Source organism: Diabrotica undecimpunctata, chromosome 1 (genome assembly GCF_040954645.1).
Source record: "Diabrotica undecimpunctata isolate CICGRU chromosome 1, icDiaUnde3, whole genome shotgun sequence".
Lineage (NCBI taxonomy): Eukaryota > Metazoa > Arthropoda > Insecta > Coleoptera > Chrysomelidae > Diabrotica > Diabrotica undecimpunctata.
This window is the reverse complement of record NC_092803.1, coordinates 5,633,867-5,705,955: the sequence shown is the minus strand read 5'-3', so window position 1 is coordinate 5,705,955 and position 72,089 is coordinate 5,633,867. Positions and strand designations below refer to the sequence as shown.

The 72,089-nt window shown below is 34.1% G+C and overlaps 3 protein-coding genes across 3 annotated transcripts in view; 1 reads left to right on the top strand and 2 right to left on the bottom strand.

Annotated features, from left to right (window-relative positions):
- The window catches only part of LOC140437604 (purine nucleoside phosphorylase-like), a 16,612-nt gene extending 6,682 nt beyond the window's left edge, over positions 1-9,930 (top strand). Inside the window, exons 3-5 of the mRNA XM_072527216.1 lie at positions 1,826-2,074; positions 3,043-3,293; positions 9,522-9,930. Coding sequence (XP_072383317.1) covers positions 1,826-2,074; positions 3,043-3,293; positions 9,522-9,794 — 773 coding nt within the window. The 3' untranslated portion in view covers positions 9,795-9,930. The remainder of the gene's footprint in view (positions 1-1,825; positions 2,075-3,042; positions 3,294-9,521) is intronic.
- An 8,172-nt stretch (positions 9,931-18,102) lies between these two features.
- LOC140437596 (putative inorganic phosphate cotransporter) lies at positions 18,103-45,444 on the bottom strand. The gene is made up of 9 exons (XM_072527203.1): positions 45,252-45,444; positions 38,582-38,721; positions 37,676-37,988; positions 34,251-34,468; positions 32,588-32,740; positions 29,486-29,618; positions 24,958-25,202; positions 21,475-21,604; positions 18,103-18,184 (listed from the first exon to the last, which is right to left on the bottom strand). Exons 1-9 carry the CDS (start codon positions 45,340-45,342, stop codon positions 18,153-18,155), a joined length of 1,455 nt encoding a protein of 484 aa, XP_072383304.1. The 5' UTR covers positions 45,343-45,444; the 3' UTR covers positions 18,103-18,152.
- Positions 45,445-47,978: 2,534 nt separating this feature from the next.
- On the bottom strand, positions 47,979-71,377 carry LOC140437586 (putative inorganic phosphate cotransporter). Its single transcript, XM_072527191.1, has 9 exons — positions 71,083-71,377; positions 68,337-68,476; positions 64,880-65,192; positions 64,349-64,566; positions 61,561-61,713; positions 60,935-61,067; positions 56,955-57,199; positions 55,240-55,369; positions 47,979-48,117 (listed from the first exon to the last, which is right to left on the bottom strand). Exons 1-9 carry the CDS (start codon positions 71,165-71,167, stop codon positions 48,086-48,088), a joined length of 1,449 nt encoding a protein of 482 aa, XP_072383292.1. The 5' UTR covers positions 71,168-71,377; the 3' UTR covers positions 47,979-48,085.
- Between the last annotated feature and the right edge of the window lie 712 nt (positions 71,378-72,089).

Here is a 72,089-nt window from a genome sequence, read left to right as displayed (position 1 = left end):
TCATAAAGAGCTGTAACGCCACTGATGATGATGATGATGATGATGATATTCGTTCACTTTTTCAAAACATTTAAGTAGACACCTAAAAAATGTATTTTACAAACATAAAAATATTATTGTCTTACTTGCACTGAGGTTGTATTTGCTTTGCTTTCATGGCCTTATTTTTGTAGCTAATATATTTTTGCCATTTACCCTACAGTTTTTAATAACATTACGCGAATATTCATCCGATTTTCTAGTTCCCTTACGCCTTTTAGTAGCAGGCTCTCCATCCTTAGCGTTTTCAGCACTGGTTGTTGGTTGATCGTTGTTCATAATAATATTAAAATATGAACGTTTTTCTTCCAATATATAGACAACTTTTTGTCAGCAGCAATAAGAACAAACAATAGAAACACTGTGAATTTTATCGGTTATGGTAAACGTCGATATGCAAACTGACAATTTATTGCAGAAACAATCTTAGCTATGCTTACGGGACTTAGGTGTATCCTGCATTCAATTGTGTGTAGCCCACAGAAATACATGTTGGTGTTATAATATTAAAATCGCCAAAATGTGACTTCGTTTGTTTCTGAAAAAAGCGATTCAAATATATTAAATAAAAAATGTTAGTCTATTTGGAACATAAAAATGGAAATTATTAAATTTTGCCAGACTATACTCATTGTGTATTTATTCATCATCATCATCATCATCTTGGTGCTACAGCCCTTAGAGGGCCTCGACCTTCTCAAGCTTTCTACGCCATTCTATTCTGTCCCTCGCTTGCATTTTCCAGTTGCCGACTCCGATCTTCTCGGCATCTTGTGTTACCCCGTCCATCCACCTTAGCTTTGGTCTACCCCGTCTTCTCATTTCTACGGGTTGCGCTGTTAGAATCTTTTTTATCATGTTTGACTCAGGGGCCCGGGCTACATATCCTGCAGGCGGTTTCGCTTAATTATAGTGGTAATATCTTTACCACCAAACGTATGCTTGTAGATATTCTGCAGTTCAAAGTTATATCTACGCCTCTATACTCCGTTCTCACAGACCGCTCCGAATATCCTGCGTAGCACCTTTCTTTCAAAAACGGATAGAGCGGATTCATCTGTTTTCGTTAGCGTCCATGCCTCTGATCCATATGTGAGAACGGGGACTATCAGTGTTCTATACAGCCTTATACGAGTTTTTTGAGACAGACGTTTGTTAGCTAAGTACTTTGATAGACCATGATAACACCTGTTTGCAATTTGTATTTATTTATTACAATTAAGGTGGTATGGGCATGTTCAACGGATGCCAGCATCAAGACTCCCCAAAAAAGTAATAGAATGGCAACCGATAGGTCGACGGAAAAGAGGAAGACCCAGATTAGAATGGCAACACGGCGTAAACAAGTCCATGAGCGAAAGAAATTTAACAACAAACGACTGCGAAGATAGGAAGAGATGGTGTTTAGGTATCGGACAACGTCGAAAGACGTTCTAAACCGATGTATATATATATATATATATATATATATATATATATATATATATATATATATATATATATATGTATATATATATATATATATATATATATTTATTTATTAACTAATGAAAATATCATAGTAGACGTGTGTGTGATATTCTCAGTTTTCATTGTTTAAAACTCAGGCATTTTTAACGTCTCTGTAAAAACAAAATAGCCGAAAGTAATTTGTCTCTTATCTCATAAAAAACTGACGGTAGTTTTTCTTAAATAGTTTTTTGTGGAATAATCTTCAGTTTATTTTTTAGTTACTGGTTTCTTACTTTTATTTTGAAATTGTAAGTTTAATAATTTTTATTTTTAGGTCCTTTGGCAGATACTCTAACCGATCCTATTACACTTCCCTACGAAGAAATCCCTAAATTTCCAGTCAGTACAGTACAAGGACATGGTGGCTGTTTGGTGGTTGGCAAATTATCCACTGTTCCTGTGGTATGTTTAAAGGGACGATTCCATGCTTACGAAGGCTACCCCTTATGGAAGTGCGCCATGCCTATTAGAATAATGAAATTACTGGGATGCTCACATTTGATCTTAACAAATGCTGCTGGAGGTGACTGTAACTTGATTTAATATATGACTTATCAGGTTTTTTAGCAGTTTATCTATAAATGCTTCTTAGAATTCATCCTTCTCCGAGCAAGTCCTTTTTTATTCGTCCCGTTGTGGAAAAAGAGGTGTCTCAAATAATAAAGTCTCTTAGTAATTCTTTCACGAAATTAATAGCAAAATTTTAAAAGAAACTTACCAAATAGTTTTAACACCTTTAACTCATCTTATTTATTTAATTGTATCAACCGGAGTATTTCCAAAAGTACTAAAATACTCAAAAGTACTACCTACCTGCAAAAAAAGTGATTATTTAAAATCAGACAATTACAGACCCATAAGCATCGTTTCTACTTTTGGGAAAGTGATTGAAAAGGTGATTAAACAACAATTTCATTCTTATTTTGAATCAAATAATTACTTTATCAATTCAAAATATGAATTCAGAAGAGCTCGTTCTACTACAAACGCGGTATTTAATGTTGTGAAAGAGGTGATTGAGGGGCTTGAACGCGGCAATCGCATAGCAATTTCTCTTTGCGGAGGCTTTTCATTGCGTTTTCACATATTTTTCTCCACAAATTAAATTACTATGGAATTAGAGGTATCCCTCTTAAGCTTATAACTTCTTATCTCTGTGGCAGACACCAAGCGGTAGTGTATAAAGGTCATCTCTCCGATTTTCCATTCATGAAAAGAATGATGATTTAAAAATGTCTCCTGAGAAAGTTTATAGTAAATCTAGCTCATGGAGAAGAATTTGATTATATCTGCAGGTAGTTTACACAATGATTTAAATAACAAAAAGACTTTTAAACTATTGGGAATAACCATAGATAATCGACTGAACTGGTCGGCTCATATCTCACAACTTAAGAAAAATCTATCAAGTTCATTATTTGTTATTCATTATTGTTAGGTGTATGTTTTATGTACCTGGTAATAAGATAAAAAGATTTAATTAATTTTTAGGTATAAATCAAGATTATAGAATTGGCCATATAATGTTGTTGAAAGACCACGTCAACTTCTTGGGACTTGGCGGTAATAATCCATTGCGAGGACCAAATGAAGAACGATTTGGAACTAGATTTCCGCCAGTAAACAAATCTTATGATAAAGATCTCCGTAATGAAGCACTAAAAATAGCAAAAGATCTTGGAATTGAACAAATTGTACATCAAGGAGTATACGCATGTGTTGGGGGACCAAATTACGAAACAGTAAGTTTCAGTCTTCGTCATAGTTTTTGTCACACGATCAGTCACAATACACATAAATATTCTGTATAAGCTACGATTTAAAATTAAAGAGTTTATTTCTTTAAACATACAACCTTTGAAAAGCAATAAAGGATACAGTTGAAACCCTTATAATTTTGGTGTTTTTAACAGGTTAAGTGCCACCATATTGAAAATTTTAATGTCTTTATTGGCCGATCGCTTTTTTTAGGTATTTTCATTACTTTTTTTAACTTTTAAATTAAAATCTAACACTCTAAAATGCAAATTTTAGTAACAATTTTATTTTTTAAAGTGTGAATCCACTTGGAGTTTCGCGGGTACCATCAAGATTTTTATCACGAAATGCCTATGAGAATCCAACGTGGCATCACGCCTTGATTTGTCTAGGGTAGACCGAGGACAATTGAAACAGGGTACAATTGAAACAGCCGCCATATTGGTAGTATTCCGAGATTAAATCCGCGCGCGCTTGTAGCAAACACAGCGCCTCTAGGAGCCCGGTGTCTCTATCAGTCAGCCATTGATTGTCGTTTGCATTACATGCGTACATTCTCGTTAGCGTGATTTACCGCTACCGAAGTAAACTTTTGCACTGAACAACAAAAGGTGACGCAACATATCGGAACGTAAGTATGCAGCTTCGACTATTTTTGTAGTTAAATTGGCATTTCTTTTTTAGGGAGGCCAGTTTAAATTATTACTATTATTGTCCTAGAGTGAAAAGATATTTAAGTGTTTACGAAAAAATTTCTCGTGGGGACGATTGAAACATGTTTCAATTGTCCACAGAGTAGTCTTTTATGTTATTTATTATTGTACGTTGTAGTAGAGTATCCAGTGGTTAACACTTTAGGGGCGTTATTAATACCCCCTCAAATTCATGTGAGATAACGTAGATTAAATTGTAGAAAAAATTTGTAAAAATTGTCAACGTAGTTTGTGCACGAGCCCTATTAACTGTTTGGTTTGTTTTAGGATGCCACGAGTACGAGTGAGAAAAACGAAAAGGGGTTTAAAACCCGTTTTGGTTTATGAAGAAGCCTATAAAGAGGTTACTGAAAATAACACGTCCATAAGATCAGCTGCAGCTAAATTTGATCTACACTACGTGTCATTAAGTAGATTTATTAAAAAAAAACAAAAAAGCAATTGAGCAAGGATTCGTTACTTCAGTCACAATGGGTTATCATTGCGTGAGACGAGTATTTGACATAGACCAGGAAAAAAACATTGCTGGATACATAATCAAAGCGGCACATATTTTACGGGTTACCGCCTAAAGAAATTCGGAAATTGGCCTTTCAATTGGCCGTGAAATATTCTTTGAACATGCCTGATACCTGGAGACAACATGCTATGGCAGGAGAAGATTGGTTCTCTGGATTTATGAAACGCAATCCAGAACTTTCAATCCGCTGCGCTCAAGCCACAAGTCTTTCCAGAGCAACCAGTTTCAATGTAACGAACGTAAAACTTTTTTATGATAACCTGGCTAATATAATGGATAAGTACAAATTTGAACCAAAAGATATATATAATATTGATGAAACGGGGGTAACGACGGTTCAAAAACCTAGTAAAGTTGTTGCCGAAAAGGGGACAAGACAGGTGGGAGCACTTACATCCGGAGAGAGGGGAACATTGGTGACCATAGCTTTAGCCGTCAATGCTATCGGTAACAGTATACTGCCCATTTTTATTTTTCCACGAAAAAGATACAAGGATCACTTAGTCCGTGACGGTCCAGTGGGATGTATTGGAGCGGGAAACGCGAGCGGGTGGATGCAAGAGGAAGAGTTCTTGGTATACCTTAATCATTTTCAAAAGCATACTAACGCTTCAACCGAAAATACAGTATTGCTTTTACTTGATAACCACCAGTCGCACATTAGTATACGCTGCTTGGATTTCTGTAAAACAAATGGCATTGTCGTCTTGTCATTTCCCCCGCACTGTTCGCATAAGTTGCAACTTCTGGATCGTTCTATCTACTGTCCCTTCAAAAAGTCTTTCAATTCAAGTTGCGATTCTTGGATGAGAAATAATCCAGGAAAAACGATGACAATTTACGACATACCCAGCATAGCTAAATTATCTCTACCGTTGGCCCTCACGCAATCAAATATTATGGTTGGATCTGCTTGCACAGGCATATATCCCTTTAACAGAGACATATTTACGGAACTAGATTTTGCACCTTCATATGTCACGGAGAGACTAGCTCTTAATAACACGACACCATATACCAGTGCCGTTCTTGAAGAAGCACCTAGTGAAGATCCTCTACATACTAAGAGAGCTGATATCTTGCCAACATCACCACAAAATCACACACCGCCAGCGTCTCCAAGCACTTGCATTGCTCAAGCATCGCAGGTTGTATTTTCACCAGAAGCAGTTAGACCGTTGCCAAAAGCGCTCCCTAGAAAAACAATTGGCAAACGAAAAGTGAGGAAGTCTGCAGTTTATACAGATACGCCGGAGAAAAATGCTATCCAAGAGGAATATGACGCAAAAAAGAAAAAACAGGTTAAGAAAAAAGTGACTGAAAAACAATGCCAGAACAATCAGCAACAGAGTGATAGCGACGAAGAGGATGATTGCTATTGTCTGGTTTGCTTGGAAGCATATCGTAGTAGTCGCCCTGGAGAAAAATGGGTGCAGTGCACTGAGTGTCGTCATTGGTCCCATGAAAAGTGTACTCGCCAAGAAGAACTATAAGTATGCCACAATTGCCTTTCAGAATAAAAAATATTTTATATTGTATGTTTTTTACTAGAATAAACACTATTTTTCTATGTCTTAGTTCTGTTTCAATTGTCCCAGGTATCTGTTTCATTCGTCCCTGCCACGGGGACAATTGAAACAACTTGACATGTTCAAGTTTTTATTTAATATCTTATTAATGACATTATAAATACAAAACATAATGATATATATGGAAACACAATAGGATACGCTTTTTATAACTAATTTCGTAATTTAGAAATTTGCGATAGATGCGGAGAAAAAAAAATTAAAATGCAGAAATGTTTCAATTGTCCCCGGTCTACCATATTCCTGTTGATAACGTGTCGCCAAATCTAACAAGCGAAGGCGCCGTCGCCGAGGCTTGCATTTTTCTTGTCAGTACTTAGATTGGAGCGGTACAATGCAGACGTACAAGCAACAAAAACTTGAAAAATATTGGCAAGAAATTCTGTCAGATGAAGAATCGGGTGAGTTTGGCGACACGTATATTTTACATGGGTACCAACCAACTGATTCTAGTGACAGTGAAAATGAATCGAGTATTCTGGAACATTGTCAGAAAATAAATCAGAAAAAAAGCTCACGTATTACCGCGTGGCAGAATACTGATGTCGTCGAAATAAAACGATTCCTGGGTATAATTGGGATGGAATTATGTTATTTTCAGGTCAAAGAATAATCTTTATGTGAATAATATTAAAAAAATAATGTCAAGGAATCGCTTCCAGTTATTGTGGAAAACGCTACATTTCAACGATAATTGAGTAACAACAGATGACCGTTTGCAGAAGATTGTTCCCTTGGTTAACAGACTAAAGGATAAATTCAAGGCTGTCATCGTTCCAAATGAAGACGTGTGCATTGACGAAACTTTAGAGCCTTTTTAAGGGTTACTAAATTTCAAACAGTATATTGCCAACAAGAGGCATAACTTTGGGATATAATTATTCAATCTTTCTCTGGAAAGTCGTTATACCTACGATTTTAACGTATATTGTGAAAAAGAACATGCTGAAGGTACTATACCAACAAATGTAGTGATGAAACTTATATATACACTGCTTGACAAAGGACGAACACTTGCGATTGATAACTACTACAGTTTTGTCACACTTGCACATGAACTCCTACACCGAAAAACTTATATAATTGACGTGCAAACCGCAAATATAATCCCAAAAACGTCATTTCCATAAAATTAAAAGTAGGCGAACATGTACAAAGTACAGAACAAAGTAATTCGGGCATCGGTTTTCAGAAGTGGAGGGAGAAGCGAATAAGCTGATAATTAGTATCAAATTCGCTGACGAAATGGTGACAATTCAAAAGGCACGCGATGCTGTTCTAAAGCCAAAGAATGTCATCGAATATAATAAATATAGCAGCTTTATTGATATTTCAGATCAAGTGAAAAGCTATAATTCGCCATTACGTAAATGAATAAAATGGTACAGAAAATTTTCGATGCAGTTCTTGACTGGAACGGCACTTATAAATGCCTATGTTGCTCATCAAAGCATTGCCAATGGAAGCATGACGATTACCAAATTCAAAGGACCTATTAGAAGATTTTATTGTCACACCAGTCATTATGGAAAATAGTCACAAACTCAACGATGTTGGTCGTGCAGGCAGAAGACGATGTACAACGTGTTACACAAAAATGGTAGAAGAGGAAGGAGGGCAAGTAGCACAGAAGAAAGAAACCACCGCCTCATTGACATGTGATGGCTGTAAAAAATTCTATTGCCTTGGCTGTTTTTTTTCATAATTTTTTTAACTTTAACAATTGAAGTTCATAAATGTCATCAAAAAATGTCTGTCCTGAAGCCTAAAGCTCATAGGTTAAGGCCTAAAGCGTATGTTGATTCGCATTGCGCTTAACGTGTAAATTACTAAGAAAAACTAATACATTCATACAAATAAATTTGTTTATTTTAAGTTTTAAAGTATGTATAATTTTTATGTTTGCTCATTGACTCTCGATAGCTGACTACCATTCACAAATTTTCTACTTTGTCATCAAAAACCGGCTGACGATTCTAACAATAGATTTCTTAGCAATAATATTTGGAAATATGGCTTTTTTTTTAAACAATCCTAATATTAACTAATTACAATTATTTTAAACAAAACTTTACCTTAAATATGTATATACAATATTCTTAACTACTCTGAAAGACCTGGTAAACAATATTTCTCCATTCACTTCTATTTTGTGCTTTTCTTTTCCAATCTCTCACCTTCACATGTTTAAGGTTTTCCTTCACTTTACTAATCCACCTCGTTCTGGGTCTACCTCTTTTTTGGGGCCGATTAATTTTCTGGTTATTACTAGTTTAGGCATTCTGTTTGTTGCCATTCTTTCCACATGTCCCAACCATCTGATTCTTTGTACCTTGACGAACTTGGTAATGGTAGGTTCTTTGTATAAAGCCATTAATTCATTGTTGGTTCTTCTCTCTCAACCATTTTCTGTCTACCGTTCTCCGAATATGAGTCTTAATATTTTCCTTTCCCATCTTTCCAGAGTATCTTCTTCCTTCTTATTTAATGTCCATGTCTCACCGGCATATGTTACTATGGGTCGAATTACTGTTTTATATATTTACAGCATAACTAATAAACCAAGTATAAAACTTATACTCAGAATAAATTAGGTATAGGCAAAATCACTAACAATAAACATGGAATAACTTAGATATAAGTTATACTTGGTATAAGAATTTATTTCAAGATTATACCGACCCACACCCTTGTTTAAGTCTAGTATAACCGTGGTATAACCTATTTTATGAATGTCAAAGTCATCAGTGACAAGAATATATTATTTTTGGTATTGTTTTGAGAGTAGCTATGTATATAATAAACAAATGTGTTTAAGAGGTGTTGCGGCTGTCGAGGAAGTTGATAATTTAATTAACATGGAAAATACACGAAAAAGAAGAACTTTCAAAGAAAGAATAAATCCATTTTCAAAATACACTGGCAATTTTTGCAATTTTTTGCAATTTTAAAATACTCAAACTCAACATATAAGATAACAAATAAAGGAAAAGATATATTTAATGTCAGTTGTCAGTTTCAAAGAAAAATCAAAATTGACATATTTCACTCAATATGTCGTTGTTCTATGTATTTGTGCAAAAGATTGCGACATTGCCAAACTATTATTTCGGAACAATGTGGGAATAATTCCTTAATAAACTACCTAATTTTTTATTCCCTTTTGCTATTCTGGCTTCGAGCTCCCATTTCTCTTTTCCATTTTCATCGAAAACTACACCCAGGTATTCAAATTTGTCCACCCTTTTAAAACTATAGCTTTTACCACTTACAGATCTCACACTAAATTTTTCTTTTTTCCCTTCCGTCTCTCCCATGATCATATATTTGGTTTTACAAAAAAGTTTACATCTTTTATATACATATTGTGATTTATTCATTTTCTCGTAGGTAGCGGAACTTCGACTTATGCAAACATGTGGAATTGACGCTGTGGGAATGTCTACAGTACACGAAGTGATAGTGGCCAAACACTGTGAGTTAACAGTCTTTGCTTTTAGCCTCATCACCAACGAGGCTATCCTAGAATGGGATTCCGATAAGGTCCCTAATCATTTAGAAGTTCTTGAAGCTTCTAAACGGATGGAAAGTGTGCTGCAAGAGTTTGTAAGAAGAATAGTGGAGCATATCGCCACTCTTACCTGTGTATGTAAAAAGGGATGAAATGGAGAATATCTTTAAACCAAAATGATCTTTTATCTTGATTTTTATCAGTAACAGTTTTTTGTTCTATCATGATTGGAATCATTTATTTATTTATATAGGTAACTTATACGAAATAGTTTTATTTCTAGGGATTTAAATAAAAAAAACCTTTTACACAGTTCGATATTTTTGTGGCTGCAAGTAAAAAGGGTGGATGTCCATTTTTCTGTATTTCAGGTTAATATAATTTCTGTAGTAAGGACATGAGATATTTTCATTTAAAAAAAGTCATAAGTTCAAATCTTTTACAGTTTTAACTTTTGCAAAACAAAAAATCGTAAATAAATACTTTAATTTACATAAAAAATAATACAGTTGAGTCCATGGTTTTTACCCTTGTGTCATTACTACCAGGCTAGATAAAACACACATAATTGGTACAGTATAAATCCCTATAGGCGAGCGGTTTACCCCTATAAGCAGAGCATCAACCGACTAAAATCCTTTTTGCATTTCTAATGCACCAATCCTTTTTTATTCGATTCTATATATTTTTCCAAGATAAAATGTATTTTTTTTTTAAATTTTACAAGTGGGCCGGCAATTGTTATTAACAAATAACTTATACAAAAAAGCAATTTCACTAAATTGCTTCGGAATTAATTTTTTTAGGTGTATCTCATCATAATAAACACTTTTTCTCTCTTGATAATTTTTCGAAAAATGCTTCCTTTTCGAGTTATTTGCATTTTTTTGTTGAAAAAATGCCTTAATTAGTGATTTTTGGGATTTTTTTTCTAAAAAACTACTAAATGAATTGCAATTCTACAAATAGCTTTATAATCTTTAAACCTTCGAGTACAAGTTAGAATATTTTGACAAAGATAAATGGTTTCTATCTCGCTAAAAACATGGACCCAAATATTTCGAATATGCCTTTCGAGAGTATCCCGCTAAGCGTGTACAGCGGTTGAGGTGCTGTAGGCGCTAAAAAAAATGCATCTAATAAAAAATTACCACCTTCGAAACCAGCATTATTACAACATTACTTAAGAGCAAAGTGGCAAATAAATGAATGGATTCAAGCAAAAAACAATATTATTTCATCTGTTGATCCATTAACCCATGGTTGGACAATGGAAAATAATTGTTTCGATTTTAATTATTTTGAAGGCGAAACTAGTTTAGATATGTTACAAAAGTAGTTCTGCTCATGTACCGGAAAATGTTCTACGAAAAATTGTAATTGTATTTCCTATAATTTAGAATGCTGCGCAGTATGTGCATGTACACCTGAGAATTTTAAAAATGTTAAAGACGACTCTATTGAAGACAATGAAATCAGCTTATTAGATGGAAATCCTGTTGCTGTTGACGAAAATTTTCAAATTATTGACAATGAAAACGATGTATAATTAATATTATATTTTTTAATAAAAATTAATTATATATTGCTTAATGTATTTCACTGTAATAAAACATTCAATAATATAGTCACCACGTATATTAAAAGAAAAATTACATTATTATAGCATTGTAAAAAATTAATTTTAATTGTTTTAATTATAATATGTCTATATAAAAATAATTAGAAATATTTTTTTTTTAATAAATTGTACGTAATATTTGTATTGAATTAATTTTTTAAATTTAAACAAATATTTCTACGCGCCGCACGCCTGTATCGCCGCAACCGCTGTACACACTTAGCGGTAGACTGCTCGAAAGGCATATTCGAAATATTTGGGTCTACGTTTTTAGCAAGATAGAAAAAAATTAGCCTTGTCCAAAATATTCTAACTTGTACTCGAAGGTTTAAAGATTATAAAGCTATTTGTAGAATTGCAATTCATTTAGTAGTTTTTTAGAAAAAAAATCCCAAAAATCACTAATTAAGGCATTTTTTCAACAAAAAAATGCAAATAACTCGAAAAGGAAGCATTTTTCGAAAAATTATCAAGAGAGAAAAAGTGTTTATTATGATGAGATACACCTAAAAAAATTAATTCCGAAGCAATTTAGTGAAATTGCTTTTTTGTATAAGTTATTTGTTAATAACAATTGGCTTGTAAAAATTAAAAAAAAAATACAATTCATCTTGGAAAAATATATAGAATCGAATAAAAAAGGTTTGGTGCATTAGAAATGCAAAAAGAATTTTAGTCGGTATATTCTGTTTCTAAGCGTCTTTTGAGTAGGGATGGGAAAAACCTACCGGTTTTAACCGAAAACCGGTTTTTTTACTTCGCAATAACCGGTTTTATCGGTTGTTTTTTTTGTCCCGGTTATAACCGGTTTTTTTATTTTTAAAGTAAAAACCGGTTATTAGGTTTTTACGGTGATTAGGATTAGGTTAGGTATTATTTTGGATCCCAATCATAATTTTTATCTTCAAGTAATTATTCCAAACAAAACCATAATTCAAATTTTATTTTATTTTATAAATACAGAATCAAACTGAAAGTGCAAACTCTCATAAGCCAGAAGCAATTAAGTTTTATTATAATATTTCGTTGAAAAGGTATTTGTAATCATAATATTTACATAAGAAGTGATCTGGTACATCATCTATTTTTCACACTTGACTCTTGACATTGAAAGTGGGTGAATGGCTTTTTCTGATTACCAAAAATAATGTTCTGACTATAAATATCGAATTACTGATTACGAATACGAATCTCCAAGGATTGCCCTACGTTTTCAAAACGATACACCCATACAGGAAGTATTAAATGAGTTAAAATGTACCTATTATACAAATATACAAACGTGTTAAAAGTAATACATGATAATTTTTTTTGATGATAGTAAAAATAAAAGATGAATTGCATTATTCAATTTATTTTTAAGTAAAATATTTATGTTGATATTATTTTTTTTAAATCCCATTTGAAAGAGTCTGGGAAATTTTTTATAAGTTGAAATGGTTGAGGTGGGGAATTTTTTGGGTTTGGGAGGAGAGGAAAATTGGTGGGTATTTTAGAGGATTATATTTTTAAATGGTAAATTAAATTTGCATCATTAATTGAATACAATAATTGCATATTATATTCTACTCTCATTATATTCATTGACAATAGAACCTGAATTATTTTAGCGCTCTCTGTTGAGCAGTAGTAGGTATAATAATTTTGGTTTACTGCTCGCTGCATCTGACTACAACCAGATAGAATTCTGTCTACCATATGCTTAAAAGATTCACACTAATGTCCCCATATACAGCTGCAATATTGGCAGATTCCTGGATTAAAAAAGCACCAAGGTTGATTTCTGGTTCAGATATAAAACTAATCACTGAAATTGTAAGCATTTTATCGCCTTTCGGTGAGGCCACAAAGGAGATCTCGGGTTCCCAGTACATTACTGCTAGCCTTGTTATCCCGCTTGTGTCTATTATCGAAAGATTTTTAAAAAACCTCAAGCCAAACCTTAGTACAGCTCAAAAGTTATGCCAAAAGCTTATAACTAGCCTTCAAGAGAGGGGCACTAAGCTTTTACGAAATACCCTGCTTTACCATGCTACAATCACGGACCCGAGGTTCAAAAAACTATATCTGAATCCGTATATAGCGGAGACAGTCACATCCAATTTAGGCTCGGAAGTTAGGACGTACCTTACCAAAATCGGAAAACTTTTTCCTTCCTGCTCCATCCAGAATAAAGAAGCCAAAGTAAGTTTAAAATGAAACCCTCTTTGGTCTTCACACGATCTGGAGTTGGTGAACAGTGGTTTCAGTTCAAGTTCTCAGGACACACAGATTCAAAGTTCTTTTTCAAATGAACTGACTCTATATCTGCAGCGGCCTTTGCTGCCAAGTGATCCGTTTTTATTCTGGGATCAGAACAGAACCTGTATGCCAGGCTTGGCTCTTATAGCTAAAAAAATACATGTCGTTGGTCGGAAGTTCGGTGGCATCAGAGAGACTGGTGTCATCATTTAATTATATTGTGTCAAATGAGAGAAGCCGCTTAACCGACCAACATATATATGAACGAGTTTTTCTCAATAGGCTTCATGAAAAATACTGGCCAACATAATGCTAAATCCATTTCATATAATATAACCTATTTGTAACCTTCTAACCTATACTTTTTTACTTAAAATATTACTTCATATTCTTTTATTGTATATTATTGCAATATGTATATATTAATCTTACGCTATATTATATTTAATAATAATCACTTTATATATATTAATAATAAAATAATAAATAAATATAATAATTAATATAATAAAATGGTTTTATTAAAAATTGTGTTTTATTTATATTGATATTGATGTTCTTTCGATAGTACTAATTTTGATCATATTGATATCGAGTCGAATGAAGTATCGCAAACTAAAGTGCATTGTAAATGTAACTTTGTAACTATTGGATTAAAAAACCGAAAACCGGTTTTTGGAAAAACCGGTTTTTTTTGGCCGGTTATAACCGCCAGGTTAAACCGTAAGCAAAAAAAACCGGTATAACCGAAAACCGGTGTTTTGTCAAAAACCGCCATCCCTACTTTTGAATGGTAAACCGCTCGCCCAATCTAAGTTAACATTGTTGCCAAATTACAAAAAATTCCTGAATTTATTTTAAATCAAATATATCACATAATTATTGCAGAAGTGGATTATACAACAAAACAAATTATTATCAATGTAAATAAATATTTATAATAAAAAATTAGAAATAGAACACAAGAATTAAGTAATACTCTTATATTAACAAATAATTTTTTCATTACTTACTTAAAAAACGAAGGAATAGATCTCAACAAAAAACTGTTAAAACTAATCCAAAAAATAATAGAACAAAACAGAATTCCTCAATAATGGATATCAAGCATCCTAACACCTTTCTTCAAAAAGGGAGCAAATCGGACCCGGAAAATTACAGAGGAATTAATTTATTAATAAACCCAACGCTAAAATTAACAACCAAAGTGATAACAAATATACTGAATAAAACTATAACACTAGCAGAAGAACAACAAGGTTTTAGGTCGGGAATATCATGCACCGACGCTATATTTTTAATAAAGCAAGTGCAAGAGAAATCGTTAGAATACAATAAACGTTAGAATATGGAGAAATAAAAATATCAGGGAGTTCGGTTCTGCATCGATAATTATAATGTTGTATTCAATATGGGCTCCGAATATTTTTAACATTAACAAAGTTTAATGTAAGTTATAAATTGTCAATCTTAGTGATATATTGAAATAAACTGTAAGTGTACAAACTCCTTACACAATATCCAGTTAAATTAGTATTAAAGTCAGCAAATTGCAATTATTTGTTATTGTTGTCAATAAACAAATCCAGTTTTACCAGCAAAAAACCGCTTTTAGTAAAGACCGATATACCTGTTTTAGCAGTTGTACAGAGTCGGACTTACTTTTCATAAACGTTTATCGAAATGAATTCAAACATGGAATCACACAACAGTTCTACAATACAAGACCATCAAAATCGAATAAACACGTCACAGTCATACTCCTCGGCAGCGTCGAGAGTGCAATTTCCATTAAAGTCCCAAGCAATTATCTTTAGTGCCTTAGAAAACACCAAACTTCAAGACTACCTTCTCCCACTTGGAAATATAATTCAACCGAAAAATATAATCTTCTCTTCTAGATTATCTAATAATCGCATATGTATGTATTTATCCAATAAACAAATAGTGGACGATTTTATGAATAATCACGGTCAAATAGAAATACAAGGTGAAATTGTCAGAGCAAGAAGGTTAGTTACACCAGCGGAACGACTTGTACTCTCCGGCGTATGTCCTTCAATACCGCACGACTTGCTAATCAGTGAGTTACAAAAAATCGGCATAGTTCCTGTCTCTCCCATGACCTTCCTTAAAATAAGTGCTTCTATGCCTGAGTACAATCACATCCTTAGTTTCCGAAGACAAATCTATATCAGTCCTCACAATCTAATACTACCAGAGTCATTTACTCTTGTTTTTGACAACACGACATATAGAATATTCATTTCTCAAGACAGTTTAGTTTGCTTTAGATGCAAGAAGCCAGGACACATCGCTTCACAGTGCTCCGAATCACTAGCTCAAATAAACCCCAACCAAAACAACGAAGCATCGGTATCCAGCGCAACAAATATATCCTTGCAAGCATCCAATGACACGAACCCTTCTCAGTGTGAACAAATGTCTATTTCCAATATCCCGGAGATACCGAACAAAGTAGACTCATTAAATAAGGACAGTCACATAATTAATCAACCAAAAAGAAACTTTGATGAAATTATTTCACCTGAAGCAGATCCATCTTCAAAAGAACGTAACATTTTTCCACCACCTAAAGTCCAAGCAAAATCTAAAAAAGCTAAAATTAGTTCAGCAAGCACTTCTGAATGCTCATTTTCTCTCTTACTTGACCCTGCTAAAAACTTCATAGAAAATCACCCTCTATCTTTCCCTCTAAACGTTGATCAACTTAACATGCTCCTAATGAATATCATGGGGTCAGCAGATCCTATAACCACAATTAAAGAATATACCACAGACCTATCAGCTTTGTCCCATATGCTCAGTCAAGTTTATCCTCATTTAAAAGAAAGATCCATAAAACGTAAATTCAGGTCCATAATGAAAAAAATCCATAATTATATTAACAGTGAGGCATCGGAAGCTGAAAGTGACACATCTCAGTTAAGCCAACATTAATTAAAAACATCCCTTGTTGTCTAGTCCTTTCTGACTCTCTCAGCGCAGTCAAAGCTATGCAAAATGTATACCCTAAACACCCCATTGAGAAAATTATCAGCGCCAAATTAATGAAAGCTCAAGAAAATTTCAGAAGAGTCCACTTCCTATGAATACCATCTCATATAGGCATAGAAGGGAATGAAGAAGCAGATACTAGTGCGCGTAACGCTATCACCAGTGAAACATCAGAAACACAGTGTCGGAGTATCGCAGGCGATCTAAAAGTTTATTTTAAAAATAAGGTGTTAAGTGCGTGGAATCGGGAGTGGAATGACTCTAGTTCGAAACGCAGAACCATCAAAAGTGATATTTTTTCATGGAAGTCCACAGCCAGAAGTAGAAGATGCCAAACTATTATTCCACATCTACGACTTGGACACTGTAGGTATACTCATGCCTGTCTCTTCACAAATAATGAACCTCCAAAATGCAAAACATGCAATACAGTAGACAGTATAAAGCACTTCTTGATAGACTGTCCTAAATATGTAAATCAAAGAGTCTTAAAATTTGCCAAATAACCTAAAAGCACTCCTCAACAAAAGTTTAGTTCCGAACAATTTATTAGGTTACTTACAATGTATAAATATGTTACACAAAATTTAACTTAATTAATTGTTACAAATGTTTTATTGTTCACAAATTGTAATTAATTGTTACAATGATTGATTATTACAAATGTTAAATTTAATATTATTACAAATGTTACAGGAATGTCGCTAATAACCTTTGGGTGGATGCGACTTTATTTCTTTAAATAAAAAAAAAATATCAGGAAAGAAATGAAAGGCAGAATGTTTCAAAACAGTCATCAGATTAATTATGGCATACGCGACAGAAACACGACTGACACAGAGAGAACAAAAAGGATGTTAGAAACTGCAAAGATGAAAACACTTAGAAAAATTGATGGCAAGACACTATGGGACAGAACAGAGCTAAAACGACAGATATACGACGTAGATGCAAGGTGGAGAACATCAAGAACTGGAAGAAGAGTAGAAGAGAACGATTATATAAGCCAAATAACAACAAATAGACTTGTAAAGACGGCAAGAGACGATTCCCCAATAGGAAGATGATCAGTAGGAAGACCACGGAAACGATGGAACGACAATTTACTGGAGGCACATTGAAAAACAAAGTCATGTCTACATAAAAAGAAGAAGAGGAAGAAGAAGATTACTTATTTACTTTGGAATGTTTTGTTACAACTATAGTTTTAAATTTTGATCAATCTTTTTTTCCTTTAGCTTTAAATAAAATAAAATAAAACTAAATTAGAATAAATAAAATTATAAAAAATATAAAAAATTTTAAAAAATACAAACATAAAAAAATTAAGTAAAATTAAATAAAATTAGACAAAATTTAATAAAAGTATAAAAAAATATAAAAATTAAATTAAAGTTATTTTATTTTAAAAGTGATTTATGAGTCTTAGCATAATGATAACTTTAGATTAGCATGTCCAAAGCTATCGCTCTGTAAAGTTTTAGCCAACTCTGCCAAGTTTTATACTTAAATGTAAAACTAAAACCATTTTTACATATAAGACAAGTGTCCGGATCCTTGTTTGAAAAAAAAAACAACGATTTTGAATTTTATAGATTTAATACAAAAATAAATACATTAATTATTATATCTATGGTTTTATTTTAATGGTGTCCATTTTTTCTGAAAAGAAAAATACACATTATTAAAAATTCTAATAAAGTCTTCTTTTGTTGTATATGATCTGTATATCTGATTCGAGGCTATCTTTTTAGTAGGTAGAGAAAGAAAAAATCTACCTTTAAATGAACATTCTGCTTGGTCTGTTTTTTTCCCTTTCACTTTTTAAATGATCTATTAGCAGTTTCTGCTTAAACTACAATATCATCATATATTAAACTTTAATAAATATTTCCACAAAACCTTTGAATAACCTATATCACATGCTTTCTCAAGATCAATGAATACCATATGAACGTTTATTTCTTTATTCTTTTATTTTTCTGTCAACTGGCTTGTACTGACAATTGCATCTGTTTTTGATCGTGCCTAGCACAAATGCAAACTAATTTTCGAATATTTCGATCTTTACGTTTCTGTATTAATTGCTCTCTCCAATATTTCATTGCTGTCGCATTGTTTAAACAATGAACATTATCATCTCCACTATTTACTTCACCTTTAGTTACTTTTTTGAAATGTTTGAGCAACTTTCTTTTTTTATTATTTTGGTGGCCATTTCTGTTACTGTCTTCCTTAATTCAACTTGTTTTCTGTAAAATTCTTAAGTTAATAAATTGCCAAAGTTGTATGTCTAAGCATTTTTCCGTCGCGTTTCACAGTCTCTCTATCTTGTTGATTCCCCATTACTGAGGATCATGATTTCTTCCAATATTCCTAACAATTTTTCTCCATTGGTTTCTATCTTCAGCTGCTCTGAGAGCTTTTCCAGCTGAATTCTTAATTTGGTCGGACCATCTGGTTGGTAATCGTCCTCTTGATCTTCGCCCCAGAATGTTTCCAGAAACAATTGCAGAATACGTTGCAGACATATTGTGGACAGTCTTTTTTTAATCTCGACTCAGTTTGGAAACAGAATGGAAACGTTTGTCCTATGAGCTGTCCAAGGTATGCGCAGCATTTTTCTCCAGCACCACATCTCAAAGGCATCAATTCTCTGTCTCTGTCCCTGTCCCGTATAGAAATATTGAGAATACAACGGCATTCACCAGTCTCATCTTGCTATTTTTAGAGACAGATCTGTCTTTCTAAACTTTAGTTTCGCGACTCATCGCATTTTTTGCCATACCAATACGTCTTCGAATTTCCGCTTTACAGTTACCATCATTAGTTATACTAGATCCGAGATAGACAAAACTGTCCACTATCTGGTATTCCTGTTAGTCAGTTGTATAGTGTGGAATCTGTCGACCACCAGTATTTTTGTCTTAGCTTTATTGATTTTCACACCAACTTTATTGCTTTTGTACTCAACTCTTCGCAGAAGAGTAAACATTTCTTGCTAATTTGCTGCTATAAGTGTAGTGTCATTAGCAAATCTTCAGTTGGAGATTTTCCTATCAGCCACTGTTACTCCACCGGCCCATCCATCTAAAGCCATCCTCATGACATGTTCACCATAAATGTTGAATAAGTCAGGTGATAACACGCATCCTTGTCTAACACCTCTCTCGGTCTTGAATTGGTTTGATTTAGTCGTACTGTGAGATGAGATAAAAACTAGAAAGATGGAATACTTGGGGCACATTGTGAGAGGTGAAAATTACGTACTTTTAAGAAATATCATGCAGGGCAAAAGAAGTGTGGGAAGAAGAAAAATATCGTGGCTTCGTAATCTACGTGAATGGTTCGGGTGTAGTTCGATTGAACTTTTTAGGCGCGCTGCTAACAAAGTCGCAGTGGCCATGATGATTTCCAATCTCCGCTAGGAGTGGCACGAGAAGAAGAAGAAGTCGTACTGTTGCTATACTGGACTGGTACAGATTTTTAATAAGAGTCACCAAGTACATTGGTGTACCCATTTCTATTAAAATGGACCACAGATTTATCCAGCTTACACAATCAAATGCCTTTTGGTAGTCAATGAAGCATATAATCATCTTCTTCTTTGGGTGCCGTGTCCGTATTCAGACGTTGGCCGTCATCATGTTTACAATTTCCTGAAACCTTTCTCTGTCGGCTGCTGAGCGAAATAATTCTTCTACTGTGGAACCACACCATAGTCTAATATTACGCAGCCATGAAAGTTTCTTTCGACCAATCCATCTCTTTCCTTTCACTTTTACTTTTATTATAAGGCGAAGTAGATGGTATTTAGGTCCTCTAATTATATGGCCGAAGTATTCTTTTTTTCTCCTCTTTATGGTGTTTATGAGCAAACGTTCTGAATTGATCATTTGAAGAACATCTTCATTGGAAGTGTGCGAAACCCACGATATCTTTAGGGTTCGTCTATAGTACAACAATTCGAATGCTTCTAACTTGTTTATCGTTGTGGTTTTTAACATCCATGTCTCACAACCATACAATAGGATGGACCACGCATAACATTTCAGGACCTTCTTACGAATATTCATCGACAGGTTTCTGTTGCATAAAACTGCTTTCCAGGTCATAAAAGCCTTACGTGATATTTCGATCCTGGTTATTATCTCTTCATCAGAGTCACAATTTACATTTAACCAGCTGCCAAGGTATTTGAAATGATTTACCCTTTCGATCTTTTCTCCATTAAGAGAAATCAGACCTTGATCTATATTGATCTTTCCAGCTGCCATCCACTTTGTCTTTGAAATGTTGATTTTTAGGCCTCTCGATAACTTGCTTCACTGACTAGATTTAGTAATGTTTAGAGATCTTGTAAATTTTCTGCAAGAATGACTGTATCGTCAGCGTATCTGATATTGTTGATTACTTCTCCACCTAGTCTTACTCCCTCTTGTCTGTCATCCAAAGCCTCCCCAAAGATTTCTTCAGAGTACAGATTAAAAAGAGTGGGTGACAAAACACAACCCTGCCGTACTCCACGTTTTTTGGATATTTTTTCAGTCAAACTGTCTTCAATTTGGATAGAGGCTACTTGATTGTAATATAAGTATTTCAGCAGTCTTATATCGTAGTGGTCAAGTCCTGCTGCCCGTAGGCAATCGAAAAGTGTATCGTGTTGTGCTCTGTCGAACGCCTTCTCGAAGTCGATGAAACAAACCTAAACACAAATATAAATATAATCATAGGTACTTGAAATTCTCTAGACTTTTCAGTGAGTTGTCTCAGGTTCAAGATATGTTCCCGTGCACCTTTACCCTTTACAAACCCCGCTTGTTCCTGAGGTATTTGGTAATGTAGATAGGTTTTCAATCTGTTACACACAGTAACAGTAATTTATTATTTTTGTCTCGAAGGATACTAATATAATCAGAATAAAACTTGTCTATAAATTAAAAAATATTTACCTTCCTTTCGCGTCTTTCCTTCGTTCCATGGTTGTCTTTTAGCCGACGTAAATACGGTGTTATATATACCACCAAATATATTTAATCCCACTGTTACGTAGAAAATAATCCGCCACTGACTAATGTTGTGCTAAAAATTAAAAGAATTTATAATTTTTTGTATAGCAAAGATTTTTGACTACAAAACTTTGTGCTTACAGTTTAATTGCAAAAACTCAAAATTGGTTTATCATCAAATAGTAATTATATTTAAATGAACAAGCTCTTGTTTTTATTGCATCAAACTAGACTTTGTTATTTTTGTCTAGGCACCTATTGCACTGAATGTGTTTTTCGAGTACTTTTAAAAATAGTTTTCTTCAAATTAAAGATGCACATACAGTATGCCAAAAGTTTTGGATAGTTTGCATGGATAGAACCCGAGCATATTGCATAATAATCATCGTGATGACTTACTTGCTGATTAATTTTGGTGGAGTCAATGATGAAGATGGGAGCTTTCACCAAAATTTGAAGGTCATGTCATCGCTTATACAGGGTGAGTCATGAGGAACTTTACATACTTCTACCATATGTAGAGTCCCTCAGGGAGCATATTATGTGGTCACTAAAAAATGTCAACTTCTCTTCTTTATTAATTAACAGGGTGATTTGTGTAATTGACCATTTATTTCATTTTACTATAGTGTTTATACGGCTCATTTGATTTTTTTAATTTTTGCATGATACAGTACACTACTATCAAGCATTCGACTGGTATTAGCTAAACTAAAAAATTCCAGGACTGGCTTTGGAAAAATTAATTTAGGGATTCGTATTAAATATTACACCCTGTATAAATTTTTTTTAAAATGCAATAAGTGGTTTTCAAACTACATAAATAGCCAATGAAAACGACAGATGCGACAATGTTGTCGCACTTTTATTAAATTTTTAGTGAACGATCAAATCTTACCAAAAATAGAACAACCATAATGAAGTATCAAATTATAAGGTATTAATTTAAACAAATGTTATAAATTTCAAACATTTTAATTGAAATGATAAACTGAGTCACTAGACAACAAAAAACAGTAACTACTAACAATAACGAAGAACAATTTAAAAAAAAAAACTAAAAATATATACATAGTTATGATAAACCCATAAATTAGAACTGGAAAAGATACAATAATGGTAACAAAATAAATTTAATTCAAAATAGATTTTCGAAATGGAACCCTGCAGCCTGTACACATTTTTCTTGCCGAATTGTTAATTGACGTATTGAATTACGGATACTCTGAGGATGCTCCTACATGATAGTAGTGTACTGTATCATGCAAAAATTTTAAAAATCAAATGAGCCGTATAAACACTACAGTAAAATGAAATAAATGGTCAATTACACAAATCACCCTGTTAATTAATAAAGAAGAGGAGTTGACATTTTTTAGTGGCCACATGATATGCTCCCTGCGGGACTCTACATATGGTAGAAGTATGTAAAATTCCTCATGACTCACCCTGTACATGTAAGTGAGGCCTTTAAATGGTCAAAAACACTGAAGAAAAACGATTATTATAAGATTGAGTCATACAAAAAAAAAACGTTAGAAAGGTAATTTGGTATTAACGATGAGAAAAAGACACTGGATAATATATTAACATCAAAAAATTTTTAAGACTTCAGAAAGAAAAAGAAAACCATTATTTCCGTATGAAATAGATTTCTGCCTTACGCCAATAGAAATTATGTATTATGCAAGTTTTTTAAGAATATAATATTTGCTAGAAAATGCACAAATATATGAATGGAAGAAGACACGCTGGTGACCCTATATAGAAAAGTGTTTTTCTTGGACTTTTTTTACATCTTTAAAGAGAAGAAGGAAAATCTGCATACAGACACCTGTGACCGACCCAGGTAGTGTTGGGTTCCTAATGCCCTAACAAAGTTGTGCTAGGACGAGATCCCGAGGGAGTAAGGCCCAGTGCATATTGAACCCAGCCGAGACCCAGCACACGCCGGCGAAATCCGTGGACAGTTTTGTGAACCACCGTTAGAAGCGAGGTACCGCAAATTGAACCCATTCTACGACCAGCTCATGCACACCGGTCACACGTGGAAAAGTTTGTCATCAGGGTACAGTTTTTGTGGATCGTGGCGTGCGTGTTCCACTCTCACTGCTTTCTGTTGTTTACTTTTACTTGTTTTTGCGAAATAGACATAGAGAAGCTGATTGAACTCGTTCGGGATCATCCCGTGGTATACGATAGCAGCCACGACGACTATACGAGGACAAAATTAAATGATGAAGAAACAAAGATGGAAGAAAATTACACATAATCAATACGTCTTTATCTTTCGATTCAGAGTCCAGTAAATTGATTAACGAATGCTTATTGATTGAAGTCATTTTAGCAACTGGCCACGGTGACAGCCCACGGATGGGTTTAATATGTGCTGCGCTAGAAAAATAAATGCACGGGTCACCCGTGGCCTTGCCGTGTGTTGGGCTTTGGCTGGGTTGATTATGCGCCAAGCCTTAAATCTTTAACATTTCGTCCAATCACCACTCCGAGACCTGTCCTCTGTCACTCCAGATATCAGGATGGAAGAAATGAGAAAGAAACTTAAGCCAAAAAACAAAAATAAGCATATACAAAACCCTTATACAACCAGTGTTGACATATGGATCGGACACATGGACCATTTACAAGACAGATGGAAACGAAGTATCCTGAGAAGAATATTAGGTGGCATTTGTGAAAATGGTGTTTGGAGAAGGAGGTACAACTACTAGATATATCACAGATATAAACATATATTTGGTGGTAAAGACGTAGTATCACTTATAAAAATAGGAAGACTAAGATGGGCTCCTAGAAGAATCCTTATGTCACAACCTGTGGGAAGTAAAAGTAGGGGTAGACCAAAACTCAGATGGAGGGATGGTGTAGATGAGGATGGTAGACAAATAGGCGCAGCAAACTGGCAACAGTTGGCAATGGATAGAACTGACTGGCGTAATAGACTTGGGAAGGTCGAGGCTTTTCTATAGGGCTGTAGCTCCAATGATGATAATGAATTATGTCTTGTTTCATATATTTATCCTTCTTTAGGTTTGAAATCTTTCCTCTGATTTTTGCCATTACAAGTAAGTGGTCACTATCTAAGTTTGGATTTCGGTAGCTTCTGATATCCATAAGGTCGGAAGAATGCTTTGCATCCATTAGGATGTTATCTATTTGATTAACGGTTTCGTTGTCAGTCCAGAGATCAGTTTTCTATAAATATGCTCATTTTAAGTAATGGTAATATCAACTAAAGAAAAAGATGACAATGACAATTGTCATTAATTGGTAGCGATAACGTACTGTCTGAATTATTTGAAAAATCATTACAATTGAATTACCTAAATCAGTACAAACAATCAAGTACCAAAACTAACACCAATAAATGAAGTATAACAATGATTTTATCTTTAATTTGGTACTTACCTCATCCCTTACAATAAAGTGTGTCAAAACAGGAGCGAACGAAGAAAAAACGATCGATAATCCGTTGGTTAATCCCATCATAATTCCTGAAAAGTTAGGAGCCAGATCCATATGGTTCACGACGTGACCGGATTTACCAGCTCCCTGAGAACCGTTGACAAGTATCATACTCAAAATGGCATAGTTTTTATCACTAGGACCGGCGGTAGTTAGAAGAAAAACGGCAATTGCTGGTACAAGCATAGCTAAAATATGGTTATATATTATGAAATGTGTTATGAAATTTCTCTAAAAACATAACAACAAACATATGGGACATAAAGTATCACATCCGTAACAGAAAAATATTTAGAATGGGCGTGGTGACACTTATGATTATCTTACTATCTTCATTGGCTGCGATCTTGTGCAATATGGACGGTTTCATGTAGATAAAGACTTAGGTATCAAAATAGTTACTGACATCAAGATGCAAACATCAGAATTAGTGAGGATAAAGGATTATTCTGAAATGTGGTATCAAAATTAAGGGCATCTGATTACAAAGATTACCACAACGTGTGATGAATATGGGCTGAAGCTAAACACCTCAAAGGCGTGTACGTTGCGAACGTTGGTGATCATTCTGGCTTTTATCACTTTGTTGCTTGCTATACGAAATAACTGTGTTGAAATCTTTCTATACCATGCTTTTAGGTTAGCAAACCATGGGGCCTTATTTCCTTTACTTTTACCTTGCAAAATGCATTGGAGTAGCTCATATCTGCCTTGGTTTCTCATTATATGTGCCAATTACTACAGCTTACTTTGTACCGCAGACTTTGTCTTTCCATGGTATCTTCAGGATCCTTCTGTATAACCATAGCTCAAAAGCCTGAAGTTTTGATAGAGTTTCCGCATTCTTTGGAGAGCCTTATTTTTGTTTCCAGGCTGAAGTCATGGCTCTTGAACACAGAGCTTATAGTCAAGAATGCACTTTTTGCCTTTCCGATGCAACACTTAATCTCTTGAATATTGTCCTACGACTCATTGAATATAGCTCCCAAGTAGTTGTATTGTGAGACACGTTAATTCATTTGGTTCAAATACAGATTTGCTCCAGTTATGTTTTCCGTGCTGATGATCATTAGATTGGTTTGGCTGCTATTTATATCCAGTCCATATGTTCTAATTGTTTCCGGAATTTTGTTGATTAAGTTTTGCACCCTTCTATGGTATTGAAAAATATTATTGTATCATCTGCATACCGCAAGTTATTGAGCTTGACTCCATTTATTGAGATGCCTTAATCAATATTTTTTAGAGACTCTTCAAAAATGTGCTCGAAGTACAGATTGAATATCAGTGGAGAAATTATGCTCCCCTGTCTCACTCCCCTTAAGATTTTGGCGTGATCCGTATACTCTCCATCTATTCGGAGCACCTCTGATTGATTCCAATACTGGTTAGCTATTATTTTTAGGTCTCTTGCATCAATCGCTATCCTCTTCAGCACTTCCATTATTTGTTCATACTTGACTCTATCAAAAGCCTTCTTGTAGTTAATCAGGCATGCAAAAACATCACAGCTGACATCTCTACATTTCTGAAACTTGCATTTCTGGTAAATTCTTTTGTGGATGAATTTTAAAAACAGCTTTAGTAAATGGTTCATTAGGCTTATGGTCCGATGGTCTTCACAAACTCTTGCTCCTGGTTTTTTGTGCAATGGTACGAAGTCCGATTTGAGCCACTTTACTGGTATTACTCCTGCCTTGTATATTTCATATTTTAGTATTTTTATTTGTTCTGCATCTAATAGCTTCAGCAGTTCTGCAGGAATTTTATCAAGTCCCGGTACCTTTCCTTTTTTCGGAATTTTCTTCAATTGTGGTCTCTTGTATTGTTCTTGGAAACAATAAGGTCGTGGAACAGTTTTTCCAAGTGTTCTTTCCATACTTTCTTTTTATCTTCTTTAGTTATGGCAAGATCCTTCTAAATTTTCCAGCTATTTCCTTCACCTTTCGATGGACGTTAAAGTTATCATATCGACTCTGATACTCCTCTTTTTCTTGACATTGTTATGTTTTTTGGTTCTCTTTGACTTCTCTTAACTTTGTTCTGAGGATGGTATGTATTTTCTTATATTCTTAAAGATTTTCGTTGTTTTTTTTCTCTAATCCATAAGTTTAAATATTTCATCAGTCATCCACGATTTCCGTTTCTCTGTATCTTTTTTCAAGTTGTGTTCTTTTATTTCTCTAAGTGTTGCTTGTATTATGATCAGACTTTCCTCTATAGTTTCTGCATTTCTGCATTTTAGCACCTTTGTATTGAGGTTTTCACTCACCTTCAGTCGAACATTGAAATCTTTCAGTTTTCTAACATCATAATTCTTTATCGACTTACTTGTATTCCTTACCTTCTTCATTCTGACTTTGAAATTACCTACAACTGGTACATGATCAGAATTTATGTCTACCCTCTGGTATGTTTTGACAGATGTACAGCTGTTCCTATTTACTAGCATCAATCTGATTTCTTACAATCGTTCCCACAGAATCCTGTGGAGATTCTAGGTGTACAATTTCCTTGGGTGTAGCTTAAGCCAGGTATTCATGATTACTAATTGATTTGCTTCCGCAAAAATCTCCGGTGTATCTCCCCGATCGTTTCGGTTTTCTAGTCCAAATTTCCAACTGCAGATGATGTTTTGCTGGCCCCAACTTTGGAGTTGAAGTCACACATGACAATTGTTAGGTCTTGCTTGTTCAACCCTTTCGCGACTTGATTAATGCTATGGTACTTCTACCTCTTCTTCTGTTCCTTTTGTTGTCGGTGCATACACTTGCATTATATTGATATCGATTGGTCTTGCTTTCAATTGTATGAGTACCACTCTTGCTAAGATTGGGATAAAGTTGTCAACAGATTTTGCCACTTCGTTTGTCAATATAATGCCGACACTTAATTTATGTTTGCGGTTATCTGTTCCAGAATAGTAAACGCGGTGTTCCCCAATATTTGCGGTTTCTAAACCTGGCCAACGCATTTCGCTTATTCCCTGAATATTTAATTTTATGTGTGCCGTTTCTTGTATTGCATTATGGATTTTACCTTCCAGTGTTATGGTTTTCATGTTTCATGTACCTATTCTGTTGTCTTCTTTGCATTTGAATATTTTTGTTATACTTGTAACTGCTCTTCCCGGAGGTCCGATTGAGGTGCTTACTCCGGAATTGAATTTCACTGAAAGCATAGCCATTTGATTCTACTAGGACTCATCCAATCCAGATCTTTAATGTGGTGCCTTGTTCCAATCTTTCTTTCTCATATCTATGCCGTTGACCGCTTTCACGGTTCTTCCGTCTTTGAAGCCAGTTTCCCAACTCCAGGACAACCGACCACACTTATTTATTTTGTAAAAACATGATTTTATCACTGCAAACTGATAATTTTCTTCCTTTGCTAGAAATGTTATACAGGATGAAAAGTCGTTGTAAATTGGTATTCTGAATTATATTTCAGGGTTATACGATAATGCAACTGTTATACACACAATGCGGTTTACGGTTATTTTTTATCAAATGTTTCCAGTTGTGCAACTACATATTATCTCTGCAGTATACGGATATTTGTATCATAATTCAACTTTATCAATTTTGAGTGTTTCTCCTGACCTCCTAGTTTATCCGAGCACCTTTAACAAGGATGATAATTTTATCCATTTCTCCAAAAAAATATGACAAGTGAATATCAACAAACCGCCGTGATACCTAGCGTGCTGAAAACCGCGTTGGAGATTGAAAACCATCCGGCAGAATTTTTTGTCAAATAACTAATATTCTATTTATAAATAAAATAACAATAAAACAATTAATTTAAATATAACGTCAACTGATGGACAGTAGCCGAGATTAGGAACTTGGCTAAGGCGCCCGTCAGGTTCGAATCTTGGCTAAACGGGGCTCCCGAGATGCAGCCGCCCGGTAATGCAGATCCAATGTTTACCGATATTGGAGCCAATGACGTCAGAGTGGACCTTGACCTATCTGGCGCTCGGTGGAATTTTCGCCATATCTACCTAACCTCACTTAGTTTAGCCTGCAGACCAACGCAGTGTGGCACGTGGAGCCATAAATAAGAGTTAGTTTTCTTATAAGGAACAGTTATCAAGAACCATCTCTCGTCTATGACGCTCGATAGATAGCACCTTTTATCGTTCCGATAAAAGGTGCTACCTTTATAACACAACTTTATATCCCTACACTTTTTACGAAACTTAAAGCCTTTGAAATTTGGGTGTATCGAAGGATTCTACGAAAAAGCTGGGTACATAGATTTCGTAACGATGTTGCTTTGCAGCGGATGAGAAAAGTTAAGTAAGTGGTTCCAACAGTTAAAGTTTTTTCTCGAGCTATCGACAACAAAATTTGTATAGTGAATTTACCAGCCAACGCAAGATATCCGAGCAGGACAAAGGCAGACGTTGGTTATATTAAATGGTAAGTTATATTTCTTAATAGGGTGAAAAAATATAAAAACTTACCAATATTATTCATAATTTTCCTTATAACAGTTGTAGAAATAATGTTCTTTGAATAAATATAATCTGCTATGAAACACATTGCAAATCCCAAAAACAATTCCGTTATAAAGGGAACGGAGATCAGAATGCTATTCTAAAAAAGATATTCTTTGTGAATGCTAAATTAAATGTTGTAAAAAACGTTTAATATATATTACTATTAGATAGAGAAGAATATATTTTGTTTTTATATATTGTGTTTATACTATTATTAAATTATAAAAAAAAATGGGTTCTCCAAATCGATGAAGCATGCAAACACATCATTAGCTATCTGTATTAGAAGTTTTCCAGCTAAAAAGTAGTTCCCTCGTTGCGAGTCTTGCTCTGAATTAAAATTGAACTTCGCTTAAGTGTTCTTCTAATTTGTTGTAAAGGTGCGAGTGAATAGTAGCAAGGAGTAATTTTTAGTACATGTCTCATAAAACTATCAGTCAAACTAATGGGCAGTGGAATGAATATTGATAGTAACCAGTCTTTTGATAAATGCCCATCTCATGTATAGTGTTAATTAGCTTTGTAAGAGCTGTGATTTAGTGTGCTTCTAATAGCTTTAAAATTTCACCGTACACTTCATCAGGTCCTAATGATTTATCATCTTTTTTCCGCGAAAATCTTTGTTAGTTTTGAATCGTAGGGATTATCTATTTCAGTATTTTTTCTGTACCTTCAAATAATTCTTGCCTGTATTTTCCCTGCCTATCGATCTTCAATTCATCCTAAAATATCTAGGTATGTCGTTTCTTAAATAATATTTGCTGTATGTCCTGCTTGGTGCATGCTTGGAATGTTCCACGTACCGGTCGTTTTCACTTCTGGGATTTTATTGACTGACCGGGGGATTCTTAGTACCCTTTCCCCACTTAAGGACTGTCTGAGACTGACTGTCGTTTCATTTAGATTTTCAGCCATTTTAATGTCCTGGGTATATTAATATTTATCGTTAATGTGGTATTCACTCAGTTGTTATAGAAGGTTGAAAATCTCATATTCTTTATTCTCCAACGATTTCTCAATATTCGAGAAATGTTGACGCCAGACTTCTGCATTATTTAGTTATTTACTATTTGCTTAAACAATATGGCCAATTTTTCATTTTCTTTTTCAAACTTTTTCAATCTTTTTCAATCCAAGTTTTTTCTCTTTTGCAGTTTACAGTTACCCTTGAATCTTGATATTATATTTCTGTTACAGTGATTAGTTGTCTAACAATAAGGTTTTATTTCTGCTTTTTTACTTGGTGAGATGGCTTTTACTTTATCCATGATAAGAAAGTTTACAACAACTTTCTGGTACAACAACAATAGAAACTTTAACTTAAACCTCTTGATCCACCTTAATACGGTCTGATTGTGGTAAAGATTTTTGAGCAATTTAATGTTATAGGTGTCCAGATCAAGTGAGTCCAAGCATTAAAATAGTAGTGTATGTGGTACTCTTTAGGATTTTTCGAAATTTGTAAAACATACGTAAATATTTTTCCTAAACTCAATACTCTTTGGTAAGAGTATTCGTATGCAAAAAAGAACCTCGCGAGTATTCATACCGTTTCGGAAAACAAACTGCTCATCACCAGTTATCCCTTTACAAAGTGTATTTATGCCACAATGCAATACTATAATAAAAATTTTGAGCGTGTGACTCATTAAACTGATAAGTCGATAGTTGCTACAGTGTCTGGCATTCCTTTTCTTGGAAATAGTTGTTATAAATATTGATTCTAACCAGTTTTCTGGTAATTTACCGCTACTGTATATCTTATTAAAGAAGGAGGTGATAATCGCAACGCTTGCGTCATCTAATAGTTGTAACAATTTTAAAGGCCGTCAGGACTAGAAGCTTTCCTTTATTTTGCTTGGCCGGTGGCCTTCTGAAAGATTTGAATCGGTGGCCAGTATCTCGGTTAGATGTTACTTCTTGGTCGTCATTAAATAATTTTAATATTTAATGTTTTCATTCGGTTCAGCGCTCTTTAATATCACTTAAAAAAATCTACCACCAGAGTCTTGTAATATATTTTTCCTGTAAATTCTGCTTTTGCCTGTTAATTCTTTTAGTTTTTTATGCAAATGGAAGCTGTGATGTCTTTGCTCCAGTTTCTGAGTCTCTAAACAGGATTCTTATAGCCATCGGTTTTTTGCTACTTTAATCCTTTTTCGGATTTCATTATGTATTTTATTGTATTTTTCTCCATTTATGGATGTGTACTGCCTCCGGACGTCCATTAGATCTAAGATGTCTGATGTCATCCAGTTGGTCGTTGTTGTTTTAAAAGATTTTCTCGAGATGCAACGATTATTATTGTTTTCATTTGTTTTCAGAAAAGTGGAATTGCTTTGCCCCTCGTTCGTCAGACGCAATTGGCTTCCTTCAGTTTTATTTTCTTCTGGGTCCACGTCGTGTTTTACCTTTACCACAAAAATCGTCCAAGTGCAAACCTCCTCGTTGGTAGAGCTGGAAATCCATATTCGTTGAATCAGATATAGGGTGTACCTGATTGGAAGTGTGTGCCATATTCGAGCATTTGTTTGTTACTTCGGAACTTATGAGTCGCACACCAGTGCAGTTACTATCCTTTCAGGCTTTAGAACTCGTACAAGACTGTACACCCTTACAACAACTTCCACAAATTCCACAACTTTCGAATAAAATGGTCATCCAACATCAGCTATATTCTTCTTCTTCTTTAAGTTCCATCTTCTATCGAAGGTGGTGAATCATCATGGCTATGCGGACTCTGTTGACTACCGCTCTAAAAAGTTCTGCACTACTGCATTCAAACCATTCCCTTAAGTTCTTAAGCCAGGATATTCTCCGTCTTCCCACATTTCGCTTTCTTCGGATTTTGCCTTGCATAATAAGTTGTAGTAATGCGTATTTTTGCCCTCTCATCACATGTCCTAAGTACTCTATCTCTATCTTCTATTTTAATTTCGTTGAACTTGTTGTTCATTTCTTGAAAAACCGTATTTAAAGTGCCTGGGTCTTGGAGTGCATCTTAGACTAACGGATTAAATTATGATAAATTAGATTTCTATAAAATATTCTAATTAGGATACTTACAGATTTAAGATCGAAGTGCATAATCTTGTCAAAATAAATAGAAGTTTCCGAAATAAACAACCAGTGAGTAAAGTTACAACAAATATTGGTAACTAGCACAGCAATCAACGGCTTAGATGTGAGTATTTCCTTCCAGGGAACCGACAAGTTGTCCTAAAATAATAAAGTTTACCTGTTATTAGCAAAAAATTTTCTTTAATGTAAAATTGATTGGTCAATATTTTAGTGCTTAAATAAGAAAGCTGCCTAAAAATTGTTAAAAATAGTATATTTCGTCCCAGCCCAACCAGTTGGAAGCTGGTTGATAATAGCGAATGTCAAATGCTTTGAAATATTTATCGATAATGGTGTAGTATTTTAGTTGACGACAACCAAAGAAATAACAGAAGTAAACATGGAAATAGGTAATTGTTATTAACTAATTAAGCAAAGTCCATCCGCTAGATCAGAGGTTCCCAACCAGTATGCCGTAGCACACTGGTATGTCCTGAAGTTCCTTTAGGTGTGCCACGCAATTTTACCGTCTGTTTTACTAGTATTTACTTGTAGAAAAAGAAAGTTGAAAATAAAGCTACCTGGGGCATGTTTCGGTTAACAAACAATTGCAATGTAGAACCAAATCTGTCAGACCTTTTTTTGAAAAATCTTAGTAAGCTGAATGACAATATCAAAAGGTATTTTCCCTCCCTCGATACGTCATCAATGGACTGGGTGCGAAATTCATACATCAAGTCATCTTATGACACGGCCTTGTTCATTACTGTTGAAGGGAGTAAACTGACAGATATAAAAAACGACCTTGGACTCAGACTTAAGTACAGTAAGCTAGTTGAAGAAACAAAGGTTTCAGTGAAAACTGAAAGAAATCAAAGATAATGTAGATGTTGCATCATTTTCTTTTCTTAATTTTAGTAATTAGTTTACATAATGAGCACAGCATTAGCTCAATGAATTATGTTTTAAATTATATTTTTGAAGAAAGTTACATATTAAAAAAATCACATAACAATACATTATGATTATACTCATTATAGAGATTATTTACTCAAGTGTGCCGTGGATAAACGAGTTTTTAAGTTGTTGTGCCTCAAGCGAACAAAGGTTGGGAACCGCTACTGCTAGATCTTTGCACAAGTATGACATTGTTCACGAATTATTGTTTATATTACGTCTCTTTCCTTCTCACAGAAACGATTACCTTAAGCCACCTGGCGCAAGAGCACAATTCGTCAAACTCTTTGAGTATGAATCGGTATCATTAGAGTCTTATACCGCGTTATTTCTACATAAACTTGCTTCATCAGAGAGGTCTATACAAATCCTAACACAGAACGGCCACTGTGTTTGGCTTCTGCTTATTTCCCACTTGAACTGAATAGCTACAAAAGGTGGCATCTACAATTGGTAGAGATTGTAACTTTAATACAGAAATTTGAAAATAATGTATCTTTTATACTCTTAAAATTATTAAAAATTGATATATCCGAGATAAAAATATAGTTGACTTTAACAATCATTCAGCAATAACAGACATTAGTATTACTAGTAGCTTATATTCTGAGTGTAAAGAGGATTTAGGATTTTATGGAATGCTTAAATAAATATTATGCAAAAGTATCGTGATGTAAAGTTTCGCTTAATCCATCTTCAATGCATTACTTACTCGATCAGTCGCAGTGTTTAAACTATTTACAATGTAATTCTTCTCCTCTTCGCTAATTGTAGTATGACTACTTGGGTCGTTGCTGCCAATATAGGCATAAATACCAACCACTATCAACATGACAGTGTTAAAGAGATAAAAGACCATGGGCCATCCATAGCGTGTCGAAGAAATGTATCCAGTCAATATCAAGGAAGAACATATACCTAGTGTTGCACCTGAAACAATATATTTTGTTACAAGTTTGAATATTATTTGAGTGAATATAAAAATGATTGATTATGCTAAAATTATAAACTTAGGATGCTACAACAAATTACCGTTTTCTTTTTTTAGGATGAGTCTCTATATCTCGTCTCTTACTCATACTGTTTTATCAAATTCAATTATCTATGATCATTCTATAACTCCACTTATGGTGACAAATGAGTGGATCGAGTAACTCAGGAGTTACCACTGCTGGTCCTAAGTCCAGATAAAGGAGGAAGGTTGGGCAGTGGGCTGACAACCCACTTCCAGAAAAAACACAATGTTACGAAACCTGAACATTTGACTCGGAATACATGACGGAACTTTCGGAAATGAGTCAAGCTACGAAACATGGACTATATATTTGGAAACTGGAATGTAAGGACACTAAATAGACCAGGAGCTCAAAACGCACTTCTGTAAGAACTAAAATGATATAAGCTGCTCTTCAGGAGACAAGATGGCTGGGAAAAGGTGTCAGGGACACTAAAACGCAACAATTCTATATACTGAGAAGAAACAAGGAAGCAAAGAATGTGGAGTTGCATTTGTCGTGGATAATGATTTTAAGTCAAAAATCATAGACTTCCAGGCCGTCAGTGAAAGGATATGTAAGTTAAGAATTTGTACACACTTCTTCAACCTAACAATAATAAACATTCACTGCCCAACAGAAGAATAAGAACAACATACAAAGAAAAGCTTTTACCAACAGCTGGAGATAGTATATGACAATGCGCTCAAAAATGACATCAAGATTATAATGGGTGATATAAAGGCTAAAATAGGTAAAGAGTCACAGTTCTATGGCACAACAGCAAAACACCCACTGCATAATGAAACAAGCGAGAATAGGTTGTAAAAACATGGTTATAAGTTCAACATGCTTCTTAGATAAAGACATACACAAAATGACATGAATTTCACCAGATGGAACTACAACCAATCAAATCGACCATGTGCTGGTAGACAAAAGGGCAGCTAGTAATATCTCAGATGTGAGAAAAGGACAAGGAGCATGCTGTGGATCAGACAATCTTTGACTCCAAACCAAATTTAGAAGCAGAGTTAACAAAGAAAGAAACGAAAGACAACAAAAAACAAATAAACTGGACATGGAAAAACTGACTATTCAGGAATGTTAAGAGAAGTTCGAAGAAGAAGTCGCAAATAGTTTAAGGACGCTAGAATTGCACGCAATATCAAAAAAACAATACTGAGAAGCAGCGTAGACCCTGAGAAACAAGAAAAAGGAGAGGAGAGGAGCATGGTTCAATGACGAGTGCAGACAAGCAATAGAGGAAAGAAATGAAGCACACAAAATGTATGTAATAAGAAGAACACGAGAAAAACGAACATCATTTGAAGCCGCAAGACGGAAAGCAGACAAGATATGTAGAAATAAAACAAGAGCCTATAAAAATGGATAAATGAAAAAATGAAAGAAAATTTCAAACAAAAACGAAATTATAGGGGCTAACGAATACCTATAAAAGATAAAAGGTGGGTATAAAGCTCAAAGACGGGCTTCCGACGGGGAAGATCGACACTGGATCCAATATTTACAGTCAAATAGATCTTGAATACATCATGGGAACATGACATTGATGTTCACAACGTGTTTGTAGACTTCAAACAGGCATATGACTCAGTCGAAAGGAGCAAACTCTACAATATATTGGCTGAATTGGCAATACCACACAAGCTAACTAGACTCATTAAAGCCACCATGGATGAAACTCAGGCATTTGTACGAATACAAAACCACCGGACAGACTTTTACAAAATTTTGCAGGGACTAAAGCAGGGAGATGGGCTGGCCCCAATTTTGTTTAACCTGGCACTGGAGTATGCGGTTAGGAAAATGCAAACTGGACGAGGGAATCTACTGACCTACCGAACGGTTCAACTGGACGCTTATGCCGATAATATTAATATTATGAGTAGAACATCAACCGGAGCACAGGAAACATACGCAGAGTTAAAAACGCAAACAAAAAGCTAGGTCTGGAAATTAACGCAGAAAAAACAAAAATATTGATACAGACGAGAAGAAATATAGTCCCACAAAAGTAATATACATGAAGATGACATTGAAACGGTTGGAAAGTTTACACCTGGGTGTAGAAGTATATGCCAACGGATCAGAAGATGAAGAAATACGGAAGAGAATAACGCAGGCAAACAGAGCCTATTTTGTCCTCTGTAGAACCTTAATTCGTCCAATAGCATGCTATGGCAGTGAAGCATGGGTTCTGAAAGAAACATCCAAAAGCAAACTCGACACATTCGAAAGCAAAATACTGAGGAGAATACTAGAACCTGTGAGGGAAAACGGAATCTTCAGAAGTCATTAGAATGCAATGATTGTAATGGGTTGGACATGTGATAAGAATGGGACTTCAGATAGGCTACCAAAAAAGCACTGAATGCTAGAATACAGGGAAAGAGATCGGTTGGAAATCCAAAAAAGCGCTGGAAAGACACAGTAAACAGCGACGCACAAGCCCTTTTAGGAGTCCTTGTATGGAGAAGATCAGCCACACACAAGCAAGGGTGAAGGCAAAAAATAAAGGAGGCCAAGGCTCAATTTGGGCTGTAGTGCCGTAGAAGAAGAAGAAAAAGGTAGTTTAAAGTCAAAAAACTGGGCCGACGAACATTTTTTTACTTTTAGTTGGTGCAAAGATGCACCAGCAATCATTCACTAGCCAAATATTAAAATATTCAGTGATGAAAAGTATCACTTTTCTAGGGTATACTTTACACCAATAATAAAACTAAGTTGTTCTTTTTATAAATACGTATAAGCGGATACACAAACGCACTGTAAGTGAAATCAAATCTTAACTGTCTTTTCTTTTATATTTTATAATTAATTTAATATTTTGTTTGAATTTGACAGGTATTTCAGAAGTAAACAACGTATGCTTTGTTAATACTTTAACAGGTGGCGTTAGGTGAATTTGTTTAAAATATAAAAAAAATTAATAAATAATAAAATTACCTTCTTCAATTTTTAAAATATTATTTAAATTTTTAAAAATACAGAAAATATAGTATGAACCGTTGCACTAGTTTATTGTACCGCCACTTTTTTTGGATTCCCATGTTTCTTCTAGATCCATTATCTTGTTTGATGAAGTTACTTTCTTTTTTAAAAAGTTAGATGATCTTACCTGAATAAACAAAAGTGCCCAATCTACTTCTCTCTGGAACAGGTATCCACTTGCCTAATATTCCGTGCATTGACGGAAACAAAAATCCTTGAGATAGACCTTGAAAAAATCGGCAAACCATAACTCCTTTTGAGCCAAAATATAGAGCTGCTGAAGGTATCACGAGACCGGCTGTTGCAGTGATCGTGGTACTTACAACCAAAAACCATTTGCCACCATATTTATCAGATAAGTATCCTGCGGCTATTTGAGGAATAAAGTAGCCCCATAAAAAAGAGGCCATCACTAAGCTTTTGTCATCCCAGTTGTAGGTCTACGAAAATAAAATTATTACAGACAATTCATATTTCCTATTTAATAGAGACAAGAAACAATTAAAAAACAATTTTTTGGTTAGACAAATACACCTTTCCCTGGAGCCTCCCCCTTTTCTTCAGCAATATGTGATATATGTTCTCTGATATATATGAACACTGGAAGATTAAGTCGGCAGTGTATGAGTGCACTGTCCGGTAATAATAATATTTCTTGTACAAGAGCCTGAAAAAAAATTGGACAATATACAAAAAAAAAGAAAATCTAGAACAGAACTTGGAAAGTATTCTACTGAGTCTCCAAAGAAAAATGTAGAGAAAACTAACAGAAATGCGACCCCAATCGCAAACTGGATTGAAGCCAAATTGTTCTAAATTGGACAACATCTAAAGAAAGAATTGTACAACGAAGAGTGCAACAAGGTAACATAAAAACCATGAGATTCTTTAAATAATTCTTAAATAAAGCTCAAATTGCCTTGAGGGAAGCTAATATTCGAAACATAAAGGCGAAGACAGATGAAAAAATTTGACGGATATTTCATGTAAGTATTTTTTCTAATTTCTTAAATTAAGAAAAGAAATAACTCACCGGTATGTCTTTGTTGCTGTTGGCTGTTGGATCAGTCATGGCTACTATGGCAACAGTCAATGCTGTTCTAGTAACGAAACAACAAGTTATCAAAATACAAAGGATAAGAGCTTGGGAATGTCTTTTTCCAATCGTTGGCCCTGAAATATGAGAATGTTTAAATATTACTAGTAAATATCACTTACATAGATTATATCGCCCAAAGTGACACAATCGCGGAACTTTAACTAGGTTACTCCGTTATTTTCCTGAGAATACTGCACACTGGATTGTTTAAGAAATGTGAAGAGGTCAGTGGATGAAGTCAGTTTGGTTTCAAAAATGGACTTGGCACGAGAGAAGCGATCTTTAGTATGCAAACATTAATACAGAATTCTTTAGATCAAAGAAAGGATGTTTTTGTCTGTTTCATCGAGTATGAATAAGCATTCGATAATGTAAAACACGAATTGATGATAAAATACCTACAAGAGTTGGGATTGGACGACAAGGATATAAGAATTATCGCCAATCTGTATTGCAACCAGACAGCAACAGTACGTCTTCAAAATTTCAACGAAACAGAAGATTTCTCCATTAAAAAAGGAGTAAGGCAAGGTTGTATACTGTCTCCAATGCTGTTCAATTTATACGTAGAAAAAGCCTTCGCAGAAGCACTGGCAGACTCTAATAAGGGTAGTTAACGGCATATTTATTAATAACATCAGGTATGCCGATGATACAGCCATAGTGGCAGATAACATCGAAGATCTTCAATGCCTTTTAAATGATCTAACTCTTGCAAGTGAAGCTCGGGGTTTGAAAATAAATATCAAGAAGTCAAAAACAATGATTATAAGTAGAATTGATTACCCCAACGCTAAGATATATGTCTCTGGAGAAGAAATAAATCGAACAGGTCAGGCAATTTAAATACTTGGGTTGTTTGCTGAACGAGGGTTGGGACCCCGAGAATGAAATAAAGAGCAGAGTTGAACAAGCCAGAAAAGCTTTTTGAGGCTTCGTAAGTTTCTGACTGATTGCAAATTGGACTTCAAACTCCGATACAAGATGCTCAAGTGTTACGTGTGGCCTGTTCTCGTGTACGGAATGGAAGCATGGACGTTAAAGGCCAGTTCCATTAACAAACTTGAAGTGTTTGAAATGTGGTGCCTGCGTAGAATGCTTATAATATCATGGACAGACAGGGTCAGAAATGAGGAAGTACTCAGAAGAGCGGGCTTACAGGATAGGGAACTTTTTAGTTATGTAAAAAGTAAGAAGACTGCATACTTGGGACACATATTACGAGGAGAAATATATACTTTTCAGCAACTGAAACTCGAAGGGAAGATAGAGTGTAGGAGAGGTCTGGGACGTAAAAAAATGTCATGGCTGCGCAATGTTCGACAATGGACAGGAATCCACAGCTATGTAATGCTTCGCAATGCTGCTAAAAACACAATTATTTAATCCTGACTATTTAACATCTCACCTGACAAGACGATGTACGGTGGACGCCTACGCAGAAATGCACACCACCTTAAGAAGAAGAAGACTCCGTTATTCGAGGAAACTGTGCAAAAAGTACTTCATTGGTTGAAGTGTTATTTTATCTTATTTGCTAACCAGATACAGGCATCTTGTCAAAATGAGTTATTAGAAGTTGGTATTGCCGATATTCCTACATTTTTGTCGATATTTCATCAACTTTGCACATTCTTGTTGTAGAACACCAATGATTAAGACAAAGTGATTGGCATACCTTGTAGGGAACCTGCCTCTCGCTGTTTTACCTTCCACGCCAACCTGTATTGGGAATTTCTCAAGGCCATTTCTTTAAAAAACATGTCCAAAATAGGCTATTATTTTCTCAGTTACATATTCCTTTTGACTGATGTTACTACAAATGCAAGCCAACCTCATCACATGTAGAATATAATAAAAAACCATTAAGTTTTATCCGAAAATCAACAGAATCATACAAAAAATTCCATGACAGGAAGTTTTAATTATTATGAGAGATTTGAATGCTAAGTTTGGAGCTGAAGATAAAACACAGTAGATCAAAGCACATGGACTTAAATTCAGAAACGAGAGTGGAGACGTCCTAGAAAAATTCGTAAAAGACTCAAAATTAGTTGTCACTACCACATTCTACCAATTACCACCTCGGCAGCTGTACACGTGAAAATCCCCTTAAGATAGACCCAAGAGAATCATAAGGAGTCAATATTTTTTTTTCAATTTTTCTTCTTTTCCCGTGTTCGTTATGGTTACTCCTAAGTATTCAAATTCTGACACTTTTTCAAGAAATTATAAACAGTCTCTGCTCCTTTCATTTTGATATATTTGTTATTATTTGTTATGTCTCCTTTTATTTCCATATATTGTGTTTCTGTTTGGTTTATTATTAATCCTTATCTTTTCGCTTCTTCTTCAAATTTCTGGAAAACTTTTTCTAAATGTTTTTTGTTTTCACTAGTATCACATCATCCGCGTACGCTATGAACTGTTCCCTGCTATTAAAAATAGTCATGTTTGTGCTCATATTTGATCTTCTTATGATTTGTTCTAATACTAGGTTAAATAAATTCGTTGATAGCGCATGCCCTTGTTTTAAACCTCTATTTACTGTGAACTGTCTTGAAAAGCTTCCTTTCATTGTTACCCTATTTATCGTGTTCCTAAGCGTCATTCTTACTAGCCTTACAAGATTTTCTGGTATTTTTAATGTCCTCATGGCTTCATATAGCATCGTTCGATTTAGGGAGTCATATGCTTGTTTAAAATCAATAAATAGCATATGTAATCTGTAGTAATCTTAAGTTTTGTTCATAGCTATTATTTTGTATTAATTTTAACATACTTATTTGATCAGCAGCTGTTCTTTCTGGTCTAAAATCTCCCTGGTATTCTCCAATCACTTTGTTGTCATTTTTAATTAATCTCTTTCTAATAATTTTTGCAAGTATTTTATAGAATATTTCGAACTATACCTTTATAGTTTTCGCACTCCGTTTTGTCTCATTTTTTGTAGATAGGAAAAATAAGAGCGGTATTTCATTGTTTCGGCATTTCTTCCTTTTGCCAAATTATTAGTGGCAGGTAAAATATCCTTTCCTTCAATCTTTCGCCACCTTCCTTAAAAATCTCAGCTGGGATACCACTTCCTTCTGCACTTTTGTTATTTTTTAGGTCTCTTATTATTTTTTTGACTTCATTCAAAGTTGGTTTCTCGCACGTCCCTTCTTTATCTTCTTGCCGTTTCTCATTTCCCTCCAGTTCCTCTTATTGGCTACTATACTGTACTATACTGTATTTAATAGATCTTCGAAATATTCCTCTGTTATCTGCTTAATTTTTCTATTGTTTCACCTAGAAGTAAGCCTTCTTTGTTTCTGCAATACTTTGGATTATTCTTTGTAGTTTCTCTGGATTTCTTAAGTTCCTAGTAGAAATTCTTTACCTCTTTGTTTATGTAGACTTCTTCTATGTTTTTCAATTGCTTTTCTAGCTGTTTTCTTTTCTGCCAATAATTCTTTTCACTTCCCTTCTTCTTGTCACATAGTTTTGCCACATTTTGGGTATTTTCTTCATCTCTTTGTAGTTTTGCCTTGTTCCTTTTTACCAAAGCACTCCTTCATTCTTCATCGAACCAGTCTTGCCGTCTTTTCATATGCTCTCTTCCTATACACTTTTCCGCTACTTTCAACATGGCTGTCTGCATGGTTTGCCACTCTTTTTCTATATCCTGTTTGACTGGATTCTCTAGTTTTTTGAAGTTATACTTCTATACGCGCGCTCTACGTTGAAAATTTGTATGGGAGTGAATCTGTGAAATCATTATATATGTAAGATAATGAGTAAGAGAGAGACAGAAGATATATTTTCTCTCTCTTCCTCTCTCGAATATAAAAATGTTCCTTTTGTATATATATTTAATATTATATATATTATATATATACATATAATATGTATATATAATAAAATATTTATTAATATTATTATTGATGTGATATGTTTTGTATTATTTATTAAATGTTCATAATTACATTAGTCTTTTGTATTTTAAAATAATAATCTCAATAAATCACTGTATGACCCAGAACTGTCATTTTGAAATAAGTTTGTGTCATGTCCTCGGTAGTATAGTAGTCAGTATCCCAGCCTGTCACGCGGGAGACCGGGTTTCGATTCCCGGTCGGGGAGGACTTTATTATTAATATTATTACATCGTAAATTAAACACATGCGTAAGTAGAAAAGTTATGTATATTATTGTCATTTTTAAATACTTATGAATATTGCATTTTAATTTGTATTGTATTATTATATTGAATTATGTTGTAGTGTATTGTATTTTATTTTTATATTAATAACAAAATAAACAATGAATTTTACTGCAGAGTATGTGTAAAAAAAATTTTGCATTCAACTCCTTTCATACATATATGAAAATAAAAATATACATTTTCATCAAAATATTGATTCAATCCTTCATTTACTATACTCCTATTACAGGTCAAATAATGTCGTTTATTAATTGTTAGTAAGTTGTTATTAATTATGTTTCTCTTTCTGCTATGTCTTACCTATAGCATTACATATGTAATGGTTGTGCAGATTGACTCCCAAATAAATTTGTAACGGCGAATGCGTTTATAGAAGTATAACTTCTACCGGCAGTCCCACTGGACTGGCAGACCCGTTTTTATTTATTTATTTCTCTAGTCTGTTTACAACCTGCTTCTCTTAAAGGCACTCTAATCGGTAATTTAATCTATCTCTAACAGATTTTGAAATTATTGGTAGTTCTTGTTTTAGTTTTGCTAGTATTAGTGTAAGGTCACTGTTGGTATCTGCCGCTTTGTAACTCCTGCAATCAAATAATGCCTTATCATGTTTGCTTTTAATTATGTCCAAGTCCATGTTACCTTATGAATGTCTTTATGATCAAACCTTCTGCTAGCTATCTTTATTTTGTTCTCTGTAGCAAATTCTATTAACTTTTTCCCGTTTCCATTTGATTCCTTATGTAAACTTTATCCCCCTGTTATTCTTCTATATATTTCCTCTTTTCCGACTTTTGCATTCATGTCACCATTATCTTTATAATGAATTTCTGTATATTTCCTATTAGGGTGCTTTGCTTTTCGTAGAACTCTGTTTTTTTTTTTTTTTTCTAAATCTTTATCTTCAGTGGGCGCATGTACATTAATAATAATTATCTTCCTATACTTTCCTCTTACTCTTAAGTAACATATTCTGTCTGATATTGGTGACGCACCATAAAATATAAAATAATACTGCAATATGTAATAACTTTTGAAACTATGCCTTCAATTTTTATCGGTACAGATGAGTCGAGGTAAGATAACCTTACCACTGAAGGAAGGGGACTTTTTGGCCAAACACATTTGTACGGCTCTAATACCTTAGGTAGTTAATATAAAAATAGTGATGTTGGTACCAGAAGCAGGAAAAAATTTTTTTCTTCAAACGTCAAATAATGATGACATTACTTATCTAACTTGATCCTGTCAAAGTTTGATGTCTCCGCCGGCAGCAGTTTTTTTCCCATTTCTTTACGGCGGAGGGAAAAATTTTGTCATGGCAACAATATGAAACATGTCACAAAGCAACAATACAAATGTCATTAACAACAATTAAACATCATTTTTATTTATAGTAATATTAAAAGTACAATTAGTAATGAGGCATTTTCAAAATTGAAACCGTGCAAAAAAAAATGTTCCCGACTCTTGATACGCATTGGTAATTGTTGCTGATACTGATGGTCGAGAACAACTTTCAGCAATCATTCCCGATGTTGGCGAATCATGAGGGTTTAAAATTTTTTGAGCATTATCGTTCTTATCGGAGTTGGAGGGCCCCAAACGTGCTACTGCATCATTAGCCGCGGACTCAATTTCGTTTAGGTTTTCCATTTTCGCACTAAATTTGCGCTTGCGGTTGCAACAACAATAAGCTGTCTTTAATAATTGCAAACAACTGTCAAACAACTGTAACCAGGGAGACGCAAATCCCACCGACGAGTTAATTATTTTAATTTCTAACATCTAGACTACTTTGATAGTTGTCACAGTTAATTTCGAGTAAAAATAGCGTATGAATTGTACTATTTATGGTTGAAAATTGCTACGTTTGAAGAAAAAATAGTATACTTTATTCGGCAAAGAAGCGACTTTTCTTGACTTGTCCTCTATTACGCGCCTCACTTCATTTGGCGCGTCAAGAAAAGTCATGCTTCTCCGCCTCATAAAGTAATATACACTATTATTTTTCCCCATTTTCGGAAATTTGCCACCTTACGGCATTCAAACACAAAGTTTCGGATCGGTATCTAGTTTAATTTTTTTTAACGGCGTTCATTTCGGCTGGAACAGTGGTGAGAAATCTAAGGCGCAACACTTAAGTTAAACCACCATTCTTAGAGTAACTATAGGAATGTGCGGCATAGTTTCTAAAATTGTTATTACATATTGTAGTATTGATTTATTTGTGATTCATGTTGGGTCAAATGACCTCTCAAAAATATCCCATGAGCTCGCTGGTCAAACAAATATATTTACCAGTTTAATTTACATTGAGGATATAAATTAAAAACGTGTTAACAGAAATGGAGATTCTTTGTTATACTTATATATAAAATACAGAGTTGTACTTACCAATATTAACAGCAGCTACATCCTTATTCATCAAACCCAAAACTTCTTGGGACTTTTCTTCAGAAACATCATGTTTGTTATAATTATTCATTTTTGACAATTAATGATTTCAATGAATATTTATAATTTAGGTTGTAGATATCTGTTTATATTAAAACCAAATCTACAGGTGTTCAACCTAACACTGATTGGAAAAACCCCACAAACTATGCAAACTAAGGCAAAGGATTAATGTTCAAATATATTAACAAAAGAACAATAACAAATCGGATCCATGAGCAAATAAAAAAATTCTAAATAAAGAACGTTGAGTTGAATGATAAGCGAAAGAATAATAAAGAATTAGTTGAGGGATCTTACACGTTTAAAATGTTTAATTACATTGTATTAAACGGTTAATATCTACGATACCTAGGGTTTCAGTAACTTGTATGGAAAATTAAATTGTTTTTCTAATTACTGTAGCGGCTACATTTACATTATAATACTTTAGTTAACAGCTCACAGAGTCTCTAGTTTCGTATTCTCCTTTTTCGATTTGGTCATAATAATAATGGAAATATTGTGCAGCAATATCAATTGCTGTGCAATAAAACCTAAGACCTAAACCTAACCTCAAGATATTAAAACATTTTCTGTTATTGTTACCTGGATAAGACTTAATAATGATTTCTGGTATTAACAATTTGTTCTCTTTCAATGTCCTGATGTCAATGGTTGACGAAAACTATCATTGTTTAATAAAACAGCAATTTTTTTTTCGTAGAAGCCGTTTGTTGTAAACCAATCGTACTGCAGCCAGTTGGCATGTTGTATATAGCACAGTAGTAATCCATACGAACTCTTCACTTTTAAACAAGTCTCATTTTTTATCAAAGTGCTTTATAATTGGAAATCTTCAAACTGATTTCAAAACTTCCGCCTAAAGAAGTTTTATAGTTTTTTCATGAGTCCTTCATCAAGCGGATCAGGCGAGCGAATCGTATTCACGTCACCGTGAATGATCTATTTGATCGGTGGTTCAAACTTGGACCAAAAAAACAAAAAAGCTAACGCAGTAGTTAAAATCTAAATTGATCTGATATTTGGACTAGAATGCACTGATTTATCCGATCTACCAATGGATGAGCAATACGGCAAGAGATGGAGCTTGCAGCTTGGTATTACCCACACCAACAAAACGAAGTATGTGAAAATAAGCACGTAACCACAAAACCTACGCCAACTTGTTATAGAAAACGACGTCATCGAAGCGAACGAATTTGTATACCTGGGAGCTCTTCTTAACACTGAAAACAAATGCATACCAACAGCCCTATTATACAGAATATAAAAACGAATTAGAAACATTTCGATCATTAGGAAAGGAAGCGGCTTTTATTTGGGTATCTTCACATACAGGTATTAACGGAAATGAAAAAGCAGATCAACTGGCAAACAAAAGTCGAATGAACTTAAGAGCGTAGGCGGAAAATTTCGGGCCAATGCTTTTTAAATGCATTCATTTTTTTCGAATCCTGAGAAAACTAACAAATATTTTTGAAAAATTTAAACGCAGAATGAAAGACTACATTATTACCGAGGGCCGAAAGTCACTTAGAATAAACAAAAAGTTTTTTTGAATGAGATATTTGAAATTTAAAATCACACTAAATTTTCTCTTTTTTTTTTCACCCCTGTAACTTATTAAAATAAACATTATAGAAGTTTTCAGGGACTTTTGGCCATTGGTAATAATGTATTCTCTCGTTCTGCTTTTAAATTTTTCAAAAATATTTATTAGTTTTCTCAGGATTCGAAAAAAAAATATGCATTTAAAAAACATTGGCCCGAAATTTTGCGCCTACGCTCTTAAACCATACTGCAAAATGGAAAACATATCCGTACACCGATCTAAAATCATTCTGAACCACAAAATCGTTGGGAAAAATTAGGTACAAAATTAAATGTAATTTGCCCAAAAATAAATGCTGTCCTGGAGATTCCTTCAAACAGAAAAAAACAAGTTATTATTAATCGTTTAAGAATTGGCCATACTGCCTTAACACACAAATACTTGATAACAATTCATGGAAAAAAGAAGATATCACGGATTCATAGATAGTCTCAAAATAGTTCTCACCAAAAAAATTTCAACAGTGTTAAGCTATTTAAAAGATATCAAGTTATTTAATTGTATTTAATGTAATATTTCTTGTATTTGCTATTGCCACTAATAACCCTGAGTGGTTGATGTGGCTCTGTGTTTAAATAAAAAAAAATAAAAAAAAAACTTCGAACTTTATAGAATATACCAAGAACCAGATATCGTACAATATACTAACATATGGCGTCTGAGGTGGATGTGGCTAGAAAAATAGCTAGAGAAACGCTCCTTAATAGACCTATTGGTCAGAGAAGAAGAAAACCCAGAAAAAGGTTTGTTGATAACATCGATGAAGACATGAGAAATATGGGAATACGTGCTTGGCGGAGGAAGCCGATTGATAGGGACCCTAGAGAGAAATTCTTGAGAAGGCTAGAACGTGTAATTTTGTAACGTAATTTTAGTAAAAACGAAACAAAGTCCATTTTTTGTTCGATTTCAGGTTGTAGTCAAATATCCATTTATTTGTCATTTTTTGTCTTGAGATATTTAAAGTTTTTATTAAATTAATTTTCCTATTAAGTTTATTTTAGTTCATTTAAATACAGCAACCTGTTTAGTTATAAGTTTATTGACGACAATGTGATATATAAATAGTTATGTAAATCTTCCCTATTAAACTGTAAAATAATAAACGATTATCTGTTTTATAGTTTTAATATAAAAATAAATACATTAATATTTACACTTATGATTTTATTTTGATGGTCTCGATTGATACTGAAAATAAAAAGAGAAATATTAATAAGTAAATTAAACAAAAATATATTTAAGAATAAACGACTCTTAATAAGATAAATAAGTTACCAAAAATATCTCGGTTTTACAATCTGATTTATAAAAATCTTCTATTTTAGATTTTTTGATTTATGCATACTGATTTATCACTGTTTTACGGTCTGTAAAAGGAAATATTGCGCTTAATAATAGTCAAAGGACAGAGATAAAGGAACTAATAGAACCAAAACACATAGAAAAGGATACGTGCATTGACTACCTAAAAAAGCTCTATGCGGAGCTGAAGAAGCCAATAATAATAATAATAATAACTAGCGGACCAACTCGACATCGAGTTTTTTAAATGAAATTTTTATTTTGCGAGAAAAATTAAGAGATCAATACAAACAATATAAGCAAGAATATACATAACATTCATCAATAATAATGCAAGTAAAAAGTGTATTAAATATCACGAAATATTTCGTCGAAAACAATGTTTTTTGTTACAATATCTCCATTTTCTGAAAACTTTTGCTTGGCACCGGGAGTTATGTAAACTTTTGTTATTTACTCTATTGATTTGACTAATAAAAACGAAACCGGAAGTCGACCTCAAAACCGGAATGCAATTTTTAGTTCATCAAATGTCGACATGGATATCATTTAGCAGTTAATTTTGCATGCTGATCACGAATCCGGTGTCAGATTTGCTCTATCTTGACGTTTTATGCGCGTTTCGGGTCACTTCCGGTGTAGGATCGCAACCGGAAGTACATATTTAGATTCGTCTCGACGAGACCTTTCGATCCATATATACATTGTGGGGTCTAAAACTTAAAGTAAATTTTAACTTCCGGTCATCTCAAAACCGGAAGTGAATTTTTGAACCAAAAGTATATCTTGACAATCTCATACGTAATACTAATAATATTCCGAAAAAATATTTTAATTATCTAATATGGTTTTTGAGTAAAGTGGTGGATAAGAAAAGGGCTTAGCGTTTTAGTATATAAGATAATAGCGTTTATTGTCCAACAGAATCCATTTATAGGACAAAATACAATACTAAAGTTAAATGAAATATTAATAATTAATAGGTACTAACTAAATAACACATTTTTTGAGTATTTTACCTTAACATAAAGAAACTACTCAATCACCTAGGTAGATCTCAGCCATCCTAGTAAGCTGCTTTACACTGCAGTGAAATATATCGCAGTAAGCACTTAAGGAATTATAATAGTTGCACATGAGAAATAGAGGAGAAGTTAACATTAGATTAGTTCTAGCTTGTGTATTTCTGAACGTAATCGAATTTCTCACTGGATAAGATGGAACGTTATAAATGGACAAGATCCTAAAATACTTGAAAAACAGAAGAGAAAAGCAGCAGATAAAGACGGAATACCAAACAAATTACTGGAATATTGTGGAGCAACAATAACAGAACAATTAACATTAATTAATAAAATTATAAAACACAATAAAATACCGAAAAAATGAAGAACGAGCGAACTAATTCTACTATTCAAAAAAGGAAATAAAAAGCAGCCAGAAAACTACCAGAGGTATACCCTTGTTAAATACTACCCTAAAACTTACAACTAAAATTTTCAAGAACTAATTAATCTGAGAATAATTTTAGCAGATGAACAACAGGGTTTTCGCAGTGAAAGATCGTGTACAGATGCAATATTAGTTATAAAACAAATTACTAAGAAATAACTAGGGTATAATAGACTAGCATTTCTGTGTCTGATCTAAAGAAAGCGTTTGAGAGAGTAAGACTCAAATATGTAGTCGATCTTCTGTATAATACAGAAATTCCCCTAAATTTTTTAAAAACTATTGAAAACATCTAAAAAATACCAAAATAGAAGTCACAATAGATGAAAAACTTACAGAAGCTCTAGAAATAGGCAGCGAAATAAGACAAGGGGACTCATTGAGTACCATGCTCTTCAATTTAATCATGGGTGAAATCATCAAAAGTGTTACCAAAGGAAGAAGATACAGAATGAGAAATAAAGAAATAAAAATACTCCGTTTCGCAGACGACGCAATATTGATAGCCCAAGATAAAGATAGTCTGCAAAGACAGGTCCACAAATTTAGCATAAGAGCAAAAGAATTTAAGATGACAATCTCATCTCAGAAAACTAAAAACAACCAAAGAACCAACCAGATATAAAATACAAATTGATGGCATCAGTATTGAACAAATAAATGACATAAATTACCTGGGAGTCACACTGTCCAGCTTAAGAGACCTGGACAAAGAATTGAGACATCAATTACAAAAAGCAAATAGACTGGCAGGATGCCTTAATAACACTATATGGCGAAACAGACATAAGGCTACTGGAAACGGCAGAGATGAGAGTACTGAGAAGAATTACAGGAAATATGCTGATAGATCGAAAGAGAAGTGAAGACATTAGAAGAAATGTAACGTACAGTGTATAAATGCATGGACACAAAATAGAAAAAAAGAATGGAATAACCACATAAGCAGAATGGAGGAGATCTGTGTTGTCAAAATAACAAGAGATAAGTCACCAATCGGCAAAAGAAGTATTGGATGACCGCGCAAAAGATGAAATACCAACCTTCCATGAAGGTATTAATCCGCGAATGAACAAGCAGAATTGCTTATAAAGAAAAAGATGAAGACATTTCTCTTGGGGTTAAAATTCTGTCTTTTAGACTGCTTTTCTTGCTCTGGTCCCTTGCTTCTTGTTCTATCTAGTTTTTTGTAACTATACCATTGACATCGTAATTGTCTTTCTAATTTCATTACAAGTTACACGTTACATTGCGCTCCTATTTTTTTTTATTTTTTATTTAGTTCCTTCTAGTTGAGGATCTTCTTCTTAAAGTGCCTATCCGTTCCGGATGTTGGCGATCATCACGGCTATCTTTACTTTGTTTATTGCAGCGCGGAACAGTTCAGTAGTAGTCGTGTTATACCACTTTCGTAAATTTTGAAGCCAGGAAATGCGTCTTCTTCCCGGTTCTCTCTTACCATTTACCTTCCCTTGGAGAATCAGCTGGAGAAGGCCGTAACGTTCTTGATTTCTCATTACATGTCCTAGATATTCCAACTTTTTAGTTTTGAGGGTCATGAGAATTTCACATTCTTTCCCCATTCTACGCAGGACCTCCACATTAGTAACTCTGTCAACCCAGGATATACGTAAGATGCGCCTATAACACCACATTTCGAAAGCTTCGAGCCGATGTTGAGGATGAGAATCTTAAAAAATGGGGAGAATCGCGCAACGATAGAAACTTACTGCATTTGTGGCAAAACACAAAAATGGCGTACAAATGCTGCACTTTTTACCTTTAAAAAGCATTTTCATTTTTGTCGATAGAACATTCTGATCAAAAGATGTCAATTTTTTACCGTCGAGTTGATACAAATTTTATTTAAAAATTGATTTCGCGCGCGTATCTGACATTCAAAAATACCGGTCACTTCAAGAGTTGTTTCTGAGAAAACGGTTCGTTCTACACAAAAAGCGGTAGCAAACATTTTTCATCAGAATTATTTTAGCTACATTTTTGTTTGCAATATTTTTTCTACGGCGTACAGAAAATCGATGTTCTCCGTTTTTCCCCCCTACGAGAGGGTTTTTATTGAAAAGCCCAGAGGTAGCAGTAGTAAACTTTTATGCATCTTTTTTGGGATCCCAGAATTGACAATCACGGCAAAATTCAGATTAAGCCAGTTTTCAAAAAGTTTGCGAAAAGTTGCAGATTTGTTTTATTCGACACAATTCTTGTTTTGGCTGTTTAGTGGAAAACCGCCATAAAAATAGTATCTACAAAATCCCTCACTTAGCTAATAAATGGCAATATATTATGGGTTTGTACCGAAAGGAAAAAGATATAAACAAGAAATACAGTATGGCCCAAAATAAACAGTACTATACTTGTGATTATTTTATTGTTATAAGAAATACATAATATTGATACTTTATTATATGTTCTAAATGTGCTCCTCCTCGCAAAACAGAATTCATATCGATATTCGACGTTTCTCGTCATGGTATGAGGGGTCTCAGGGGTCCGCGAAAGCTCTAACGACATCCTTTTATTCATCGATGGTTTGTGGTGCAGGTTTAAAACGGCAGTTTTAACCATGCCCCAAATGTGTGCGTCTAGAAATGTGAGGTCTGGAGAATGAGAATGTTAAGGGAAGTCAGAAAATCGTGAAATGAATCTGCTTGGAAAATGTCTCTGAAAAAATTGACGAATTGCGACAGCAGTATGGCAAATTGCCGCGTCCTACTGAAAAAATTGGTCTCGAAATGTTAAATTACGTACACGGCAGAATTACTGTAGATTAGGGATAAAGCGTATTAAAACTTGTATGTGCCTCTGTTGATTAAGTGTGACTTGTTTACCATTTACTTCGATAAAGTACGGACCAATGATTTCGTGTACCGGAACTGCACACCAGACACTCACGTTTGCATTATGTAAAGGAACTTCTTGGACATATAGTCAATACCGCTGACGCAGTACAAAGCAGATGGGTTGAGCACTTCAAAGAACTACTTGGTACCGAAGTGGAAAATGATGCGTCACCCCAAAAACCAAGAAATAACACTCACGTAGAACCTCCTTCAATATTTGAAGTGAAAGACGCAATCACGCGACTCAAAAATAGCAAGTCCCTACGAGTGGATTGTATCCCCGCAGAGCTCATCAAACATGGAGTTAACAGCATTATGCACCAAATTCACAACATAATAGTCAAAGTCTGGGAAGAAGAACAAATGCCAGAGGAATGGTGCACTGGAATCATATGTCCACTGCACAAAAAGGGAGATTTGTTGGAATGTAAAAATTATAGGGGTATAACTCTTCTGAATACAATGTACAAAATATTCTCCAACACCCTGTACAGCCGTTTAAGTACGTACGTGGAAGAAATCCTTGGTGAATATCAAAGCGGTTTTAGGCCAGGTAGGTCAACAATTGACCAGATTTTCGTGCTACGTCAAATCTTAGAAAAAACCAATGAATTTAATATTGACACGTTCCATCTCTTTGTGGACTTTAAGTCAGCGTATGATAGCGTCCTAAGAGGTAAATTATACGAAGCCATGAATGAACTTAACATTCCCCATAAATTAATAAGGCTCGTAAAAACAACTATGAGTAAAGTGATCTGCAGAGTGCAAATACAAGGCGATATGTCACAAGCGTTTGAAACATATGCAGGGTTACGGCAGGGAGACGCGCTGGCGTGCCTTCTCTTTAATATAGCGTTAGAAAAGACTATAAGAGATGCCGAGTTACACAATAAGGCAACAATCTTTAATAAATCAACGCAGATTATGGCTTACGCTGACGATCTGGATTTGATCGCACGTACTACACGAGGACTTAAAGAGATGACTTCCACCTTCTTGACAGCCGCACAAAATATGGGCCTTAAAATAAGCGAGGAAAAAACCAAAATGTTAGCATCTATTTCAAATAACAGAGATAGAGCTAGAAACGCCGACGAAAACTTCAGTATAGACCAATATAATTTTGAGGTAGTAAATAAGTTTACATATTTGGGTTCTCTCATAACAAACGATAATGACACATCTGAAGAAGTAAAACGGAGGGTACTGCAAGCAAACAAATGTTATTTTGGACTAAGCAAGCAGCTAAAAAACAGAAATTTAAGCCAGAAAACCAAACTAATAATATATAGAACACTCATCCTACCAGTGCTGACATATGGGTCAGAAACATGGACCATCTCCAAAACAGACGCAAATCTTCTGCTCGTCTTCGAAAGGAAGATACTAAGAAGAATAATGGGCGCATTCTGTGAGAATGGTATTTGGAGAAGGCGATATAATTTCGAATTTTACGAGAAGTATAAAAAAATAGTAAATGGTAGAGATGTAATATCCTTCATAAAAATAGGTAGGCTTAGATGAACTGGACATGTGTCAAGAGCAAATGAAAATTACCCACCCAGACGAACTCTATTATCGGTCCCAGTGGGAAATAGGAGTAGAGGCAGACCACGACTGAGATAGAGGGACGGTGTGGACGAGGACGCAAGGAAAATCGGCGCGGCAAATTGGCAACGGTTGGCGATGAACAGAAACGACTGGCGAAATAGACTGGGGAAGGTCAAGGCTCAACTAGAGCTGTAGCACCACTGATGATGATGAAAGGAACTTCTTGAACCTCATCTGGTTTGGCAAAGCCCAGAAATCGATTTGTGCAAAATTTTACATGGCTTGACAAATGAAAATATGCTTCGTCTGAAAACTATACATTTTTCAAAAATTCAGGATTTCCATACTGTAACACAAGAATTCGGGTGCAATATTCCACTCTACTGCGATAACGCCGAGAACGTAATTGCACCCAGCTCCTTTAGGATTATTTGCAAGGAAGTTCTTTTTAAGCCAACATGCAACGCTGTCCTTGTCTGGCTGGCTTTCGGATTTTCCAAGATTCGCTCAAAAACACCTTCACGGTTATTGTTGTTGTTAACTGTACCGGGACGCCTCGAGTTTCCTTTTCGTTGGCACAATAGATTACCCGTATTTCTGGACTTTTCCATAACCTTTAAAATTACAGTATTACTCATAGAACGTTTATAAAATCGTTGTGTGAATTATTGATCGAACACGTATCGCAGACTTGCACTATTACGTCGGCCGATTCCGTATGAGCGAAAATAATGCTCCATCAGAAATACTTTCTTCTTTATACTTAACACCATTTTTAACAATTAGACCTTACCAATTTTCTGTTTGAAGATTACTTAAGAGGCCTATACTAGTTAATTTGGGTATGACAGCGCTCACAAAGAGACGCCTTTGTTTCAGTTTGAGTACTGTTTATTTCGGGCAATACTGTATTACCGAAAGGAAGGTCTTTGAAAATTATTTACTAATATGTCTTAGAAATTTTGCTTAGCGAGCATCGAAGATGATTTAAAAATTATGTGATTTGGGAAATATAGAAGAATTGTAAGTGTTAGAGACGGAAATAAAGTACAATTTTTCTAGAGATCAAAACCGATGGCAAAACTTTCCTTTTATTCTATTGGACTTAAAAATAAAGCTTTCTTATAAATTTAAAAATAATTACCTTCCTTTCGCCTTTTTCCTTCATTCCATGGTTGTCTTTTTCCCGATGTAAATAATGTGTTATTTATAACACCACATATATTCAATCCCATCGTTAAGTAGAAAATGATTCGCCATTGACTAATATTTTGCTAGAAATTAAGAGTTATCATAGCTTAAGATTTCTGGCACATAGAGAGCTTTGTTTTAATTGCATATATATTTATATATAAATTTAAACCTACAGCTAAGATTATTACTATTACAAAAATTAGTGTTAAAAACAGTCTTCCGGATTGAAATGCTTTGATTATCATTGCGCCGAGCTTTGGACATCCTCTTCAAGGTCTTCTTCAGAGCTTCCGAGATCTCGGAAGCTCTGAAGAGCTCTCCCGAGCCCCAGACACTATACACTGATCACTAATCAATGCATTACTGGTGCTGAGAATAGAGAACTGGTGATTTATACGGTCACGTTTGTGGTCACGTGGTTTGGATGGAGGTTGGCGTGGGGGCCAGCGTGCGGATTGGCGCTGGGATTGGCGCGAACATTTCTGACAGTAGGATTTTGATTGACGGGCGGAGCGAACGGTATTTTCTTTATGAGAGGCCTCCAAGTCGAAAGTGACCGTATGCCTTTATCTCTTATATTATAATATATATATATATATATATATATATATATATATATATATATATATATATATATATATATATAGGTATATATATATATATATATATATATATATATATATATATATATTATATATATATTATATATATATATATATTATATATATATATATATATATATATATATATATATATATATATATATATATATATATATATATATATATATATATTATATATATATATATATATATGTTACAAGTAAATAGCAAAACCCCATAACCCCGTCTGAATCGTTAGCAAGTAATCCAAGGGTTACGAGGAGAGTTTTGGAAAAGATGGTCTAAAGAACACATCCATTATCTTTAACAGTGATCAAAATGGCTGTTTAAATTCAGTAATCAGTCGACTCCCTACTACACCTCTGCTCTTTGCCCTACCAAATTTCTAATCCATGCACACAGCAATGTGTCTTCGAACGAATTCTAAAGACTATACAAAGCACGGTTCAAAAAAATCAAGTTATTTCATTTACAAGAAAAATATCGTTTTTTGCTCATACAGAACCCAATAGAGCCTCATTTGAAACTGTGCTATATGCGCTAGATATCCTGAGGAACATTTGCCTTTGAGAAGGGGCAGCGTGGGTTACCACCGACTGAAAAACTCCATTTAACACCTATCTATTCGCCTCTACCATCTCTTGGATGTGTACGCCGAACCTTCATCCTTCCAACAACCAGACTCCCTGTCTCTTTCTAAAGGTTCTGTTTTCATTATAAAAAATGAACAACCGACATTACAAAAACATTAAGTTTTACTGCTTACACGACGAAAACGCCTTTCTTCGGTTTCTGTGCCAAATCCAGACATTTCTTGCAACGATATTTACAACGATATTTAAAGCAAAGGATAAGTGACTATTTAAATAAATTTTTTGTGCTGATAATTATGTGGAGTTGCTTCAATTGATTGTTCTTACATTTACAATGATGGACATTTCATTTTCTTACTGCTTTATGAAAATGAACTTACCTAATTATGAAAAGGAAATTACCAGAAACTACAAGAACATAATCATTTTATCTTTAATTAGTTACTTACCTCATCCTTTACAATGATTTGCGCCAAAACAGGAGCAAACGAAGATATAACGATAGAAAATCCATTAGTAAATCCCATCATAACTCCTGAAAAATTCGGAGCCAGATCCATATGGTTGACAACATGACCAGATTTACCAGCTCCGTGAGAACCACTGACGAGGATAATACTTAAAATGGCATAGTTTTTATCATTTGCTCCGGTTGTAGTTAGCAAAAAAATAGCAACTGCTGGTATGAACATACCTGAAATATTTTTATGGGTGTATAATTTCAGAAATTAAATAAGATATTCATTTTTTTACTACAGTAAAGCATTCCAATAGCGACCACCTTCGGGGAATCAAAAGCTAGTCGCTGAAGAGGAGTGCTCGTTTAAGAGAAAACACAGGAAAAGTAAAGCAACTGATCTGCATTTTAAGCTGTTTAAATACATATTAAATATAATGTTAATTAGTTGTAATTTCAATTTATCAAAAATATAAATGAACATAATGACATAAACACAATTTGTATTTTTTTAAATAGGTAATCGGAAATTAATGATTGCTTCATACTTTTTATTTATTTTTAAAAAATTTAAATATACATCTTATTAAAAGCTTAGAAATATTTGTGGACCACACAAAATCGTTCTTATTGATAAAAAAGTTTTCTAAACATCTAAGAGGCTCTGAGACCCATTTAAGAGGCACCTTATCGATGTGGCCCCCTTAAAGCATTGAAAATTTTTACTTGAGTTTTTTTATATCTTAAAATTAAAATTTTTTAATAAGTAAGCGGTATTTCTTTTAAAACATAGTTAGCATAGCGTCGCGCGTCGGTGATGTGACAATACCTCCTATCTACACTTTTGCAAGAAAATGAGTAATTTGGTGTATTATCTCTAAAATTTTATTGGGCATATCCCACCAAGTCGAAAAAAGTATTAACAGTAAATATTCCATCTAAAACAATACCTTCTATCTCATTGCATATAAAAACAGCTGACATAACATCAATAGTTACATTTTGGGTGTCCACGTTGTAGCATTCCAAATCACCTTGTATACGTTAAAACACCGAAAAATAATTTTAATCCTTTTGCATCGCTGCAATTTGATAATATAAATATCTTAAGTCTGTTTATATAGCACGGATGTGTATTTTTCCTGTATTTCTTTGATCGTGAAGCCGCTTTAGGATATTTTACGCATCAAATAAAGAGGAATATTTACGTTTATGCTTTTGTTCATACCGGTTTAGGCGAATGATGTCAATTTGCAATGGATCACCGAAGTGGTCACTTTTTATCATGGAAATATAGTGTATTGTAGCAATTAAGTGTGGGGTTTAAGTTTAAGTTGGGATTGAAATCCTGAAAAGAAAAGATGCAGCGTGTGTAATCTAAAAAAGCCGTCAAATTTTATTTGTGGAAAGGTGAATTTATTTCAAAAATGCGATCTGATAGTTTTTTATTGAGTTTCTCACCGATGTGTTGTATCATATTTGAGAGATTTGAAAAACAGCGTTACAACAATTTAAGAGGTCCACATAGTTTTAAGCAAGAACTTAAGAAGCCGAGTTTTGAAGATTGCAGTTTGATAATCCGCGGGCTTTGATAATAAGGGTATTAGTCTAGGCGAGATCTGTTTTGGATTGGACATTTTCCATAGGAAGCTATTTTTTGGCCGAAATCCCTTCAGGATGTGCCCAATATCGATAATCACGATATGCGCCAGTCGCAAACCCTGTGCTAAATTTTTTATTTAACAAAATCTGAAAACAATTGAAAATTTCTCATTTTTTTGCTCCTATTTTCGTTTATAATTCGGAAAATATTGATCCTAGAGAAAAAATTATAAGGAGTTAAAAGTTTTGTTATTCAATTTTACACAATATTTCGTTAGCTAGAAATTGAAAATTTAATGTTTATTGTTGAAAACATAGCAATAATTGGAAAAAAATTACAAAAAAATTAAGTTAATCCTTTAAATGTTTTCGACTTTCTAAACTTGACTTACAAGCTCCATATTCCGCCTAAAAAAACCTTTTAATATGTTTAAAACGTGTGCTAAATTTTGTTAAGATAGGTCGGATAGGTTTTTGCATAATAATTTTGCAATCCAGCCTACTGGAAAAAAATCGCAAATTTTTAAATTTATAGTAGGCCCTAAATAAGGCCCTCAGATAGTTGCAAATTTTTATACACATAAGGGAAGGCTCAAACTTTCAAACGCTTTTTGTAAAATTCAAATCAGTTCACTAGGAGAGCCTAGAAATTTTTTTAAAGTTTTAAACATTTTTTGTATATATTAGGCTTATAAACAAATTGAATAACTTTACGGGCTTTAAACATATCAATTTCAAAATTTATACACTTAAAGAACATAAAAAGAAGCTTCTTAAAAAAAAGATACATTCGGCTTACTGGTTGCCGAGATATTGAAGGTGTACATTTGCCGTGTAACCATAAGTGATAGAGGGCTCGTTTTTAAACAAATACCCTCGTCTTGCCAAGTACTTTTTATATCAAAGTTTTACGTAATGCGCTTCATGCCAACATTCATAAAAAAGACAAATAAAAAACCGTTTTCGCGTAAACTGTCGCTCGGAATGCATGAGAGGTGGTGGTGGGGGACATTCACTCGAAATGTGAATCGGTGAGTTTAAAATCATAGCGCGCGCTAAAAATTGCATTATCTTGGCTTCTTGTTAACCAATTTTGCTCTTTTTGCTTAAATCGATGTCTCGGACGACAAGGATTTCAAATATCATATTTTCAAATAACATTTATTGCAAATTGGGAAATTTGCAATAAACAATTGTATGTTAAACAAGTAATTGCATTTTCTGTTCATGCATTTTTTTTGAGCCTGCAATTTATACATTGAAGTAAATTGTTACTTTTAGTAAACAAATATGTATTTATAAATTGTTAATAAATAATTTAAGTTGTTAAAACAAAGGCGAACGAAAAAAAATTTTTTTTTCCATAAATAAACTTTATTTTAACTCAATCTTCAATAATTTTTTTTAAAGTCTTTTTCTTTTTTTGGAAGGATATGTTTAAAGCTCGTAAAGTTATTCAATTTGTTTATAAGCCTAAAAAATATTTAAAATTTTAAAAAATTTCTAGGCTCTCCTAGTGAACCGATTTGAAGTTTACAAAAAGCGTTTGAAAGTTTGAGCCTTCCTTTATATGTAAAAAAATTTGCAACTATCTGAGAGCCTTATTTAGGACCTACTATAAATTTGAAAATTGGCGATTTTTTCCAGTAGGCTGGATCGCAAAATTATTATGCAAAACCTATCCCACCGATCTTAACAAAATTTAGCACACGTGTTAAACATATTAAAAAGTTTTTCTAGGCGGAATATGGAGCTTGTTAGTCAAGTATAGAAAGTCGAAAACATTTAAAGGATTAACTTCATTTTTTGTACTTTTTTTTCCAATTATTGCTATTTTTTCAACAATAAACATTAAATTTTCAATTTCTAGCGAACGAAATATTGTGTAAAATTGAATAACGAAACTTTTAACTTGTTATAATTTTTATCTGGGATCAATATTTTCCGAATTATAAACGAAAATAGGAGCAAAAAAACGAGAAATTTTCAATTGTTTTCAGATTTTGTTAAATAAAAAATTTAGCACAGGGTTTGCGACTGGCGCATATCGTGATTATCGATATTGGGCACATCCTGAAGGGATTTCGGCCAAAAAATAGCTTCCTATGGAAAATGTCCGTTATGGTCTGAATTTCTGCAGATCCCGCCTAGTCTATATGTCTTATTCATCAACTTTGAATCAAAATATTTATGCAATATCTCCTATACATATACTACAAAACAAGTAACAAAAAAATATCACATGAAAACAGAAGGTGACCCTAAAAAAGGTTTTTCGTCTTTCCCACAAAACTCATGTTACAGCTGAGAGGAGGTATTGTCAAATATTCGGCGATGGTTAAAATTTGGTACAAAATATAAAAAACTTACCGATATTGTTCATAATCTTTCTTATAACACTGGTGGAAACAGTGTTCTTTGCGTACAAATAATCTGCTATGAAACATGCTACAAATCCAACCAAAAATTCTATTAGATAAGGAAGAGACATCAGAATGCTATTCTAAAAAATATATTAGCTGTCAAACAATAAAATAATGATTAAAATAACATTTATTTAGCATTTAACTTTCCTACAATTCGGATGTAGAAAACTCTTTCGAGTAAGGAGTTATGTTCCCTGTAGGTAATCCAAGTCCATCGGCATATTGCGTGATAATTTAACAATTTTAAGTACAGTTTAATTCATTCATACCAAACTACTGTTTGGTTTTGAGGTTATTTTGCAAGTAGAACAAAGTTTACTGAAGATGGACTGATTAGGTCGAAAACGGTTTGAACTTGATTCTTTTGGATTTATACATTTAATTTTTAATAAAACATACCTATTGAATCGGTGAGAAGAATAAGCGGATATGTCCATAAATAGGCATTTTTAACATTTTGACAGAAATTCATTATAAGTATCAATACAAATTTGTTTAGTTGTAGCACCTAGTTTAGGTTTTAAAGTAATATGTATTTCGGTAAGTTAATATTCTACTTGGTATACTTACAGATTTAAGGTCGAAATGCATTATCTTGTCAAGATATATAGAAGTTTCCGATATAAACATCCAGTGAGTAAAGTTAAAACACATATTGGTTATTAACAAAGCTAGGAATGCCCTGGATGTAAGCATTTCCTTCCAAGGAACCATCAGGTTGTGCTAAAATCAGTAAAGTTTCTTATTAGAAAACAATATGGTTCATTGCAAAATCTTCATTGCACAATGAAGACCAGAGGGTCTACGAGATACCTTGTTTCAGTTGCCGACGTACATATATAGGACAGACAAACAGACGAATCCATAACCGTATTTACGAACATTTTATATCTGTAAAACATTCCGATACCACTTCAGCCCTAGCCCAACATCATATTCAGACAGACCACAAAATAGATTTTGAAAAAGTAAACACCTTGGCGACCGCTCCTTCAGCGACCTCCCGCCCCAACCTATGCCGATCATATTGTTTCCGTGCATAGCGTTTCCTGCATAAAAGCAGATACAACGGATAAGACCGGTCGCCACTCGACACTGAGTAGTAAGCAGATTGAGACCTCAGTGCCGTTTGACGGTTCTTGTATTTATACAGAACAAGATACTGGTACATCACGAGTGAGTGAAATAGGCATATTGAGGATCCAAACTTGAACGATACCATATCCCTCTTGATAGTGGCTCCAAAATGGGTGCCGAAACGTCGAACTTCAAATTCTCAACCCGGTTTTTTCCCGAGAACTTAGTAATTTTCATTCAAAATCACTTGAAAAATCGAAAAATTACTTGGCGCTATTTTTCAACCCCAATATCTAGAGATATTCAGGAGTCAATAGAAAAAGAAAAAAGTTACCATCTCGTAGATATCGAAATCATTACTGCGTCATGGTTCCTAATTGACATTTAAAGAAAAAAAGCGACTTTTTCCATTCATTTCAATATTTTAAAAAAACTACACATTGTAGTTCAAGTAGATGTAGTATAAAAACGTTCAACAGACGTGACAACAGACAAAAAATATTTATAAACAAAAAAATATTAGAAATTAAACCAAAAAGTAAACATTTTTTCGATCGTTTGTAATTATTAAAATAAACAATAAAAAAATCTGTTGCCTGTAAAGTCGGTTTTACGGGCGAAGATTTTACGTGACAACGTCTTTTTCTCGGTAGAATATTTATTGATATGAATATTATTAAATTGCACAATAGGAACAAGGAATTGAATGAAAATAAGAATTGCACAAATTTTAACTATAGAAATATATTTTGTTTACTAAAACATTGTACATGTAAACTTAAACTTAACTAATTTCTATTTGAGTGATTTTGTTGAGGATAGGCGCCTAATTCTCTAGTGCTGCGCGCGCAGCGGACCGATCATGTTTGAGTGGGAGAGAGACGCAAGGCATTCGCCGGTCCGGCGGGCCTCTCTCTCGTTCGATGACTCATCGTAACAGACGTGAGCGGGCGTTATACTTTTTCATGAGTGACTCCGAGCCACAACCTAATTTAAGACGTTGTCACGTCAAAATATTTAAAACAATTCTACTTGTTTATACCATTTGAAAAAAAAAGTTCGTTTTCAAATGGCTGTACAGGTCAATAAGATAATAGAAACCTGGACCAAAAACTAATAAAAACACGTTAGGATGTTTCGAAACAAAAGTACTAAGGTGAATCTATGGAACGGTGAATCACAATGGAGTGTGGAGAAGACGATACAACTTCTAACTTTATAGAATATACCAGAAACCTGATGTCGTAAAACATATTGAGATAGGACGTCTGAGGTGGACAGGGCATGTAATGCGGATAGAACAAATTTACCCAGCTAGAAAAATACTCTTTGATAGACCCATTGGTCAGAGAAGAAGAGAAAGACCCAGACCAAGGTTCCTTGATAATATCGATGAAGACATGAGAAATATGGGAATACGTGCTTGGTGGAGGAAGGCAATGGATAGAGACGACTGGAGAGAAATTCTTGAAGTGGTTAGGATCTGCGCAGTGTTGTAAAGCCGGAATTATGATGATGATCATGGTAACGATAACGACGGATCGACTCCAGAAATAATATTTTCTTATAATAGATATGAAAGGGCCAACTCATAATGTCTTTTATAAAGCTTGAACAAAATTAACTGACGACTAAATTTTGTCGATTGAAATATTGTGTAAATAATATATAAAAAAGGGTTCTGACATGCAGAGTGAAGGTAATAAAATTTGAGATATTTATGAGGTAAATAACTTAAAAGACATTTAACGAAAAACTCAACCTTTTGAGAGTAAAGATACATTTAGAAAAAAATATAATGAAGAAAATTATATTACAGTGACGTGTTTAAGAAAGAAATTTATGTAAGAAAATAATATGATATGTTCCAATCATTAACACATCTCACAAAGCTTAAAACAGTCAAATGGACAAATAGTCATAAATGATCAATCACAGTCAATCAAACATCATAACGCCACCATATCCTTGCATAGGATCCCGGACTGAGTAGGAGGAGAATGTCAGTCCAGATTATTGGAAAAACGTGTATCAGTTTTAGTGAGTATATGGTATAAAGTATTCCCAGTAGCTTGAGTTTATATATGAGCTGTCCGTTGATAAAAGGATCGAAATCTTGATGATATTTGTCGAAGTCGCATCAGTGCTTTTAACTTTGTCATTATTTGTTAACTTTGTCATTTTTTTAATTATCTGTATAACACATATTTGCTAATACAGATGGACATAATGTTATAATGCTTAATGCCGCTGTAGTGGATGCTTAATTCATATTACTTACCCTGTCAGTCGCAGTGTTTAAACTATTTATAATGTAATTTTTCTCCTCTTCACTAATTGTGGGATGACTTCTTGGATCGTTGCTGCCAATATAGGCATAAATAGCCACCACAATCAATGTGATGGTGTTAAAGAGATAAAAGACCATTGGCCATCCATAACGCGTTGAAGATATGTAACCAGTTAATATTAAGGAAGAAACTATACCTAATGGTGCACCTGAAACATTGATATAAAAATGATAACATAAATATTATTGAGCTTAAGAATTATGCTAAATATCTGGAACTTTATGATAATGTTTATTATATTCATCTTTGATGTTTTCTTCAGGGCTTCCGATGTCTCAGTCTCCTAAGACCCTAGACACCACTTCAGTGATCACTAACCAATGCATTACTGCTACTGGAAATAGCGGACGGTTCATTTATCCCGTCTTAAATGTTGCGCTTAATTTCTTTTTCTAAGATTTTATACCCATTTCTTTTTTTTACATAATCGTTCTATTTTCTACAAAATTAAATGATCTTACCTGAATAAACAAAAGTACCAAGTCTACTTCTTTCCGGAACTGGTATCCATTTGCCCAATACTGCGTGCATTGATGGATATAAAAATCCTTGAGATATACCCTGTAGAAATCGGCACATCATGACCCCTTTTGAGCCAAGATATATAGCTGCGGAAGGCATCAGTAGACCTACCGTTGCCGTCACCGTGGTACTTCCGACTAAGAACCATTTGGCCCCATATTTGTCAGATACGTATCCTGCTACTACTTGAGGAATGCAGTAACCCCATAGAAATGATGCCATAATCAAGCTTTTGTCATTCCAGTTATAAGTCTGTAAAATTAAAACTGTTTTAAACAGATTATATATCCTATTGAAGAGTAGAAATCAAAAGGAAAAAAGACGCCGAATTGTATGATGAGATAAGTTAAAGCAAAGTCATCAAAGAGTAAATAGATCTTTTAACTCAAGTAAAAGGGTGCTTAACCTTCATCGGACTGGCCTCAAAATATTACACAAAAGACGGGCCGGGGTCTTAACGGACACCATTCTTAAATGGGTGAACTATGCTTATACGAAAAAAAAACTGTACCAGTAATACATTAGTTTTATATTATTGAACACATTACATATTACTACAAAATACATTCTACTGCTGACGCTAACAGACTAAATAACAACTGCATACTATTTGTACAATGTACACAAACTATCTCTGATTTTGCGTGTTCTAGACATACAAAATTGTTACATTTTACACATTTTTTACTAGTTTTTCTGTCTTTGCCTCTACAACACACATGGCACCGCCCCCTTGTATTTTTTGTTTGCTCTACTCTGGGCTCAGTAATATTCAAAAGTTCTGGGAATACATCTGCCATATGACACTTTTTATTCTTTTCAATGTGCTTGTTGTTATAACGTCTGAAAACATATTCCTTTATAAGCTAACTTATTGGTTGTATCGACGGCTTCTTTCGTTTTGATGTAATGTAGAATAATTTCAGGTTTATAGGAGTGTTCTTCACCAGCCACTTTGTCGTCAACGTGCTCTCTTGAAAATAAGATGACTGCAGTTCTTGGTTTTAGAACATAAGAGACTCACGTTCGATGTATGTTCGAAGCAAACATAGTTGAATAATCTGTTTTATATTATGTTGGTAGAAGCTCCCCTGAAATAAACGTTTTATTTTATCGAAGAGTTTTACATAGAGTTATATTCTTCTCCCAAAACTTATCCGCAAGTTGTAAAATCGTAAAAAAATGTCAGTTGTTATTCCACACCCTCCTTCCAAATGGTCTATCAAGTCTAGGACAACTCTTTGGACTTGAGCTTTGTCCGCCTTAGGACCTTGTTTTCCTAAAAATTAATAGATTTAAAAATTTGCTGGTTTTCTTATTAGCAATTCAAAAACTTACCCAAATAAATTTGCATGTTTACAATAAAAGAAGTAGTTTATTTCACAAGGGCCCATATCTTTAATCAGTACTTGTCAGTTTTGCTCTTCATATAAACTTGGAATGGCGCTTACCTCTAAAAGGCACGAGCTGCTCATCTACACGGAGATGGTCTCCTGGATTAAGTGATTTCTTACAATTAAAAATAAAAATATTACATACATCTCTTATTGGGGCCAATTTATCTACTGATTTTCGTTTTCGTCTGCTTTCAAAATTGTCAAAACGTATAAATGAAGTTATTTGTTTGAACCTATCTCTAGACATAGCAGCTGATATTATAGGACGGCAGTAAGCAATATCGATCCACCAAAGTATATTGATCGCCTCTTTTGATCCATGGAAAGCTCCAAGTATAAGCAATACTCCAATATAGGCTTGAATCTCTACAGAATCAACGCAAACATACACTTATCATCACTGTAATTTTCAAGTCCTAGAGCATGTTTACTAATATTGGCTTTTGCGCGTTTCACTTTTGTGTTTTTTTAGCAACCTTGACCACTGAGTTCCATTTTAGATACATATACCGGTGAGCATTCGGAGTCAGTAACTGTTGGTTCATTTTGCTCTATGCTTTGATCAATAATAAGGTCATTTTCTTCATCTACCTCTGTTACATTGTCTTCATTTTCTAAATCACTTGCTGTATCCTCATTGTTATCAACTCTTTCATCACTTTCAAGTAAACAAAAAAGTTTATCTTTACTCAGTTACTTTCGGCTAGATATAAATGAAACGTAACTCATGTTCAGAATTTTATGTACTATTCACAAATACGACAAGAAACCAACTGACGCTGGAACACAACTAAATATATTATTTATATTATTTCGTTAAATTTTAGCGCAGCTCGGGGAATTCCCCATTTAAACATGTGAAACCTGTACAAAAAGGGTGTACATATGTGAAATTATAAATATAATTTCAGTTAAAGAGGACTGTATTACATAGGCCTGGTTCAAATAAATTAGGATATGTGCTAAAAGGTTATACAGATTATAGCAAATTAAGTTTATACAAAGTCTTACCAATATTTTTGCTCCACATACTCGTGGTATTGACAGGCTTACACTCGTGGTTGTTTTTCATACGCGGAATCTGTCCGGGTATCGGTTTCTGAACACGTGTTTCGCGGTACTAACACTGAGATCACGAGATAGAGCACATTTTGCGAAAGATAATTAGTTAGCGGCAGTCAACAGTAGAGAAAACACCCCTGTTACCAAACGACAGTCAACAGGGGAGAGAGAGCGTCCGTTCTCATCGATAGACAACAGGCAAGAGCGGTACGTCTGTACCAAGCGAGAGGTAACAGGCAAGAGAGAGTCTTTTTTGTTTGTTATCTTACAACTGTCTGTATTTCTAACGGAGTGGGGTTAAAATGTGAGTAGGAAGGGTTAAAGAATGAGAAATAGTTGTAAAATTGTGGTAGAATGGTAGCTAGTAATACAGCAAAAAAATTATATGATTTTTCGCATGTGAAAAAAATTGAACAAAACCCTTACATAAAACGATAGTGCACTCATAGTCGGTACTAATCCGTAAAATCTATGGGATTCCCACATTATTACAACTTTATTAGAATTCATTTTATATGACATAAAAGGCTGGCCGGAGTATTAGGAGACCCAAGCCTATAAAATTGAAGTTCAAATTTAATCTAACCGTTAAATGTTCTTGTAGGCATAATTTTTTATCAATACAATATATAAACTAGAGATAGATGGAAGACTGCCAATTAAAAGTTAAGATCTATAAAGTAACAGCCAAAAATTGTGATCTGGGGTCAAAATAGACCTCGGCAAGTCCGATGAAGGTTAAGTTATCCAGTACATTTTATTTTGTGGTATTATACGAGTAATAGTTAGAAATATTCATGGCATTTAATTTATAATAACTAGGTTTAAGCAAGGGTTCTTGAATGTCCAAATATCGTATGACACATCAGGAGTAAGATATATTTTTCTTATTCTTAAGTATTTTTTTAATTGTAATTTAATGTAGTAAAAAACTTACCGGTATATCTTTATTACTGCTGGCGTTTGGATTGGTCATAGCTACTATGGCGACAGTCAATGCTGTTCTGATGATAAAGCAAAAATGTAGCAAAATACAAAGAATAAGTGCTTGTGAATGTCTCTTGCCAATCGTTGGTCCTAAAATGTGTGGTTTAGATATTTATATTTTAAATTTCTAGTAAACATAGCCTACATAGATACATACAGTAGACTGTATGCAAGAAGATTTATTAACTTATATTACTTAATATTATCTCTGGAAACGCTTTTCGAAAGAAATGGAATATGATTTTTATGGTCTGCGGAGGTAAAGGAACTAATAGAACCAAACCACATAGAAAAGCATACGTGGATTGACTACCTAAAAAACTCTAAAAACGACGCTAGAACCGGAAACAGCAGAAATGAAGAACTTAGACAATGGGGACATTAGAATTACATGTAACCCCTCTTGGAATTAAACAGCAAAAGTGAAAGTGGAGATATCCAGATTCGGTGTGGGGTGCGCCATGGGTGTATTTTATCACCATTGTTGTTCAATTTGTACAGTAAAACCAACTCAAAATTAGCGTTGCCGATTTCAAAGGGCCTAATAATAAACGGTGAGCCATTTAATAACATAAGCTATACTGACGATATCGTCTTTCTAGCGGGAACACTAGAAGAGCTGCAACACCTTAAAGGGTTGCAATACTTAAATGTTATATTTACTCCACCCTTTTGTATGGTATTGAGGCCTGGACACTAAAATATTCCAACATTAAAAACCTGTAAGCATTCGAAATATGACGTTACCGAAGTATTTTAAAAATAGCATGGATGGATCGCAAAATAAACGCACAAGTCCTCGAACAATTAGGAAAACAGTGCGTAGTTTTAGATCGACGTTTTAGATTTCATAAAATTAAGGAAATTAGAATTAGAATTTAATATAGTTAATTAACTATTTAATAAAATAAGTTATTTGAAAACTGCTTCTATTTGAGAAGCGTGAGAACTATCTTCTTCTTCTTGTGCCACTCCTATCGGAGATTGAAAATCATCAAGGTTAGCCTGACCTTGTTTACAGCTGACCTAAAGAGTTCATTAGTGGTACAGCCAAACCACTCCCTCAACTTACGCAGCCATGACATTCTTCTACGGCCTGGATTCCTTTTTCCTTCTATTTCTTCTTGCATTATATTTTGAAGTAATGCGTATTTATGTCCTCTCATCACGTGACCCAAATATTCGAGTTTTTTTCGTTTGATCGTTGACAAAATTTCTGGGTCTTTTCCTATCCTTCGCATTACTTCAAAATTTGTAACTCTTTCAACCCAACTTATCTTCAGCATTCGACGGTAGCACCACATCTCGAAACTTTCAATATTTTTTATATTGTTCTGTTTGAGAGTCCAGGCCTCTAAACCGTATAATAGCGTGTTAAATACGTAGCCCCTTAGCATTCTTAATCGAAGAGGGATGCTTATATCTCTGTTGCAGAAGAATTTCCTCATCTTTATGAAAGTGGCCCTGGCAATTTCGATACGTCTTTTTATTTCATTGTTTTGGTCTCCAGTTTCGTTTATTGAAGTACCCAAGTATTTGTAACTTGATACTTTTTCAATTTGAATGCCGTTTATACTAATATGTGCTGGTTGTGTCATGTTCTTACTGAAAACCATATAGTTAGTTTTTTTTATATTGATACTTATGCCATAATTGTTGCAGGCAATATTTATATTTGTAAGTAATCGTTATAATTCTTCTACTGTTCTTGCAACTAGTACAGTGTCGTCTGCGTATCGAATATTATTTACAACCTCTCCATTGATTACGATTCCTTCGTTTGCTTGCAAAAGGGTTTCCTGGCAGATGCTTTCACTATAAACATTAAATAGCAGCGGTGACAAAATGCATCCCTGTCATACTCCTGTACATATTTCTATTGCTTGTGATATCTCATTTTCTATTTTGATGTTAGCTTTCTGATTCCAATATAGATTGAGAATTATTCGCAGATCTTTATTATCTATGTCCTTTCTTTCAAGAATATCTCTTAGCTTATCATGGCGTATTCTGCCAAACGCTTTTCCAAAATCGATAAAACATGCATGTACTTCCTGATTAACGTCTAGGCTTCATTGTGTAAGAATATTCAAACCGAAGAGAGCTTCTCGAGTACCTAGTCCCTTTCTGTATCTCATCTGTGTATCACTAATATCTAAATCCAACTTTTGATAAACTCGGTTATGGATGACTTTTAGAAATATCTTTAGTAGATGTCGTGCTGATCGCATAGTCTCTAATTTATTAAGATATATTATTGAGAATAATTATATCTATTAGAACAATAAACAAATTATTGTAGAAAATATAATTAATTTTCTACAGCTCTGGTATGGACATATGCGAAGAAAGAACGAGACGAGAATACCGCTGAGAACTTGGAAATATAAACCAAATAGAAGAAGAAAAAGAGGACGTCTTAGATTACAGTAGAACGGACAAATAAATACAGCAGTGGAAAAGAGAGACCTCACTGAAGAAGATATATATGACAAGAAAAAATGGCTATTGGGATATGGTAAAATAGAATATGCTGTGTGAAACCACGGATAAGTATTACAGACAAGATGTTACAGACAAATATAATTAAAATGGCGATATATAAAGCAAATTACAAAAGTAAAGATAAATGTAGATATTTTTTTGGTCAGTAGGGTATTGAACCCGCCGTAAATTATTAAAAATTTAGCACTTACCCTTATTTATAACTACATCCTTATTTAACAACCCTAAAGCCTCTTGGGCCTTTTCTTCGGCTACATTCTGTGTTTTACAACTCATTTTTGATAGTAATTACTTTGAGGAAACTTATTTTAAGGCTATAGGTATCTGTCCATACTAGAACCAAACCTGCAAATGCTCAGCCCAACAATAACTGGAAAACTTTACTTGTTTTCAAATTACGACCAAGGATTAGCAGTGTCAAATATCTGAACAAAGGAAGAATAACAAAATGTATCCGTGAACAAATAAAACTATTCTAAATAAAGAATTTACGTTGAATGATAAGAAAAAAAATGAACTAAAGACTTGGTTGACTTGGATCTGTCAAGCTATTTTTAAAATAAAATTTAATATTAATTATGTTACATTAATTTAGTAATCGTTACTTAATTACGATACATTAAATGGTTTAAACGTGTGATATATAGAATTTTAAGATCGTCGATATAAACTTGTGTATGTAATTATTTTAATAGCTACATTTACACCGCAATATTTAGGTTGATAACCTACGACTTATAGTTAGGTTGTTATTTACAAAGATATCGTGGACATATTTAGCCTTATGGACAGGCTAAATATTCAGAGAAAATACGAGGGAAGGAGAACTAGAGGACGATCACTAGATAGATGGACTGAAACTGATGCAGAGTCTTCGAAGAACATTAAAATTCATATTCAGTACACGTCTGCTCAGATTTTCACAACGGATCAAAAATATTAAGATTAATCGTTCTTCTTCATCTTGGTCCTAACGACGCACTTGATCTTTTCTTGCATAATAAATTGCTATATTTTTCCATATGTAAGACATCCTAAAATCAAAAAACTTAAAATCATTAGAAATAACAGAAATGGACTTCTGGAGAAGGGCGGCTGAAAAATTAAGATTAGACAGAGTTAGAAACGAAAGAATACGAGAAATTGTGGGTGTTAAGCACAATATAACAGAAGACATCAGAATAAATCAACTAAGATG

Bases quoted from the DNA above. Each gene is read 5' to 3' on its own strand.
- LOC140437596 (XM_072527203.1), bottom strand. From the start codon at position 45,342: ATGAATAATTATAACAAACATGATGTTTCTGAAGAAAAGTCCCAAGAA. The intron at 32,741-34,250 runs GTAAGTAATGCA...TTATTATTTTAG, and splicing joins TAAACACTGCGACTGATCGA to GACAACTTGTCGGTTCCCTG. The intron at 18,185-21,474 runs GTAAATATTTTT...TTTTCTTTTCAG, and splicing joins AGGAAAGACGCGAAAGGAAG to AAAAAATGGACACCATTAAA.
- LOC140437586 (XM_072527191.1), bottom strand. From the start codon at position 71,167: ATGAGTTGTAAAACACAGAATGTAGCCGAAGAAAAGGCCCAAGAGGCT. The intron at 61,714-64,348 runs GTAAGTAATATG...TACTGATTTTAG, and splicing joins TAAACACTGCGACTGACAGG to CACAACCTGATGGTTCCTTG. The intron at 57,200-60,934 runs GTAAGTTTTTTA...AAAATATTTCAG, and splicing joins AAAGATTATGAACAATATCG to GTATGTTCATACCAGCAGTT.